The 72,089-nt window shown below is 36.4% G+C and overlaps 1 long non-coding RNA gene across 1 annotated transcript; it reads right to left on the bottom strand.

The window, feature by feature from the left end:
- Positions 1-21,156: 21,156 nt before the first annotated feature.
- On the bottom strand, positions 21,157-56,212 carry LOC138332401 (uncharacterized). Its single transcript, XR_011209835.1, has 4 exons — positions 55,830-56,212; positions 45,063-45,155; positions 33,357-33,417; positions 21,157-25,522 (listed from the first exon to the last, which is right to left on the bottom strand). It is a non-coding gene; the product is annotated as an uncharacterized lncRNA (long non-coding RNA).
- Between the last annotated feature and the right edge of the window lie 15,877 nt (positions 56,213-72,089).

Here is a 72,089-nt window from a genome sequence, read left to right as displayed (position 1 = left end):
AATATGGCAATATCATGACAAGTGTCGTTTTATTTCTGTCATCTAAATTGTATTCAATACAGTGTAATTACAGGTATCATAGTCTCTGCCAGTACTCATAAACACTTGTTTCATTAACTGTTCTATGCTGATACAGTGGAACTCGGTTAATACGAACTCGAAGGGACCGAGATAAAACTTCGAGTTATCCGAGTGTTCGAATTAAGCGAGTTATCATGTCTACTGACGATCTCTTTACTTGGTTATATATAGACCAGTTCCAAGTCGTCAAAATGATGTGAACAAGAGAGATGTCAAAATCGCCGATTATAGTTGCAAAATTATAACAATAAAACGAGATATATATTTTGAAATGCTGTTCTACAGCAGATTTATGGAGAAAAAATCAGCATTTTCGCCGAATACGTTGTCCAAAAAATCTCATTTCGAGTTATAAGAACATTTTATGTATGATTTTTGTCATTCGGACCCAAAATTTACTTCGTATTATCCGAGTTCTTCGAGTTTTCCGAATTCGCATTATCCGAGTTCTTTAAACAAAGATCAAGAGGGTATTCGGCCGGGACCGGCAAAGTATTTCGTATCAAGCCGGGTTGTCAAATTATCCGAGTTCGTATCAACCAAGTTCCACTGTATTTTTTTTGTGCATATTACAGAGTTTTCTGCCCTTGCGGGTAGGAATTAATTGTGACGTCACATGTTTGCAAGCATAACGTCATACTTTTTGGAGAAAACAAAGTGAATTATGCTTACAAAATAATGACGTAACAATCGATACCTACCCAAAAGGGAGCTAACTCTGTAATATGCAAAGACGGAATATGTATGCTACATATGCATTCAATAAACTTAAAGTTGAGTGTACTGATAATGATCTCGCTACAAAAGTCTGTAACCATTATCTAGAAATAATTTGTAATGAGTGTGGATGCTGTAACATATTCAATCACCAAAACTTTAGTGAAGAATGAATACAGTAACTATACATTAATATTCTGGCCCTGTCACCAGACTTATGACCGACTACACCAGACATCTATCTGTCATAATGTCCAAGTCTGGTGTCAGGGTCAGAGTATCTCAGGCTACACCCAAATATCTGTCACTATGTCCAAGTCTGGTGTCAGGGCCAGAGTATCTCAGGCTACACCAGACATCTATCTGTCATAATGTCCAAGTCTGGTGTCAGGGCCAGAGTATCTCAGGCTACACCAGACATCTATCTGTCACTATGTCCAAGTCTGGTGTCAGGGCCAGAGTATCTCAGGCTACACCAGACATCTATCCTGTCATAATGTCCAAGTCTGGTGTCAGGGCCAGAGTATCTCAGGCTACACCAGACATCTATCTGTCCAAGTCTGGTGTCAGAGTATCTCAGGCTACACCAGACATCTATCTGTCATAATGTGTCAGGGCCAGAATATCTCAGGCTACACTCAAATATCTGTCAGTCATAATGTCCAAGTCTGGTGTCAGGGCCAGAGTATCTCAGGCTACACTCAAATATCTGTCATAATGTCCAAGTCTGGTGTCAGGGCCAGAGTATCTCAGGCTACACTCAAATATCTGTCAGTCACAATGTCCAAGTCTGGTGTCAGGGCCAGAGTATCTCAGGCTACACTCAAATCTATCTGTCATAATGTCCAAGTCTGGTGTCAGGGCCAGAGTATCTGGCCAGGCTACACTCAAATATCTGTCAGTCATAATGTCCAAGTCTGGTGTCAGGGTCGGAGTATCTCAGGCTACTCCCAAATATCTGTCACTATGTCCAAGTCTGGTGTCAGGGCCAGAGTATCTCAGGCTACACTCAAATATCTGTCAGTCACAATGTCCAAGTCTGGTGTCAGGGCCAGAGTATCTCAGGCTACACTCAAATATCTGTCAGTCACAATGTCCAAGTCTGGTGTCAGGGCCAGAGTATCTCAGGCTACACCAGACATCTATCTGTCATAATGTCCAAGTCTGGTGTCAGGGCCAGAGTATCTCAGGCTACACTCAAATATCTGTCAGTCACAATATCCAAGTCTGGTGTCAGGGCCAGAGTATCTCAGGCTACACCCAAATATCTGTCAGTCACTATGTCCAAGTCTGGTGTCAGGACCGGAGTGTCTCAAGCTACACCAGAAATCTGTCTGTCATAATGTCCAAGTCTGGTGTCAGGGCCAAAGTTTCTCAGGCTACACTAGACATCTATCGGTCATAATGTCTTAGTTTGGTGTCAGGGCCAAAGTATCTCAGGCTATTAATGAAGTTTGTGATTGTGTAGATGGCACATTCAATCATTAAAATACCGGGTAGTACAAGCAACAAAATGTAGTATGTATAGTGTGATTGTTATAAACGACAGCTTAATATCAATAGATTATAAAATGACGACCCGCTTCAGAGAGTCAGTTACGCCGGTGTGGCATTTTCATTTGTGACCGTTTTCAAGTGTGACCTATGGCGCATTGCGCATGCGCAAGGCAAAAATAATGGCATAGTTTAATATATGGATTGGCAAAGATCTAGCAGACGAAATTGTGTATTACTACAACGTAAATATGGGAAATGTGGATTTTTTAGTCAAGATATGTAATAATACATGGTGTTTACATAATGTAAGACTTATATTTCCTTATAAAATGTAAGTGATAGCATATAAAATTTTAATACTAAAGGCCAACTCTCATGTAAATAATAGAATGTGACAATGATACCACATCAGAGAGCCGTTGATGATACAAATTTGAGGATCATATTTGAAAATACCCAGAAGAAATTGAAATAGGTGTTTGATATGTATACATCTAAGTTATCTTTATAGCAACAAACATTACAGTGTAAAAATATGTCTTGTGTGACCAATTTATTAACAAATGTATATGCTTTGAAACTGTGACATAAAGAATTTGCCCTTCCATATTCAAGTGTCATCCTGACAATATACAGACTCCATCCGTTTTCAAATGTGACCTCCACAATATACAGACTCCTCCTGTTTTCAAGTCTGACCCTAGCAATGTATAGAATCCTCTCGTTTTCAAGTGTACCCCACAATATACAGACTCCTCTCATTTTCAAATGTGACCCTCACAATATACAGAATCCTCCCGTTTTTAAGTGTAACCTCCACAATTCCCAGACTCCTCCCATTTTCAAATGTGACCCACACAATATACAGATTCCACCCGTTTTCAAATGCGACCCTTACAATTTACAGACTTCACCCGTTTTCAAATGTGACCCTCACAATATACAGACTCCTTCCGTTTCCAAGTGTGACCTACACATTGTACAGACGCCACCCGTTATGAAATGTGACCCTTACAATTTATAGACACCTCCCATTTTCAAACGTGACCCTTACATTTTACAGACTCTGCCCGTTTTCAAATGTGACCTCCACAATATCCAGACTCTTCCCGTTTTCAAGAGTGACCCTCAAAATATACAGACTCCTCCCGTTTTCAAGTGTGACCTCCACAATATAGAGATTCCACCCGTTTTCAAATGTGAACCTCATAATATACAGACTCTACCCGTTTTCAAATGTGACCTCCACAATATCCAAGACTCTTCCCGTAGTGTGACCCTCACAATATACAGACTCCTTCCGTTTTCAAGTGTGACCTTCACATTGTACAGACTCCACCCGGTATGAAATGTGACCCTTACAATTTATAGACACCTCCCATTTTCAAACGTGACCCTAACATTTTACAGACTCTGCCCGTTTTCAAATGTGACCTCCACAATATCCAGACTCTTCCCGTTTTCAAGTGTGACCCTCAAAATATACAGACTCCTCCCGTTTTCAAGTGTGACCTCCGCAATATAGAGATTCCACCCGTTTTCAAATGTGAACCTCATAATATACAGACTCTACCCGTTTTCAAATGTGACCTCCACAATATCCAAGACTCTTCCCGTAGTGTGACCCTCACAATATACAGACTCCTTCCGTTTTCAAGTGTGACCTTCACATTGTACAGACTCCACCCGGTATGAAATGTGACCCTTACAATTTATAGACACCTCCCATTTTCAAACGTGACCCTAACATTTTACAGACTCTGCCCGTTTTCAAATGTGACCTCCACAATATCCAGACTCTTCCCGTTTTCAAGTGTGACCCTCAAAATATACAGACTCCTTCCGTTTTCAAGTGTGACCTCCACAATATACAAGACTCCACCCGTAGTGTGACCCTCACAATATACAGACTCCTTCCGTTTTCAAGTGTGACCTTCACATTGTACAGACTCCACCCGGTATGAAATGTGACCCTTACAATTTATAGACACCTCCCATTTTCAAACGTGACCCTAACATTTTACAGACTCTGCCCGTTTTCAAATGTGACCTCCACAATATCCAGACTCTTCCCGTTTTCAAGTGTGACCCTCAAATTATACAGACTCCTCCCGTTTTCAAGTGTGACCCTTTCAATATCCAGACTAACCCCGTTTTCAAGTTTGACTCTCACAATATACAGAATCCACCCGTTATAAAATGTGACCCTCACAATATCCAGACTCTTCCCGTTTTCAAGTGTGACCTCCAGAATATACAGACTCCACCCGTTTTCAAGTGTGACCCTCACAATAAACAGAATCCATCCATTATGAAATGTGAAACTAAAATTATATACATGTAGACTCCTCCCATTTTCAAATGTGACCTCCACAATATCCAGACTCTTTTGTTTTCAGGTGTGACCCTCACAATATACAGACTTCTCCAGTTTTCAAGTGTGACCCTTTCAATATCCAGACTAACCCCGTTTTCAAGTTTGACTCTCACAATATACAGAATCCACCCGTTATAAAATGTGACCCTATCAATATATAGACTCCTCCCATTTTCAAGTGTAACCTCCACAATATACAGACTCCCCCCGTTTTCAAATGTGACCCTCACAATATCCAGACTCTTCCCGTTTTCAAGTATGACCTCCACAATATACAGACTCCACTCGTTTTCAAGTGTGACCCTCATAATATACAGACTCCTCCCGTTTTCAAGTGTGATCCCCACAATATACAGGCTTCTCCCGTTTTCAAGTGTGACCTTCAGAATATAAAGACTCCACCCGTTTTCAAGTGTGACCTCCACCATATCCAGACTCTTCCCGTTTTCAAGTGTGACCTCCACAATAACCAGACTCTTCCCGTTTTCAAGTGTGACCTCCAGAATATACAGACTCCACCCGTTTTCAAGTGTGACCTCCACCATATCCAGACTCTTCCCGTTTTCAAGTGTGACCTCCACAATAACCAGACTCTTCCCGTTTTCAAGTGTGACCTCCAGAATATACAGACTCCTCCCGTTTTCAAGTGTAACCCTCACAATAAACACACTCATCCCGTTTTCAAGTGTGATCCCCACAGTGTACTGACTCCTCCTGTTTTCAAGTGTGACCCTAACAATGTACTGACTTCACCCGTTTTCAAGTGTAACCCCCATAGTATACTAATTCCTGCTGTTTTCATGAATGTTTAATATTTTCTCGAAGTTCCTTATTCCATAACGTAGTCGATTTTCTGATTACTTATTCGATTTCCATTTGCTTATTGGAATAAAAATGGTTCAAAATGTGTTATTAGCTATTTGATGAACTATTTGATATTAAGATTTCCTACTAAGTGGATATGATGTGTTTAGCTCCAAGGGGCATCACACGATGGAGAGACTGCTCCGTCTCTCTATACTGCTCCGTCTCTGCATACAGATTCTGTCGTATGTAGACCTGCTGACGGTTTGTCTATATAGAGACTGCAGAACCAAATGATTTCCCAAAGGCGACAATATTAACGTTTGCCAATGTCTAGTTTAAATGAAGTTGTCAAGTCTGATCACCCATCACTAATTTTGAAGAAGGTCATCTCACATACATGTAAATATCGTCCAGGTTCGTAGATCTATCATCTTGTTAAACTCTTGGGTGGAGGTTCCATCTTGTGTTGAAACTTACCAAAAATTTCATAAAATTCCCATCTTGATTACCTCCCCTTGTGTCAGAAACTGACTTCACAGAATTCTAAAATTTCTTTACATATTTTACATCTACATGTATTGCTCAACCCACACATTAAACATTCAACATTTAAACAACTATAATCTTGTGCCCAAACGCAGATATATATCCGAGACAGAGCAGGCATATATTCAGGACATAGTTATCTCTGTCCTATACAGGGTGTTTAGAGCTTTGGCTTCGTTACAGGTGTCATTGCTCGTTAATGTCTTGTTAGCAGGGCGTTTTTTCTGTTTTGAAAAACTGCCAAGACGAGTTAACTGCCCCCTTCTCTGGCTCTACTCCTTTTGGAGGAACTCTTTCCTTTGTTCAGAAGGATTTGAATGAGTACTCTGTCGCTTCTGCCCTTCTTTTGACAAGAATGGAGACCGTGATGGTCAGTACTTCGCAGGGGTCAGGACCACCTGAGAAGAAGGTTATAAATTTCAGCTCGCCAGTCTGGTGTGCAGCTGAAGCCTTACTTCAAAGGCAACAAGGGAAGGAAGGGTAAAAAACCTCCTGTAGGCAAGAAGAAGATCCCCTGACTCTTTTTGGTCGTTGCAGACAAAGTGTCTGATCTGGAGGACTCCACTCCTCCAATCTCAGATTCTGGTCCTATCGAGATTAGGGTACGGGTTAGGAAACGATTCTCTCACCTGGGAAGGTCTCGATGTTCCTTGTCTTGAGTTTCCTGTAAGAGGTTAACTATCTGCCTTCCTGCAAGAGAGGAGTCAAGGGGGTGGGGTGGGGGTGGGGGTGGGGGGTTGTTAGGCATTCCCTCTTACAGGATTCGCTCTTGGCGATAAAGCCTATCTCCTTTCCTCCTCCAGTGGATCCAGAGAAGACACCTACCATCCAGGAGGAAGAGAGGACCATGCTTCTAAAGGGCGCTGTCGAGGAAGTACGTTTGGTAGACTGCACACTCGACTTTCTATTTCAGAATGCTTCTGGTCCACAAGAAGTCCGTAGCTTGATGTCCCATCATAGATCCTAGTGCCTTGAACAGGCACGTAGATTTTTCTCACTTCACGATAGAGACTGCATTGGGTATCATAGTTTCGGTGAGAGAGAGGATGAAGGATGCCTACCTACACTATCCCATCATGAAGTCTGCACGGAAATTCCTCTGTTTTACTTGCATCGGGAAGGTTTTCCAGTTCCAGACCATGCCTTTCGGACTCACGACTGCTCTTTTGGTTTTTAGCAAACTACTGCAGACTGCAATGGGGTTTTCGCACCCCATTGAATAGATGATAATCTCATGCTCCACTTTAAGCGGTAATCTGTTGAGCAGAAGACCAGTGTTTTACTCAGAGTTGGCTTCATTCCTTCCAGCGAGAAGTCTTAGGTGAGGTTGCCCCATTCTCAGGACTTTGTCTTCCTAGGAAACTGTTTGAACACGGTTGCCTTTCCACCGTTGGAGACGTTAGAAAATCGGCTGATTCCACGTCCAGGTTCGTAGGTTTCTCATTTTTCTACGTTACCTCAACGCGCTGGCAGATGTGGTCCCCCTGGGAAGACTTAACATCAGACCTTTCTGTTCCTCCACGCAAACTGGGTCCCTGCCAGCAGGGAATGGGATGCCTGGCTTGAAATTGCTCGATGGCGCACTATTAAAGACAACGCTCTCCAAGTCAGACTTTTCAGAAGATTCTGCATTCTTAGATAGTTTGTGTTGCTACGGACAACTCTACAATTGTGTCGTGTATCTGGAGAGACAGGGGGTTAAGATTTCATGTTTTTGTGTCCTCGATATCCGTAATAATGCAGTTAATTATTTTAGTCAAGCTTTTTCCAGGCGGTTGAATGTTCTGGCGGATACTCTCCCCAGTCGCCGCCACCCGGTTCTGACAGCATGACAGCTATATATCCCTCGTTCTTCGAGGACGTTTGTCAGGTGTATGCCTTACATAGACATTTTCGCGACTTCCCTAAACAGTTGTCGACCCTTTTCTCTTAGATTCCAGACCAAATCGCTTTGGCTATGGACACACTATCCTCTGGATTCCCTCGATTCAACCTGTTGGTCAGGGTTCTACGGACGTTTCGGAGGTATTATTGCTCCCTCCTTCTGATTGCGACCATGTGGTCGAAACAATCCTGATTTCCGGAGCTAATTGTCGTTTCTGATGCATGTTCCTCTGGTTCTCCGACCAAGAATCAATATTATGTGCCAGGCTTGGTGCTGTTGTCGATGCATTCCCGTCCCAAGAACCTCCACCTTCACGCGTGGAAGCTAACTCAGGAGGCCCTGCTTAGAAGGCTTTCCCCCTGATGTGTCAGCTTGCATCGCCTAACCAATTAGGTCTTCCTCTTCTGTCATCTACCAGTCACACTGAAAAATCTATAATGTGCATCGACAGGAAGATCGATCCGGTCAAGGCCTCTGTCCAGCTGATTGCGGATTCCTTTCTCTTTTTGTTTAGGGAACGCAATCTTACCTCTGGTACTATTGTAGGTTATCGCAGTTGTATTATTGCCAGTGTACTGTCTTTTCATGGTAAACCGGAGTTAAGTTCTTCCACCTCTTTGTCTGCCTTGGTTAGGGGGTTCAGTCTGGACAGGTCTAGAATACGGCAGTAAGCTCCACAGGGGTGATGCCTATTCTATTGTCTATTCATTACTAGTGTCTCAGTTGGGTCAGAGATTCCTTTTGTGTTGTTATCATTCTCTGTGATCCTGCAGGTCTCGATCTCGTCTATTCTTGCACTTATTAAGCAGGGTCAGCAGGATATATCCTCCCAGTCCATCTCCAGATGGATATATCAGGTGATCAAGATTGCTTATGAGCAGTCAAACGATCAGTCTTGGGCGAAATGCAAGGCGAGGGCTCATGAAGTTAGATCCTTTGCGGCTTCTTTGGCACTCCTCAATGACTCTTCATTCCAGGACATCCTGCTGTTTATTCTTACTGGCGTGGTCAGTCTATTTGATGTTCTGATTTCCTTCGGTCTGGTTGTGGTGGCAAAGTCTGTGACTGTTTTTCCTCAGTAAACATTATATATATTTATATTTACACTTGCTAGGGTTGGTCACTATACGCTTATACTAGCCGATTTTGTTTACCATAACTGCATGGTAACATTGAACTTTGAACTTGCGTAAGGAAATGTTCTGTGCAACGTAAAAGGACTACTTTTTTTAAAAAGAAACACATGGCTTTGTTTACATTTTGACGCAACATTTCGTATATATTGTTGTTTTTCATAGAATTTTGGAAAAATGTAAACAATATATACATGTTTTATATTTATATATGATTCAAACAATTTTTAAATTTACAATTGTATAAAGAAACGGAAAAATATCCCGACCGGGGCGACTTGCTTTCATTTTTGTTAAAAATGATGGGTGTCAAATGTAAAATTACCTCTGTGCCTGTTCGTCCTACGATCGAGCCTTTGGGGTGGACGGGTGTGAGACCCTCTGATAGAGGTCAGTTATAAACATATCCTCTTGTCTTTGTTCTTTGAGTATTTAATCATGTGTATTATAAAACATGCACCGCTAATAATCCACGCGTTGACAGTTCCGCGTCACCACAAATACATTGTATCCATCGAACACAAGTGAATTTGTTTCATCTATCGATGGCGATATGGATCTAAGCGTAGATTATATAATCACATGGCTCCCAAGGATGTAAAACCGTCAAGTCAGACGACATCTCAAACACATTGAGCTACTTGAAAATCGGTGTTTTGCCAACTTCGGCAAACTAAAGTGTGTAAGCGTGCGTCAGCTTCGCCTCGCTGCACAATAACGGTCACCGAGTTCACACATGTGGCCGTGTAAAAAATCTTTATGTTATTACGCTATATATTAACTTTTAGCAAAATTGAATATATATATATTTAAAGTTCTGATCTGATTAAATAAAATTATCTCTGAAATTTACTTTGTTTGTCATGTTTATTTTACACTAAAATATTGAACTTTTTTGTCGTCGCGGATGAATAATTCTACCTTACGTGAAGCGTCACCATTCGCTGTTCAAATGAGTAAGCTCCTGCCACTTTTGACCGACTTTTATTGAATAATTACGTCACTTTCAAATGACGTTTTTATTGCATAAAATATATAAATAAAAAGTCGTGTGAGTGTAAATATAGGGATTGGATTTCGTTTTTATGTTAACCATGCTTGTATGGAGCAATTCCTCTAAGAATATATTCAATATGAGGCGCTAACGCGCCCCATAGAATATATTCTTAGAGGAATTGCTCCATACAAGCATGGTTAACATAAAAACGAAATCCAATCCCTATATGGTCTTTAACTATCACTATGATACACCTCTTTCCACGTGTGGATTCATTTAATCTTTTTTATTTTTCCTACCTGGGACTTGTCTCTAGGTTTTGCCGTTTGACTAAGCTGCTTGAATTAGGACTCTCCACTATAATAAAAAATTCGCATACTTAACTTATGGTAACATAATACTGAAAAGAAATGAATGTTTTTCAATGTAAAACCAATGTTCATGATGCAATATTTACCATAACTTTATGGAGTCCCACGCTTCTGTTCTCCCTTTCCTCCCCAGGCATTGTGCCTTTGTGGCCCCATAAAGGAGGAAGGGATACCACTCTATGTTACTCTTGTCGAGAAAGAGATGGCATACGGTACGGGAGATAGGATTCTTACATCGAATGATTGTAGGGACTAAAAATTGGATGTAGGTACATATGTAGCTTATTGTAATGCTTATAATGCATTTTGAACCATTTATTATGTAAATTTATACCTAGGAATCCAATAAGTAATCAGGAAGAAATCGAATAAGAATCAGAGAACCGAATAAGTAATAGGCCCTTAATAAGGAATTGAAGGCTTAACTAGATCATTGCGATATATAATAATGCATTTGAAACCATAAATAATGTCAATCGGTACCTAGGAATCAGAAACCGAATGAGAAACAATTAAAAACGAAAGGAATCTTATATTGTGGAGGTAACATTTGAAAACAGGAGGAGTCTGTATATTGTGGAGGTCACACTTGAAAACGGGAAGAGTCTGGATATTGCGGAGGTCACATTTGAAAACGGGAAAAGTCTGCATACTGTGATGGTCACGCTTGAACACAGGAAGAGTCTGTATATTGTGAGGGTCTCATTTGTAAACGGGAAGAGTCAGGATATTGTGGGGGTCACATTTAAAAACGGGAAGAGTCTGTATATTGGGAGGATCACATTTGAAAACGGAAAGAGTCTGTATATTGTTGGGGTCACACTTGAAACGGGAGGAGTCTATATATTGTAAGGGTCACATTTCATAACGGGGGAGTCTGGATATTGTGGAGGTCACACTTAAAAACGGGAGGAGTCTGGATATTGCGGAGGTCACATTTGAAAACGTTTTCAAGTGTGACCTCCACAATAACCAGACTCTTCCCGTTTTCAAGTGTGACCTCCAGAATATACAGACTCCACCCGTTTTCAAGTGTGACCTCCACCATATCCAGACTCTTCCCGTTTTCAAGTGTGACCTCCACAATAACCAGACTCTTCCCGTTTTCAAGTGTGACCTCCAGAATATACAGACTCCTCCCGTTTTCAAGTGTAACCCTCACAATAAACACACTCATCCCGTTTTCAAGTGTGATCCCCACAGTGTACTGACTCCTCCTGTTTTCAAGTGTGACCCTAACAATGTACTGACTTCACCCGTTTTCAAGTGTAACCCCCATAGTATACTAATTCCTGCTGTTTTCATGAATGTTTAATATTTTCTCGAAGTTCCTTATTCCATAACGTAGTCGATTTTCTGATTACTTATTCGATTTCCATTTGCTTATTGGAATAAAAATGGTTCAAAATGTGTTATTAGCTATTTGATGAACTATTTGATATTTAGATTTCCTACTAAGTGGATATGATGTGTTTAGCTCCAAGGGGCATCACACGATGGAGAGACTGCTCCGTCTCTCTATACTGCTCCGTCTCTGCATACAGATTCTGTCGTATGTAGACCTGCTGACGGTTTGTCTATATAGAGACTGCAGAACCAAATGATTTCCCAAAGGCGACAATATTAACGTTTGCCAATGTCTAGTTTAAATGAAGTTGTCAAGTCTGATCACCCATCACTAATTTTGAAGAAGGTCATCTCACATACATGTAAATATCTTTTTAAGATCTATCATCTTGTTAAACTCTTGGGTGGAGGTTCCATCTTGTGTTGAAACTTACCAAAAATTTCATAAAATTCCCATCTTGATTACCTCCCCTTGTCAGAAACTGACTTCACAGAATTCTAAAATTTCTTTACATATTTTACATCTACATGTATTGCTCAACCCACACATTAAACATTCAACATTTAAACAACTATAATCTTGTGCCCAAACGCAGATATATATCCGAGACAGAGCAGGCATATATTCAGGACATAGTTATCTCTGTCCTATACAGGGTGTTTAGAGCTTTGGCTTCGTTACAGGTGTCATTGCTCGTTAATGTCTTGTTAGCAGGGCGTTTTTTCTGTTTTGAAAAACTGCCTAGACGAGTTAACTGCCCCCTTCTCTGGCTCTACTCCTTTTGGAGGAACTCTTTCCTTTGTTCAGAAGGATTTGAATGAGTACTCTGTCGCTTCTGCCCTTCTTTTGACAAGAATGGAGACCGTGATGGTCAGTACTTCGCAGGGGTCAGGACCACCTGAGAAGAAGGTTATAAATTTCAGCTCGCCAGTCTGGTGTGCAGCTGAAGCCTTACTTCAAAGGCAACAAGGGAAGGAAGGGTAAAAAACCTCCTGTAGGCAAGAAGAAGATCCCCTGACTCTTTTTGGTCGTTGCAGACAAAGTGTCTGATCTGGAGGACTCCACTCCTCCAATCTCAGATTCTGGTCCTATCGAGATTAGGGTACGGGTTAGGAAACGATTCTCTCACCTGGGAAGGTCTCGATGTTCCTTGTCTTGAGTTTCCTGTAAGAGGTTAACTATCTGCCTTCCTGCAAGAGAGGAGTCAAGGGGGTGGGGTGGGGGTGGGGGTGGGGGGTGGTTAGGCATTCCCTCTTACAGGATTCGCTCTTGGCGATAAAGCCTATCTCCTTTCCTCCTCCAGTGGATCCAGAGAAGACACCTACCATCCAGGAGGAAGAGAGGACCATGCTTCTAAAGGGCGCTGTCGAGGAAGTACGTTTGGTAGACTGCACACTCGACTTTCTATTTCAGAATGCTTCTGGTCCACAAGAAGTCCGTAGCTTGATGTCCCATCATAGATCCTAGTGCCTTGAACAGGCACGTAGATTTTTCTCACTTCACGATAGAGACTGCATTGGGTATCATAGTTTCGGTGAGAGAGAGGATGAAGGATGCCTACCTACACTATCCCATCATGAAGTCTGCACGGAAATTCCTCTGTTTTACTTGCATCGGGAAGGTTTTCCAGTTCCAGACCATGCCTTTCGGACTCACGACTGCTCTTTTGGTTTTTAGCAAACTACTGCAGACTGCAATGGGGTTTTCGCACCCCATTGAATAGATGATAATCTCATGCTCCACTTTAAGCGGTAATCTGTTGAGCAGAAGACCAGTGTTTTACTCAGAGTTGGCTTCATTCCTTCCAGCGAGAAGTCTTAGGTGAGGTTGCCCCATTCTCAGGACTTTGTCTTCCTAGGAAACTGTTTGAACACGGTTGCCTTTCCACCGTTGGAGACGTTAGAAAATCGGCTGATTCCACGTCCAGGTTCGTAGGTTTCTCATTTTTCTACGTTACCTCAACGCGCTGGCAGATGTGGTCCCCCTGGGAAGACTTAACATCAGACCTTTCTGTTCCTCCACGCAAACTGGGTCCCTGCCAGCAGGGAATGGGATGCCTGGCTTGAAATTGCTCGATGGCGCACTATTAAAGACAACGCTCTCCAAGTCAGACTTTTCAGAAGATTCTGCATTCTTAGATAGTTTGTGTTGCTACGGACAACTCTACAATTGTGTCGTGTATCTGGAGAGACAGGGGGTTAAGATTTCATGTTTTTGTGTCCTCGATATCCGTAATAATGCAGTTAATTATTTTAGTCAAGCTTTTTCCAGGCGGTTGAATGTTCTGGCGGATACTCTCCCCAGTCGCCGCCACCCGGTTCTGACAGCATGACAGCTATATATCCCTCGTTCTTCGAGGACGTTTGTCAGGTGTATGCCTTACATAGACATTTTCGCGACTTCCCTAAACAGTTGTCGACCCTTTTCTCTTAGATTCCAGACCAAATCGCTTTGGCTATGGACACACTATCTCTGGATTCCCTCGATTCAACCTGTTGGTCAGGGTTCTACGGACGTTTCGGAGGTATTATTGCTCCCTCCTTCTGATTGCGACCATGTGGTCGAAACAATCCTGATTTCCGGAGCTAATTGTCGTTTCTGATGCATGTTCCTCTGGTTCTCCGACCAAGAATCAATATTATGTGCCAGGCTTGGTGCTGTTGTCGATGCATTCCCGTCCCAAGAACCTCCACCTTCACGCGTGGAAGCTAACTCAGGAGGCCCTGCTTAGACAGGCTTTCCCCCTGATGTGTCAGCTTGCATCGCCTAACCAATTAGGTCTTCCTCTTCTGTCATCTACCAGTCACACTGAAAAATCTATAATGTGCATCGACAGGAAGATCGATCCGGTCAAGGCCTCTGTCCAGCTGATTGCGGATTCCTTTCTCTTTTTGTTTAGGGAACGCAATCTTACCTCTGGTACTATTGTAGGTTATCGCAGTTGTATTATTGCCAGTGTACTGTCTTTTCATGGTAAACCGGAGTTAAGTTCTTCCACCTCTTTGTCTGCCTTGGTTAGGGGGTTCAGTCTGGACAGGTCTAGAATACGGCAGTAAGCTCCACAGGGGTGATGCCTATTCTATTGTCTATTCATTACTAGTGTCTCAGTTGGGTCAGAGATTCCTTTTGTGTTGTTATCATTCTCTGTGATCCTGCAGGTCTCGATCTCGTCTATTCTTGCACTTATTAAGCAGGGTCAGCAGGATATATCCTCCCAGTCCATCTCCAGATGGATATATCAGGTGATCAAGATTGCTTATGAGCAGTCAAACGATCAGTCTTGGGCGAAATGCAAGGCGAGGGCTCATGAAGTTAGATCCTTTGCGGCTTCTTTGGCACTCCTCAATGACTCTTCATTCCAGGACATCCTGCTGTTTATTCTTACTGGCGTGGTCAGTCTATTTGATGTTCTGATTTCCTTCGGTCTGGTTGTGGTGGCAAAGTCTGTGACTGTTTTTCCTCAGTAAACATTATATATATTTATATTTACACTTGCTAGGCTTGGTCACTATACGCTTATACTAGCCGATTTTGTTTACCATAACTGCATGGTAACATTGAACTTTGAACTTGCGTAAGGAAATGTTCTGTGCAACGTAAAAGGACTACTTTTTTTTAAAAAGAAACACATGGCTTTGTTTACATTTTGACGCAACATTACGTGTATATTGTTGTTTTTCATAGAATTTTGGAAAAATGTAAACAATATATACATGTTTTATATTTATATATGATTCAAACAATTTTTAAATTTACAATTGTATAAAGAAACGGAAAAATATCCCGACCGGGGCGACGTGCTTTCATTTTTGTTAAAAATGATGGGTGTCAAATGTAAACATTACCTCTGTGCCTGTTCGTCCTACGATCGAGCCTTTGGGGTGGACGGGTGTGAGACCCTCTGATAGAGGTCAGTTATAAACATATCCTCTTGTCTTTGTTCTTTGAGTATTTAATCATGTGTATTATAAAACATGCACCGCTAATAATCCACGCGTTGACAGTTCCGCGTCACCACAAATACATTGTATCCATCGAACACAAGTGAATTTGTTTCATCTATCGATGGCGATATGGATCTAAGCGTAGATTATATAATCACATGGCTCCCAAGGATGTAAAACCGTCAAGTCAGACGACATCTCAAACACATTGAGCTACTTGAAAATCGGTGTTTTGCCAACTTCGGCAAACTAAAGTGTGTAAGCGTGCGTCAGCTTCGCCTCGCTGCACAATAACGGTCACCGAGTTCACACATGTGGCCGTGTAAAAAATCTTTATGTTATTACGCTATATATTAACTTTTAGCAAAATTGAATATATATTTAAAGTTCTGATCTGATTAAATAAAATTATCTCTGAAATTTACTTTGTTTGTCATGTTTATTTTACACTAAAATATTGAACTTTTTTGTCGTCGCGGATGAATAATTCTACCTTACGTGAAGCGTCACCATTCGCTGTTCAAATGAGTAAGCTCCTGCCACTTTTGACCGACTTTTATTGAATAATTACGTCACTTTCAAATGACGTTTTTATTGCATAAAATATAAATAAAAAGTCGTGTGAGTGTAAATATAGGGATTGGATTTCGTTTTTATGTTAACCATGCTTGTATGGAGCAATTCCTCTAAGAATATATTCAATATGAGGCGCTAACGCGCCCCATAGAATATATTCTTAGAGGAATTGCTCCATACAAGCATGGTTAACATAAAAACGAAATCCAATCCCTATATGGTCTTTAACTATCACTATGATACACCTCTTTCCACGTGTGGATTCATTTAATCTTTTTTATTTTTCCTACCTGGGACTTGTCTCTAGGTTTTGCCGTTTGACTAAGCTGCTTGAATTAGGACTCTCCACTATAATAAAAATTCGCATACTTAACTTATGGTAACATAATACTGAAAAGAAATGAATGTTTTTCAATGTAAAACCAATGTTCATGATGCAATATTTACCATAACTTTATGGAGTCCCACGCTTCTGTTCTCCCTTTCCTCCCCAGACATTGTGCCTTTGTGGCCCCATAAAGGAGGAAGGGATACCACTCTATGTTACTCTTGTCGAGAAAGAGATGGCATACGGTACGGGAGATAGGATTCTTACATCGAATGATTGTAGGGACTAAAAATTGGATGTAGGTACATATGTAGCTTATTGTAATGCTTATAATGCATTTTGAACCATTTATTATGTAAATTTATACCTAGGAATCCAATAAGTAATCAGGAAGAAATCGAATAAGAATCAGAGAACCGAATAAGTAATAGGCCCTTAATAAGGAATTGAAGGCTTAACTAGATCATTGCGATATATAATAATGCATTTGAAACCATAAATAATGTCAATCGGTACCTAGGAATCAGAAACCGAATGAAAAACAATTAAAAACGAAAGGAATCTTATATTGTGGAGGTAACATTTGAAAACAGGAGGAGTCTGTATATTGTGGAGGTCACACTTGAAAACGGGAAGAGTCTGGATATTGCGGAGGTCACATTTGAAAACGGGAAAAGTCTGCATACTGTGATGGTCACGCTTGAACACAGGAAGAGTCTGTATATTGTGAGGGTCTCATTTGTAAACGGGAAGAGTCAGGATATTGTGGGGGTCACATTTAAAAACGGGAAGAGTCTGTATATTGGGAGGATCACATTTGAAAACGGAAAGAGTCTGTATATTGTTGGGGTCACACTTGAAACGGGAGGAGTCTATATATTGTAAGGGTCACATTTCATAACGGGGGAGTCTGGATATTGTGGAGGTCACACTTAAAAACGGGAGGAGTCTGGATATTGCGGAGGTCACATTTGAAAACGTTTTCAAGTGTGACCTCCACAATAACCAGACTCTTCCCGTTTTCAAGTGTGACCTCCAGAATATACAGACTCCACCCGTTTTCAAGTGTGACCTCCACCATATCCAGACTCTTCCCGTTTTCAAGTGTGACCTCCACAATAACCAGACTCTTCCCGTTTTCAAGTGTGACCTCCAGAATATACAGACTCCTCCCGTTTTCAAGTGTAACCCTCACAATAAACACACTCATCCCGTTTTCAAGTGTGATCCCCACAGTGTACTGACTCCTCCTGTTTTCAAGTGTGACCCTAACAATGTACTGACTTCACCCGTTTTCAAGTGTAACCCCCATAGTATACTAATTCCTGCTGTTTTCATGAATGTTTAATATTTTCTCGAAGTTCCTTATTCCATAACGTAGTCGATTTTCTGATTACTTATTCGATTTCCATTTGCTTATTGGAATAAAAATGGTTCAAAATGTGTTATTAGCTATTTGATGAACTATTTGATATTTAGATTTCCTACTAAGTGGATATGATGTGTTTAGCTCCAAGGGGCATCACACGATGGAGAGACTGCTCCGTCTCTCTATACTGCTCCGTCTCTGCATACAGATTCTGTCGTATGTAGACCTGCTGACGGTTTGTCTATATAGAGACTGCAGAACCAAATGATTTCCCAAAGGCGACAATATTAACGTTTGCCAATGTCTAGTTTAAATGAAGTTGTCAAGTCTGATCACCCATCACTAATTTTGAAGAAGGTCATCTCACATACATGTAAATATCTTTTTAAGATCTATCATCTTGTTAAACTCTTGGGTGGAGGTTCCATCTTGTGTTGAAACTTACCAAAAATTTCATAAAATTCCCATCTTGATTACCTCCCCTTGTCAGAAACTGACTTCACAGAATTCTAAAATTTCTTTACATATTTTACATCTACATGTATTGCTCAACCCACACATTAAACATTCAACATTTAAACAACTATAATCTTGTGCCCAAACGCAGATATATATCCGAGACAGAGCAGGCATATATTCAGGACATAGTTATCTCTGTCCTATACAGGGTGTTTAGAGCTTTGGCTTCGTTACAGGTGTCATTGCTCGTTAATGTCTTGTTAGCAGGGCGTTTTTTCTGTTTTGAAAAACTGCCTAGACGAGTTAACTGCCCCCTTCTCTGGCTCTACTCCTTTTGGAGGAACTCTTTCCTTTGTTCAGAAGGATTTGAATGAGTACTCTGTCGCTTCTGCCCTTCTTTTGACAAGAATGGAGACCGTGATGGTCAGTACTTCGCAGGGGTCAGGACCACCTGAGAAGAAGGTTATAAATTTCAGCTCGCCAGTCTGGTGTGCAGCTGAAGCCTTACTTCAAAGGCAACAAGGGAAGGAAGGGTAAAAAACCTCCTGTAGGCAAGAAGAAGATCCCCTGACTCTTTTTGGTCGTTGCAGACAAAGTGTCTGATCTGGAGGACTCCACTCCTCCAATCTCAGATTCTGGTCCTATCGAGATTAGGGTACGGGTTAGGAAACGATTCTCTCACCTGGGAAGGTCTCGATGTTCCTTGTCTTGAGTTTCCTGTAAGAGGTTAACTATCTGCCTTCCTGCAAGAGAGGAGTCAAGGGGGTGGGGTGGGGGTGGGGGTGGGGGGGTGGTTAGGCATTCCCTCTTACAGGATTCGCTCTTGGCGATAAAGCCTATCTCCTTTCCTCCTCCAGTGGATCCAGAGAAGACACCTACCATCCAGGAGGAAGAGAGGACCATGCTTCTAAAGGGCGCTGTCGAGGAAGTACGTTTGGTAGACTGCACACTCGACTTTCTATTTCAGAATGCTTCTGGTCCACAAGAAGTCCGTAGCTTGATGTCCCATCATAGATCCTAGTGCCTTGAACAGGCACGTAGATTTTTCTCACTTCACGATAGAGACTGCATTGGGTATCATAGTTTCGGTGAGAGAGAGGATGAAGGATGCCTACCTACACTATCCCATCATGAAGTCTGCACGGAAATTCCTCTGTTTTACTTGCTCGAGCACAGCAAAATCCCGTCAAAGTCATTGGTTAATATAATTTCCGGAAAATATAGCAACGAAGCGCACCGCAGCTTCGTTACATACCCCCCAACCACCTAGACAGGCTGCGACCCGTAGCTGTAGAACTGATTCAAGGTAGATAATTTGGAAAAAAAAAAGAAAGAAATAAACCAAAAAGTCCCTAACAAAAGTTGAAACATTTAAAGCCAAAAGTAAGATGCACAAATTTCGAATTTGGAAGTATCCAGTTCACGAACTCGAACTAGAATAAAAATAGAATGAGAAAAAAACAAACTAAACCAAACTAAATTTTAAAGAACCAATCAAGGGGAGGTAATTTAGGGAAAGAAAAACATTAAGTTCACAAAGTCGAACATCTCTTAATAAAGGGAGATAATCCGAGAAAAAAAATAAAACCAAAAATTTTGCACAAAGACAAACATGCCTTAATAAGGAAAGGTCAGCTAAGGAAAAAAAACGAAAAAAAAAACAAGTTTGTATATTGTCCCCCCAACCACCTAGACAGGATGCGACCCGCAGCCACTAACAACCTACTGCAAGAAAAAAAAATAAAAAAAAAATAATGTAAGAACTTCCTACAATTACAGAGGACGGAAATGCATCAACATACCGCGGCCATTCTAAACAGGAGATAGAACATGTCATTATCTTTAAATAATCCCTCACTGAACAAAATCACAATCATAACAACAAAATAAACAATTTTACAACAAGGTACCAAAAACAAAGGAGGTGGACTCTCTATGAAGTGGAATTGGGAATAAAAAAATATAACAATCATCCCAATGGCAGTACACAATTATATCACATCACAAGTATAGAACATGTACAAGTATCACCGATTAATTATCCCTACGACGTTCAATACTAATATTCTTGCTAAATAACCACAATGCTAGTGCATCAAAGGTTTAAAACAACGAAAGCATTATATTTCATCAAGGAATCCTGTGCCAATCTACAAATTTCCATTTGAAACCAATTACACAAGTAATATTTCCTGATCTGTTGTTTATTTAATTTATTACAACATCCTTTATTTCGGTTAAACCCCACTGGTACGTACCCGCAAACATCCCCAAAACACCCACCCTATTGTATTAAAAGTTAGGTTTCGTGGTCATACGACAATCTAAGAAAACCCCCAGAGCTCAAGTATAAGTGTCACATGAGATTACGTTGCCCCTTCGGTAGTAAGTGATAGTAGAGCTGAGGTCTAGCAAAAGTATAAAATACTCAGGCTACACCTGTAATAACACTATATTTTTCACGTACTAGATACAATCAATCACATCTGTTATAGTATTGATTAATTGTATATATAGACTTTTAGTGGCCATGGTTGATTTTGTACATTCCTTTTCTTGTTGTATTTCCTTTCTCTTGGGTATACGTGTTTATACCAGCTCCTAGCGAATCAACTGCAGAATGCCTCGTATATATAACATTTGTACTACCACCATTGACCTTATGTACAATGCCAAGGGTGACCTCGTAGCATACTGGAGAAATTCAGCGCCATAAATTGTGTGCTAAAAGAATTGTAGCAGGCACCCTTGCTTACTTTTTCAATAAATGTATATTAGAAGATGTTGTCGAGTATTACAATAGTGAGACTATAATAATTGTTATTGTGAAATGGACATCAATCAGCAATTGATTTTACCCCTAACATATATATTCGCACGCGTTACATTTTCCACTGTGCAAAGTTAGACACCATTAAACATAACTATGAGAGTTGAATAATTTTCCAAGGCAGAAAAAGTTTAAGCTGCATGTCTCGGAACTCCGTACACGAAAACTTTAAGATTATAGATAAATGTAATAATCTCTTGCAGTCATTAACTTTGTGGGTTTCACAAGATTCCAGCATTTTATAAAAAAAAATCCAGAACAATTTCTCAAGAGTCTTTTAACCAAGTTAAATTTCCTTTATACTTATTTGACAATTCCAAAATCAGAAGAGTACCCATAGATAATTTTTCTTTCTGCCTTGGACACCACCTCCTTTTTACACGACTTTAGAACTAAAGGAAAAAAAAATATGACATTATGGAAGAAAAAAAAGTACAAATACAAAAACATACAATTAACAAAACAAAGTTTTCCACCGGGCCCTAAACGATCCTACAAGACTGGGGAAGCCACTCTTACGATTTTACTTAACCCAGCTCGAATGAAAATTTGGGGTTGACCAGAGACTTTCCCCGTTACTTATATACCTCCCAAGGTAATTAAGTCTGACCACGTGAGTACAAGACCCCAGTGTTGGTCGTATCAACTCTAACCACCAGAACCATAGTCCCCACAGTGGCCAGAATACCTAACAGCCAAAAATACCCACCCCAACAATTTTGAATAGGAGAAGTCCTTGTTAGGGTTATCTCTAGGTGTTGGTCTCAACTCTTACCACCAGAGACACCCCTAACCACCTGGACATTCTCCCTATAACTAACTACAATTATACCTACAGTCCTATCTACATGCCCCTGGTCGCCCCCACCAATTACACTTAACATTACATACCACCAGTTCACCTACATAACAACCCTCATTATATAGACAATATTACAAACAACCCCCCCCCCCCCCCCAAAAAAAAAAAATCATACCTAACACTACATGACTAAAGCCATATTTAGCCTACCAATAACAAAACGAAAAAAAAAATATAAAACAGATATGAACATTTCAGGAATACTCATCAATACATTGAAATTTGAACGTTCACTATGCACACTATCCAGTAGTTCTGATGCCCCCTGGGGGAAGGGATATTCAGGGGTCGACACGGTGTCCTCCAGACCCCTGTGCTGCGCTGTTCGGGGTTATCACCCTGCCCGATCGGGCCCAAACTATAATGTTCCCCTTGTGTAACATTGAAATTCCCTGGAATCAAGTACTGGGGGTTTTGTTACCATGGCCAGAAGCAACACCCCAATGTCCCGATAGTTATCACCTCAAGTTCCTCCGGGCACTCTATATCTCACTTTGTACTCCAGGAATAGCAGTAAGGACGTCTGGGTCCAGGCAGGGCCGTACACATTTCCCCAAAACCGCTTTGACGTTGTGGCACCAGCAATGACACAGGGGCCTGGGTCCTCTTCATTAGTTCCTCCCCCCCAGGTCAGGGGCACCAGTACACAGCAAACATGAAAAACAAGTTGAACAACAAATGTTAGTCCTATCAAATTGTAATATCAATAATACTAGACAATAACAACCCTTCTTATATCTTAATTACAAGTTTATATTTTCAGTATTGGCCTTATCAGTTTCGGAATTTACCTCACTCTAACCCCATATCAGTTACTACAATAAATCCTACCTAGTCCCCTTTATCTATGAGCGGCCTCCCCAGTAATATTGTCGCCCATCCTTCCCCCATGTCCTGTTGCACGACACCTCCCATGAGCATTCGCAATGAAAGTTTTACACAGGACTGTAAAGCCTATATTTCATTTCCCAAATCCGCACTGTCCACATTCTCACCAGTACTAATGTTAAACGCCTACACAGGTTTCAATAATCAAGTTAACCAGACTAAATCTTGAATAGAATAGATTAACTCAACGCAAGCTATAAATAGCTCACACTGAGAAATTATACACTCAAGCGTAACCACTCAACCGATTTCACAACCACAGGGATTCGTCACACCGCGTAGTAACTAAACGAGTAAGTAAGTCAACAGTCAAAAATTCAATTAATTAGTTAATTAGGGCCCCCACGTTGGGCGCCAAACTGTAACGACTTGTTTCGCTACGACCGGAGTCATTAGCGTAGGGTAAGAATGATACAATTAATTTGTTTTGCCCTGGGTTCGACTGCCGCGTTAGCTTGCAGATTCCTATGTCTCGCTACAATATTCAAAGGTACCAGTGAGTATGGACAATGGACGACATCAAATTCATTTTACAGTTTATCCATATTTAACACGTGTAAAGGCGACAACAAGAAAATACCCGCGTGGCTCCAGTGGGAAGTAGTGTGTAATGGACAGTTTTGCTGCTAATATTCTCACGTTTTCGCTATCAGAATGAACTCCTACCCATCAATGAAAGACCGAGCACGTGGCGCTACACACCGGGCCGATTATCGATAGTTTAACCTCCAATTTCACAAACACCGTTCTCCAGCGAAGATTCTCAAAATATCTCCTTAACGGTTAACCCCGAAACTCAACACAGGAGGCTCCCACTCTTTTCCACCCTACCAACGGCTCTCAACTCAAGAGTGAAGACTTTTAAATACTATCGAAACCCGTCTAAAAGCGAGACATGCCTAGTCCGACATTGCACAATTTCACAAGTATTTCAAACTCAAAAATATAGCAAAAATATCGACTGACAGCGAAAAATACACACACAGTAATGTTAATGCATTTCCATACTATACGATAACAGCAAATTAGGGAAAGGATGGGCGACAAATATATAAAAATTACATAGGATTCAAAAACACAACCCTCACCTCTCAAGGCCCGGTAGAAAACTGAAAGTCTCGGCGCAGTCCCGAGATCTCGAGCACGGCAAAATCCCGTCAAAGTCTCGGTTAATATAATTTCCGGAAAATATAGCAACGAAGCGCACCGCAGCTTCGTTACACATATATATATAATGTATTACAAATCATAAACAAAGATGTCAGCGCCCAGGAGAGGACCATTAAATTACTACTGACAGCATTACATGATACCTAGATGTAAATATGAGTTAGCGACTATTACTTTGATAAGATGAAGATAGCTCAGGTATATTATTCTACTAAATAGAGCCAAAGATTTACATATAATACATTTAAACGGCAATCGTAACTGACACAGCTGATTGCAATAACCTGACCTAGATATCACAGATACACATTTTCGTAACAAATATATGGAAGCCTATTAACGTCACACAGGTATCGCTGCAGCCACAAGCGAACAACAATTTCACGTGTTTTTAACGTAACTTGTCGTATATTGCAGGACTTTTAGTAATAACTGGAGTGGTTTTCACACATGTATTATAACTTATAGAATAATTTACAGTATATAGATATAACAACGTAATTACCGCGTTTCCCGCGACACATATCCATCTGCTCAAGCAGAGATTGAGATAACTTAGCTTGTACTGTTTAAATCTCTGGTTCTAATTAACTAGATAATAATAAACAATCATAAAAAAGAAATAAAAAGCCCGGCCTTGCATTATTGGTAATATATCACTTAGGGCCCGGCACCATAAAAACTATTCTCAGACTTTTTTTACTCAAGTGTATGATTTTACATAGACTTGAGTAAAGCATCTGTCTGAGAAAGTTTTATGGTGCCTGGCCCTGTACGTATGTTTCCCAAACATTTTGGACTTTTATAATGTTTGTTCTATGTTTCATTTCGTGAATGCAAGCATTTCATTTATCGAGAGTTTTCGTATTTTTTATTTTCTCACTTAATTTCTCAGCACACCACTTAAACCCCAACCAAACAAAACTTGGTAGTGTGGATTGTGCAATAGACGTAACTGCGTTCAATGTTCCTAGTGCAGATGTTGCTATTGCTTTTACATTCAAAGCGATATCACACATTTTGCAAAGCATTGTTCGTTTTGTGTACACCCATCTCATTTCCTTGTTGTCGTAAAAACATATGATCTCGTTGTCACCATTTCCAGCTTTTATTTCAATATATTTCAAGCGTTCACCTGGAACGAGGCTACTCATTTTCAGCTTTATTACCAGTCTAAGGTTTTTCCTGACAAATGATAGCTCTTCCTTCATTCTGTTTGAAGCTTCTCCCACAAGATCGAGATGCGACTGTTCCGACAGAAATTCGGACTTGTCGTACACGTCATCAACTTGTTCAAAACTAACTTCATCGACGCAGTATCTGTCTGTTTGGATACCCTGCAGTAATAGAAAATATTAAAGTTACAAATGCCGTAATTTTATACTCACCAATCAAGAAGAACTTTTCATTTCATTCACCATCAACATTTTGAGAGTTTCAATACTTACAATGCATAGGTTTTAATTGTACATGTACAAATATGAGCTCAAAATGAAGTTGGCAGTACTTCCGAAATCCGAGATATTTACGTCTATCAAGCAATGAAATGAGTACATATGGTCAGGTCGTGAAAACAAGATGTGATCTCCAATTACATTCACAAGGGGCCAACTCAATGAAAATGGATGTTGTCATACATTTTTTGTGTTTGGAGGATGGACTGGTGAGTATATATGACTTTTTAAAAAAAATACGAGATTTGAAAAATTATTTAAAAAATCGGGATATTTACTATCAAACCGAGAAAGGGACGACAGTCGCCATATTGGATTTTTTACCCCCATCTCGATTAAAGTTAATTTTTTCACAATAGTATACTTTTTTTCCTAGAGTCATAGTCACGCATCAGTCTTCCGATAATCCATAATCACACACAAACCATGCAAAAGCATATAAACGATGTCTATTTTTTTATTTTTTACATTTTAGTTAAGATCAAGTGATTTGAAATGTTTGCAAAAAATGCTAAAAAATAATAAATTTTGTATCGAAACAAAAATATCAAGCTCACTGACCCCCTATTTTTATGATAGTTTTTGAAACAGCAACTTGTTTTCTAGAAAAAGTTAGCCATCAGAACTTTTTCTGTGAATCGTTGAATCTGATAAAAATTATTTAAATGTTAGTTTATTTTGCTCCTCAAAAAAACCTGTCCCTGGGAGAGAAGGTAACTAATAATTATATTATATTGCAGGTAGCAGTCATCCTTTAATTTATAAAGAGAGTAAAACATCAGACAAAGGTGTCTATGTTCATTTAGGAGCAAATATCTATCTTTGACCACCATATTATTTTTATTACATTTTAACTTTGGTAGGAATTCCTATTTCCAAAAATCTATATTAGAAAAAAAGTTAGTCATTAGAATATTTTGACTTTTCACCCTGCCCTGCAGGTAGGGCGTTAGAATTGTACCTGCTGCCCCTATTGCATGATCGTAAAAGGCGACTAAATTTAGGATCTTATCTTTTCTCTTCTTTCTAACTGACTTTATCTTTCCTAATGCCTCCCTTGGCACCGCCTCACTTTTGGCCTTGAGATGAGCGTTCGCCCCTGTGAGGAAGGCTCTGGGTTCTGTCCCTTGGCCGAGACACACCAAAGTCTATAAAAGTGGTAGTTTGTGCTCCTGCTTAGCGCTCAGCATTACAGGGAGTGGGACGACTGGTTTGCCCGTTGTCAGTATAATGTGACCGGGTGGGGTGTGTTGCTTGGTGTCTTCGGCGGCATGCTTCAGTGATATAGCACTATAAAAAGGGCAATAGTTCCACTATACAAGAAGACACAACACGAATATACACGCAACACACCGCATACATGGGAGGCCGTACTTACATGACCATAGCTGTTAATAGGACGTTAATTAATCAAACAAACAAACAAAGACTTTTCACCAGAGTAGACCCTTTAATAAATATAGTTACAAAAGGGAATTTATGGTTACAAAAGCATGTATATAAAACAAAAATATACATTGCTTGTGTAATATTATATCATATTAGACTAGAGCTGTGATGCATGTCATAATTTCCCACGGGGAGTATCGAGTAAGGAAAGAGTTCTGGTGAATTTGAAAATATAAACCTTTTAACTACGATTTATATATATATATTTAGGGGATAGAATTTTTCATTAGGTTAGATCATGAATTTTAGTTTTAACACGACACAAACCTTATCGCATTGTTGATCCTGCGATGTAGTATTTGGTGTCAAAAGTGTAGCATTTTATGTATTTTCTTCCAGAATTACCACTTTGATATAATTATTTATCAATCCACGTATGGTCTTTCTAAAACGCCTGTCAGTGTGAGAAATCTTTTAAATCTTTTTAATATTTTTCTCTAACATCGACGAAACAACCGAAATTTGCTCTACGATCGATTGGCATAGATCCCAAACGTTGAGGCGATATTTTCAAATGGATATTTTTGGGATTTACATAACGTCACAACGTCATAAAGATTGTGTTCAAGCTAAAGTTAAAAATCCCATAGAAACTGCCCACAGACCAATTTTCTTAAAACTTTGCATATCGCAAGTACTACTAGTTGTCTCTTTAAAATGACGCTACTTCTTCCTTTTGTGATTTTAAGGTAGACCGTCTCTTCTGGTTTCCTTTGAAAGATTTCGTTCATTTTTTGATATTTTGATTTACGGTATACCTTGATCACAAAAATCACATAAAAATCATATGTCACCAGCTTTTTTTTTCTTTCAGTGTTGTATGTACTAATGACTTAATATTCCGGATTTTAATGATTTTTATATAAATAATATTTCCTCCCTGTAACATCCCTTAACATATAAAGAATATGCCCATATCATGTTCAGACCTTCAGTAGGTGATATACAATTCATAACTATATCATATAAGCTGGGTTTTTCCACAATAAAACGAAATATGGTTATTTTAAATTAAACCCGGACCCAATTTCAGTGAAAAAATTGCATCAAAATAGTCATGTTTTCTTTTTTTTTTCTGAAAAAATGATCTGACGAAAAATCGATTCGTTAGAATTTCCATAATGATTGACATATTTGCAATAAGAAAAGTCAATAAAAAGTATACCTCACCACATTATTTTTCAAAATATGACCGATTTGCTTTCTAGTACCCCTTAAATTTTGGCCTTAAAACGTTTCAATAGGCGAATCCGTAGCACCTTTCAACGTTTTATGTTATTAATTTACCCTTCTTAGTTTTCTTTATCTATTATAATATTGGAGCATACAAGATAAGACAATAATAATATATCGAAATTATTTTCTTTATTTATTATATAAAATATATCAAACCAATTGCCAAGCTAGGCCTGACCTCAAACTTTCATTCAGTCTAATTTGGCAGGAAATACGTCCGCTTTTTCCGAGGCAAATACGTTGCTCTGTACTATTTTCAGTACTAGCATCTTTCAAATTATAAGCAAAGATTTTGATAAAAAAAAAAAATGAAAAATGAAAAACGAAAATTAGTATAACGGTATCTTACAATGAGTGTCTATTGAAGCTCGAATCTCGAATGTTTCCATTCAAAACACTACTAACTTCCTTCGGCATCCATATACTGTGAAAATTTATTTCTATTCTACGAAAAGATAGGTATACAATAATAATGATAACGGCCAATCATTTGTTAGTACTGACGCAAAGTTTTTTCATTGTGGGTCCCCGTAAATCCATGTGAATCCCATCTGACTGTTTAGCGACTACTATGAATCTTGGTCTTTATTTCATACATGGATCTTCAAAATTATATTTAATTTACCGATTACCACACTTTTTAGATTGATACACTTCAAGTAAACTATTTGCTCGAATGCCGATGTCAGAAGCGAGTTAAAATAGATGGGTACGTTTGCCGGGTTCCGGATAGCGACGTTACAAACGTATGGCGTCACAGAAGGGACGGTCTACGTTAAAAAGGCCCAAAAGGCATGATATCTTTATATTAATTTTCATTAAAACTACCTGTGCAAACATGCCAAAATAGGTCATCCTTTGTTAGATATTCTACATTTCTTCTTTACAAATCATTTGAGTAGATCGTATACTTTATATCTGAGCCATTTCTTTTAAATTTATACCAGAAAATTTTGTTTGAAATAATTATTACGATTGATTGCCATGAAAACAAGATGGAGGACTCTGATTAGTTGAAATTTAAATATTGTTAGATTTCAGTAAAATTGGTATATAGGGGTTATGAGGTATTTTGAATGAAATAATAACAGTTTTGAAATACTTTGTTGTCATAGTAACGAAATAAATGCCCACTGATTGGTCACAATTTAGATTGTAGCCTTTGTGGTGTTGGCATTTTTTTTAGTTTAAACATATTGTATCTGAAAATCAAATGTAATTCTGTTTCGCTCTTTAATCCTTTTAAATTCAATTTCAAATATTTTTTATCTTCATAAGAGGGAAGGATAATTTGATTTGTGCCTTTTTTGTTTGAGTTGCTAACGAAAATATATTTCTTTCAATAATTATTTGATTTCTGATATTAAAAATAAACTATTTGTTTCACCCAAGGACATATCCAGTTTGTTAGGCTTTTTGAACTGTTAGGGAAAATGCAAGAATAAAAATGCTGTAATTTTACAATGTATATGCAAGTTTACAAAATTATATCACTAATTGTTGTTTTAATTATAGTACCTATGGTCAATCTTGAATTAACAGACACTTAGGACAACATTTTCTCTACGTTTCAGCCTTTAAAATGCTATATTCCCGGATGTCATTTTTTGTAAAGTATTTGTATCAAGATTATAGCTATAGCATGTTTTTAAAATGGTTTAAAAGTGTGGACAAAATCGATAATGTGCCAATATTTGGAGCAAACTCAATGCACTTAATTTTTATCCTGCCAAAAATTTGAAAAACTATACTTGAAATACCAATTTGCAGTAAAAATAATTATTGAATAGCATTATAAATCAATAAAAAATAAAGAATGAATTATCTTTCATTAACAAAAATAATTTGAAATAAATAATAATAAAAACATGTTCAAAAGGTGGACACATGGAGTCTCCTTGCCAAAGCATTGTTAGAAAACATAATTTTAGGCCCTTTTTGCCTTTTTAAAAAATTACAAAATAAATCCAAAAAAAAAGATACATAGTAGTAATGCACCTAGACCTTCCATGCTGCGAAATTTGAAAAAATCTCGGAGCGTGGGCGGATTTTGCAACCCCACCTTTCTATGAAACTAACGGGTATTAGATCATGAAAATAATCCAATTTAAAAGACGTTATTTCAACATTATTTTATGATTTCGGGTATATCATAATCACACCAGAATAGGTCTGGAGACTACAATACTTGCAGAATGCAGGAGAATACAACAAAATCCAAGATTACTGTGCATACAAACATATCTATATATCACTATCAGTTTTGAACAATTATTATAAATTAAACAGTTCATTAAAAAATATAATTAAACAGGCTATGTAGCCTGAGGAAGTCATTCAAATTACTTAGACAAATACGTTAATATTTAAACATAATAATGTTGATTTTTTTATATGTAATATTATACTTTTCAGAAAATGATTGATGATGATCTGCTGCGACCTCAAATTTTCCATCGATTTGAAATTAAAAGTGCTGAACATGCATGGATGAGTCTCGGCAAGTGGACACACATGTATACATTCTGTATGTTGTGTAGGTAACAATTGTTGTAGATATTATTCAGGACATTTTCTTCTCTTTTTTGCCATTCTTAAAGTAGTTTAAATTCTTTTTCAAATCCTGTTTTAAGTGATCATGGAATTTAGCATAAAAGATTAAGCCTTGTAAATATCTAGACATGCCTTTGTTCACTTACATAAAACGATTTCTATATTGTATATCATGCAAGTGCGATCATAGAGTTAAGTGATGTGTATTATATATTTCCATATTGGTATCTACTTATCCCACATGTATATGTTTATGTTCTAATATTTATAAATATTCCTACTTTATGGATATTTACTGTTAGTATCCTGATACGAGGGTTGGGCGAAATACTAAAGTAAACACCCGATTCCATAGCTTGATGTATGAGGTTTATTTAATGATGATGAAACAAAGAGAAGAACTGAAAACAAACAGAAAGAAGAATTACTCTTTCTGATTGACAGAAATTAACATCAATATAACAAACAACACTATACTGTAAAGTAACGAATGTGACTAGAGACGAAATGACCACGTGTAAACGCTGACCTTAATTTGACACGATAACTTTACTGTGTCGACTGTATAAATCCTTTGCATAGTAAATATGAATGGTCGATGAATGGGAAAGTAAACTTTTAAAAAGGTGGTGTTCAAGCTAATGTTAAAAATCCCATAGAAACTGCCAACAGCCCAATTTTCTTTGCATATTGAAAGTACTACTAGTTGTCCCTTTAAAATGACACTTCTTTTTTCCTTTTGTGATTTTAAAAAGGCCCAAAGGGTCTGAATTCATTGTAGTCATTTTCATTAAAACTACCTGCGCAAACATGCCATAAAAAGGTTAGCCTTTGTTAAATATTCTACATATTTTATTCATAAATCATTTGAATAGATCGTATACTTTATATTTAAGTCATTTCTTTTAGATTTGTAACTGAAAATTCTGTTTGAAATGATATTTTTTATGAAAAAAGTAACACTTTTTGGAAAAAACGAAAACGAAACATTGCTCTTTGTCATTTCATATCACCCTGTTACTGGTTTTGTCCACAATGTTACCCCAATTAAAAATACTCCCATGACATTTTCTGTCTATATGTAAATTAGGTTCAAAATTAAAATCCGGGAAAACAGTTTTTGAGTGACTTAAAAATAGAGAGTGCATGTAGCAACGGACTACTTTTTTGTTAGTATACCTAGTTATACATTTCCAGTTTATGATTCCAGAGTCTGATATAAGTGAAAATCAGTGTACAGTAATAATTTTAGATGCTTAATATCATGGTAACCCATTTTAAAATATTGGTTGGCATGGTAACAAAACGGAGGCCTCTGATTGGCTGACAATTTAAATGATGTCGGAATTAAGTGAAAATTGTTTTATAGAGGTCACGAGGTATGCTGAATAACATGGTATTACTTTCAAAAAGATTGGTTGCCATGGAAACAAAATGGAGGCCTCTGATTGGTTGAAATTGAGATAAATGTCAGATTTAAGTAAAAATTGGTATATAGGGATTATAAAGTATGCTGAATAACATGGAATCACGTTTTAAAAGATTGGTTGTCATGGTAACAAAATGGAGGTCTCTGATTGGTTGAAATTAAGATATTATTAGATATTAGTGAAAATTGGTACATATGGGTTATGGGGTATGCCGAATGAGATAGTAACAGTTTTAAATACATTGTTGCCATTGTTTCGAAATAAAGCCGTCTGATTGCTAAAAATTAAGATTGTAGCCTTTGTGGTGCTGGTGTTTTTTTTTTAAATTTTACATATTTTATTTGAAAATCAAATGTAACTCTGTTTCCTTCTTTAATCATTTTAATTCAATTTGAAATAGTTGTTTACATAAGAGAGATGGATAATCTTAATTTGTATATTTTACGTTTAAGTTGCTGACGAAAATATACTTCTTTCCAATAATTATTTAATTTCTGATATGAAAAGAGAAACTATTTGTTTCACCAAAGAGCATATCTAGTTGTTAGGCTTTTTTGTACTGTTTGGGAAAATGCTGGAATAAAAATGCAATAATTTCAGAGTACATATGTTAGTTAACAAAACAATCTATCAGTAACTGTTGTTTTATTATGGTGTCTATGATCAATTTTAAATTTATGGTCAATTAGGGCAAATTATTGTTTTTAATTTCCCTCGCTACATTTCTGCCTATGAAATGCTATTACCCGGATTTCATTTTGTTTGAAAAACATCTGTTATAAGATTATACATATAGCATATTTTGAAAATGGTTTTAAAGTGTGGACAAAATCGATAACATGCCAAATATTTTGAGCAAACCCAATATCCTATATATAAATGGTGGCAGGAATAGACTACTGGATCATACTTATTTTGACATAACCGGTGAAATAAATGTGGACATGATGAACGTATAACCTCCCGTCATGATAGGTTAAGAATCCTAATTTTAAACTATGTCAATGAACATAACCGCGTCGCATCTACATCATCAGAGTAGTACTTACCCTGCCATGGGTCTTCGATGACTCATTGTTCGTTGTCAAAGCCATTTTAGTCCATCAAAATCTGTTTTCAAGAAAATAAATCTCACGTCAGTATGAAAATTATACTATTAATCTAATCAAGAAATGAGCAGAGGAATGTTTTTCAAATTTTGTAGTGTTAAAGGTCTAGGTACATAACTCTTTATATGTGCTTTTTATCTATTTTGTATTTTTTAAAAAGGCATAAAGGGCCTATAAGAAATATTTAGGTATGTGGCAAGGGGACCCCCTTTTCTTTTGGGGGGGGGGGGGTTAAAATTGTGGCCAAAACCCGTAACTGTGTGAAATAAGATAACAAAGAGCAATGTTTCGTTTTCGGTTTCTCCAAAAAGTGTTAATTTTTTGCGAATATTATTATTTCAAACAAACTTTCCGTTAAAAATCTAAAACAAATGACTTAAATATAAAGTATAAGATCTACTCAAATGACGCCAAATAGGGCAAGGGATAGAAGTAAATCTAAACATCGATCCCCACCTACACCTACTGAAGGGAAAGACAACAAGAAAACGAAAAAATAATGATATAAAATGAAACTTTTGCTATGAATGTACTACATGTACTGACATTAAATGTACAGGGACTACGTAACAAAGAAAAACGATTTAGACTATACGAATGGTTAAAACATCAAAATTTTGGAGTAGCTTTTTTACAAGAGACACATTTCTCTGACGATTTATTTAAACAAATCAACAGTGAAATACAAGATTTCGCAAAGATTTTTCATAGTCTTGGGAAAACAAATAGTAGAGGAGTATGTATTATGATTAGTAAAAAATCACCAATATCTATAATAGACAGTAAGTCAGATAATGAAGGTAGATATGTCATGCTCAATTTAGAACTAGAAGACAATTTCTATACTTTATTAAATCTGTACGCTCCAAATGATGAAAAGAATAGAAATGTATTTTTTAAAAAACTTAACAACGAACTTAATGCTTTTAAACAAGGTATGATAATTGCAGGTGGAGACTTTAATGAAACAAATGATAAAACTGATAGAATATCAAAAAATCAGAACAGGGTGTTTAGAAACACGTACGGATTTAAGCTCTTAGCTAAACATAACAGCTTAATTGACATATGGAGGATACGTAACACTCATAAAAAACAATTTACATGGAGAAGAAAATATGTTGGAGAAGCTAGTAGGCTCGATTTCTTTCTGATCGAAAATTGTATAAATGATATTAAAAGTTGTGATATCAGACCGGCACAAATACAACATACAGATCATATGGCAGTGTCCTTAAAAATTCAATACAATAGTTCAAAGGGTAAGGGACGTGGAATTTGGAAACTTAATAACAGTTATCTAGAAAATGATGAATATATAGATCTTATCAACAAAGTTATCGATGATGTTGTAAAAGGCAATGAAAATTTGAATCCTTCTGATTTATGGGATTACTGTAAAGTTATGATTAAATATAAAACTGTTGAATTTTGTAAAGAAAAAAGCAAGAAAAAGAAAGACGATATAACTTGCTTGGAAAACGCATTGGTTGTGGAAAATATTAATTTCGATGAGAATCCCTGTAACGAAACACAAGATAATATAAATGAGCTTCAAAATCAGTTAAACGTTCTCTACCAAGAACGAGCTAAAGGGGCCCAAATAAGAGCACGAGTAGATTGGGTAGAAAATGGAGAGAAAAATACTAAGTATTTTTTGGGTATGGAAAAAAATAGACAAGTGAAAAATACGATTACACAATTAAGAACTGATGATGGGGAAATTGAAAAAGATCCGGAAAAAATCCTTACTGGAATTGAAGATTTTTACTCAAACTTATACAAATCGAATAATCCTGATAAAGACAAAGTAAATGCTTATATTAAAAATTGTAAAGTGAATTACATACTTAATGAAGAAGAGAAAATGTGTTGTGAGGGAAAATTAACAATGAAGGAATGTGAAAATGCCGTAATCAATATGAAATCAAATAAAAGTCCAGGCAGTGATGGATTAACAGCCGAATTCTACAAAAAGTTTTGGAAAAAAATTGGTGAAATTGTAATAGGATCCTTGAATAATTGTTATAGAAGAGGTGAGCTAAGTAGCTCACAAAAAAAGAGGAATTGTCTCACTTATATATAAGAAAAATGACCCCTTAAATTTACGTAACTGGAGACCGATTTCTCTTTTGAATACAGATTATAAGATAGCTGCCTATGTTTTGGCATCTCGAATTAAACCTCTTATGTCAAAAATTATCAGTACTGACCAAAATGGGTACATAAAGAACAGGTTCATTGGGTATAATATCAGATTAATTCAAGATGTAATTGACTTTTCGGAAAAAAATAACTATGATGCTTGTATTTTATTCTTAGATTTTTCTAAGGCCTTTGATACGATTGAGTGGGAATTCATGTTCAAAAGTTTAGAAAAATTTGGTTTCGGAGTATCTTTTATTAATTGGGTGAAAAACATTATATAACGATATTAGGGGAAGTGTGAAAAACAATAATTGGTTAACCGGAAGTTACAAGATATCTCGTGGTATAAGGCAAGGTTGTCCTTTGTCTTGTCTATTATTTGTGATATCTGCAGAGCTTCTAGCCTGTAAAATACGAAATGAAAAAGATTTGCACGGCATCAAAATAAATAAAAAGATGATAAAGGTATCTCAATTAGCAGATGACACAACATTGTTTATGAAATATAATGACATTGAAAAGGCGTTGAAGTTGGTGGAGGAGTTCGGCGATGTGTCAGGTTTGAAATTAAACAAGGACAAAACAGAAGGGATATTTGTTGGGAGAAACAAGAATAAAGATGAAGGTCATGCGGGTATTAAATGGGTCACAATGGTTAAATCTCTTGGGGTTTATTTTGGCAGAAATAACAAGGCGTGTTCAAATTTGTGTTGGAAAGAAAAAATAATGAGTATAGACCTTCTACTAAAGAATTGGAAAAAAAGGAAAACTCACTTTACTTGGGAAATCTATTATCATACAAAGTTTGATGATACCTAAGATAACTTTCCTTGTAAATACAATTGGGATTGATAGTAACACAATAACATCTCTAGAGAAAATGATATATGAATTCATATGGGAGGGAAAACCCGATAAGGTTAAGCGAAATATAATGATTGGCGATTTTGAAAAGGGTGGGCTTAATGTAAGAGATATTGAATGCCACGTTAATGTTTTACGTATATCATGGATAAAACGTTTTTTAGGTAAAGATGATGCTAATTGGAAACTTATTCCTCGTTTGTATTTTGATAGAGTTGGAGAGAATGATTTACTTTTCAAAATGAACACTGGATCCATTAAGCTTTTGCCAAAACAACATTGCATTACTGATTTTTATTTGGATCTGCTTATTGCTTGGTATAAAACACAATCCGATACAAAAGTTAAAAAAAAACTTCAGAGAAATCAAACAGCAAGTAATATGGGGTAATAAGTATATAACCTTTAATGGCAAAGCTTTATATTTTAAAAATTGGTGTGATTCCGGTTTAATTTATATAAATGATATAATTGGAAAGAACGGAAGTATCGATGAAAATCTTATATATCAGAAATTAAAAAGTAAAAGAAACTGGATCGCGGAATTATCAATTATTAAACGTGCCATACCTAGAATTTGGTTGCAGGAGCTAAATACAGAAAAATCTAAGTCAGTAGTTCAAATCTTATGGAAAGACGTTTGCCTATATAATTCTATTAAACACTGTGTAATATCTTTAACAAAAATAAATAACCGTCACATTTATGATATATTAAGACGAAAAAAAGGTGTTTTTAGTCGTAATCTTACTATATGGAAAGATATGTTAAATATTGTAGAAGAGACTTACTATTTACCTAACCTATTTCGTTTTGTTTTTAAAGTAATACTTGAAAATGATGAAAAAAATTTCGTTGGAAATTGATTCATAACATTGTTCCTAATGGTGTCTTATTAAAAAGATGGCGCATTAAAGAGTGCGAAAACTGTCATATTTGCAATATAAGGGATGACTACAATCATTATTTTATCGAGTGTTGTTGTGTAGATCCACTTTGGCACCATATAAAACAATCGATGAATAAACTTGGATACACCATTGACTTAAAAAAATTGAAATATTTAGTTTTGGGTTATAAAATGGCTTATGATGCTTATTATGATATTAACATTCTTTTATCATTGATTGGCTTCGTAATATACAAATGGTATCATCTCAGTGAATCAAGAACGAAACACGTAGATATACTTCAATTATTTAGGTATGAATTGAAAAGGAAATTTAACTTTAAATTTTACCAAGATATGTCACTATTACATAACTTTCTGTAAGATATGCAATATTTAGCAAATAAGATATCTGCTGATATCTATTGAATTGAATATAGAAAAGCCTGATCAATTGTACCGATTGTCAAATCGATGTGGCAAGAGTTGATACGACCAACACTGAAATTTGACTATCGGTAGGATTGATCAGACTGTTAGTGAAATTATTGTTTGTAACGTATAAAATACTTATAAGGAAACTATTTTTTAAATTAGTGAAATAATTTGTACTATACACAATATGTATAAAAATGGATGAAAAAATGAAAGATATTTTTGCAATATACTGAATACTGTATGAGAACGCAAAAAAAAAAGATATTTAAATGTAATGAAATGTAAAAAAATAAAAAATAAATATAAAACCACTATGATGAAATGAGAATATAAACAATGAGCAAATGCAAAATCATCAGATGGTAAGTATACAAGATGTTAAAAAAAAAAAAAAAAAAAAAAAAAAAAAAAAAAAAGAAGATAACGGTACTACTTGATATGATTGAATGAATTGTTGGATGATGTATGGATCTGTGTCCGCTTGCGTGGCGCGTGTTTTGTACGTAGATATATATGTTAGTATGTATGTGTGTGTATGTATGTACAATGTATGTATGTATGTATGTATGTATGTATGTATGTATGTATGTATGTATGTATGTATGTATGTGTGTGTGTGTGTGTGTGTGTGTGTGTGTGTGTGTGTGTGTGTGTGTGTGTGTGTGTGTGTGTGTGTGTGTGTGTGTGAGGGTGCGTATGTTTGTTTGTATGTATGTATGTGTATGTATGTAAGGGTGTATGTATGTGTGTGTGATTGTGTGTGTGTGTGTGTGTGTATGAGGGTGCGCATGTTTGTTTGTATGTATGTATCTATGTAAGGGTGTATGTATATGAGTGTATGTATTTGGTTGTGTGTTTTTTTTTTTTGTTTTTTTTTAATTATGTTTTGTGTTAGAATGAAGAGATATATTGAGAAAACAACAGTAAGTTAGAAAAAAAATAATTGAGAATGATAAGCAACTTGCTCATAAAAGTGAATATTCTCTTATCTGAGTGAAAAAAGAAGAAAAAAAAAAAAAAAAAAAAAAAAAAAAAAAAAAAAAAAAGATCTACTCAAATGAATTATGAATGAAAAATGAAGAATATTTAACAAAGGCTAACCTATTTTGGCATGTGTTTGTGCAGGTAGATGTTTTTAAATTACCATTCGTCGGCGGTGTAGCATCTTTAAAAAACAAAATAGTTTATTTGACGGCATTTTACCTTCTCTCGCCCTACCATTGGATTTGTTTGAGTATGTATAATAAAACAATCCAAAGCGCAGATATGTTATAAAGTTTTTCCTTTTTTTTCTGAAGATGTTTCAATAGTTTATTGTTATGCAATTACGTACAGCAAAATGCATTCATTTAACATTTCTATTTACACAGGCAACAGTTTGTTAGCAGGCAGAAAGTTTAAAAGAACAATATTACGATAATCAAACAATAACAGGGTTCAATTCGTGTTTAAGAATTCTTAACATTAACTTTTTTAACACAAAAATAAATTTATTCAATAGGCATATAAAAAAAACAAAGTTTTCCTTTCACAGAAGGACTCTCACACATACCTAAATTGATAGTTCTAATTTTGAGCACAACCTTTCACCACTTTCACATTAATTTCAGATATATTCCTCATTTACTCGTTATTACATCTCATCTATTCATATCCTTTAAAAATAAATTGATATATAATTATTTTAAATATTGTGTAATTAATTCCTAGTAAATATGTCAGAGGAGACAACTCTCATATAAAATATGTAAAAGGGAGACTACTCTGTTATAAAGTTAATGTTCAAAAAACTGCAAATAACTATTACGCCATGTTAAAACAAATTACAACCTAGCAAAACAAATAAAATTGATCTATAAATTTATACACGACGAAACAACTACTTGGCATGACAAAACACTCTGAATGTAAATGTAAGAATATGAAACATATTAAGCCTTCTAATTAAGGTTTCTTTATATTAAACACGAGTTATTGTAATGGTCTGTTTATCTATATAATCTATATAACTGATATGACGTTTAGCCAGTTGTAAGGCCAAAGTCTGTCATAATATTTGCCTGGTACAAATTATCATTGAACCTACTTTATAAATCTTACAAGACCACTGCAAAATATTTATGTATGTATAAATCACAGTACGACTGTATGTGCTGTGGTATAATTAGCGACCATTCTGTATATGTATGACGCAAGATTGTTACCTGTCGCTATTAATATCACACAAAAATTATCATTCCAACTACTCTACAAGACTCCTGCCAAATAAATTCCCTTTTACCATGTTCACCGACAGTGGTCGAGGGATATAATTTTCTCAATTGAAGCGATATAATAAGGTGGTTTTATTGAATTATATTACAAAAAGGACATTTTTTTTCCAATGTCTGTTGTGGTAGAGAAATGACATATGAAACAAGACTTTTATTTGAAAGTGTCTTGCTTAAGTAATCGCATATAACAGTGATTTCCAGGCCAGTTCAAATCAGTCGGTGCCCCCAGAACTTTCATGGAATTTGGAGGATTTAAACATTTCGACCTCTCTAGGGAATATCTTAGATTAATTGGGAAAATACTAAATCATTATGCACACATGCATCTTCATATCATGTGCAATTTCATTCAACAAGCTATTGGGATTTATGTGAAATTCTGAAAGTATAAAACTACAGTGTATATGATTGGAAATCTAAAGTCAAAAGTGGTGTACAAAAACAATAAGGTTTTCAGAAAGCAGGAAATGGAGTTAATATTGTAGATAGGTATTAAGTGGTGAATTCATAATAAGGAGGACAAACTCGATCTGGGATATATACAGAAATTCTATGGATGTGTTTATTTCTGCAACAATAGAGGATTAAATTCTCTTCATATTCATTGTGTGGGATTTTTTCGTAATTTGGATTAAAAAATAATCGAATATTCCGGCAGGTTGTGTGTTGTGTGTTCAACATAATTATTGGATTATGCTCGGAGACATACTCACACGTATTGTGTAACTCTCCCATAAGTTACCTTTTACTGTCTTATAAGTGACTGTCTTATATTAGAGTCACATATAAGACAGTAAACGGTAACATATAGGACAGTTACAGTAATGGTAGGACATGAGTTGAAGGTGTGACAGCAGCATCTTAATGTTGGTCAAAAATCCAATACGGCCGCTACGGCATCACATCCATTTTTTAACTTTTGTCAATATCTCGTTAACGGCTTGGCGAAGTTCTTTCGTTTTTGGATATGTCATGTAAAATAAAAATTGTTACTAAATGTAACATATCAACTTCCGGTTTCAAATAACAGTCAAAGTTCAAAAGTGCCTTTTCTTTTCGAAAACGTCATTAAAATTCTTTTTCTCAAATTTCGGATGGCCTAGAGACCTGTTATTAAGCTTGTAGCATGCTGATATAAATGGCTAAGTTTGTTGATAGGAATCATCTTGAACTGAGGCCAAAAAACTTGAAACGACTTCTTGTGAAGTTTTGAAAGGCCTAGAGACCCGCTATTGAACATATTGCATGAGGAGATAATTGGCTACCAAGATTGTTAATATGAATGGCATTGACTTTCATTTAAGCTCACAGGGGGCAAGTAACCATTGATCTCTAAACAACGTCTGGTAAAGACGGTCTAGAGACATATTTGGTCTGCGGCATGCTGATATATACGGCTACCAAGTCTGTTATATGAATTCTGTTGACTGCCATTTTAATGACACATGGGCCAAAAACCTTAAATCTTTAAATTACTTCTTGTCAAGTTCTGAAAGGTCTAGAGACCTAATATTAATTGGATCGGTAACATGTTGAGATAAAAGGCTACTAAATTTGTTAATATGAATGACCTGAACCACAATTTCTTGTTGGTGAAAAGTCCGTCAAATTATCCAATGACAATTTCTAGTTTATTTATTCATTCATCACGTCTTTGTCATCAAATTGAAAATACAATTTAAATGCTGCAGTGGACACTTACATATCTAAACACATGTACATATTTTATATATTACTCTCAAAACATTTTTGTCAATACTTACGCTCTGATCCTACAATTAACGGGAATAATTTTCACTGTTGATCACTGACGACGAGAGCTCCAAGTCGGAGTAGTATTTACAAAAATGCAATCTATCATGTAAGGTATATATACGGTTGTTTGCATTATATTGTCAATGACAACTATGTGGAACTGTGCCAGCACCAGTCAAACTAAATAAAGATTTGTATTCTCAATCTTCTCAAAAGAATTCTAAATTGTAATGCTTTATTTGATTATGTGCAGAAGTCAAAGATACAAAGATAACTGGAAAATATTGAAAAAATAGCTAGATGATAGTTACATCATGAATATATAATGAGTCTTGTATCTTCTAGTACTCATGGCGTAGTTAAGTATTTTATATAGAGCTTTAAATTCGCGGTGTCGTATTGCGCGGTGTCATAAACGGAACCTATACGTGGGGTTTAATGTCACTCATCTAAATGTGATATACATAGATCAATAAAGTTGATATGGTGTCAATGTTAATAATATTTTCTTTGTAATTAATTTTGAATATAATCCCTTGTGAGAGGTGTCATTTGCCATTTTGATAGGGTACACAGTCCCGACGATGGTACGATAATGTAGCAACTGTTAAGTTGATTTCAGTAAAACCACGAATATAGTGAAAATAAACTTGCCATTTTTATTATTAGTTATATCATGCCTGTATATAAGACACTTGCCGTTCCATTGATTAAATACCTATAAATACGATTTAAACATCATTTGATAATTTTAAGTATAATTTTTGAGATTGTTTATGTTTAAGAGCTTTCATTTTGATAATGTCGTTTCACCTGCTACTTGAATTAAGCTGATGTTAAATTTCTACTTCAGTTTTTAATCTTGATTTCTAGAGGGTATTACCAAACTACCGACAACCAAACAGTTTGAAAAGCTGCTTCAAAATTAACGGTATGTTTTATTGCTACGCCGCTTGATGCGTAGCAGTTCTTTTTCATAAGCAATTCAAGCCATCTTGCAGGATAGTCATGTAGCAAGAACGCTTGAATCAGACGGTTGACCTGTGTGTTACAAGCATTGTCTGTGAAATAATATTAAAACAAATTACGGAAACAGACTTGAATCTGTCCGGATTCGGACGCCATCTTCCTGATAAATCATGATCACACAGCGGTTACATCCGTTTAGATTTTAGTGTAGAACAAGCATTCGTGGTAAAATTATTCTCAAGTAGGATTTTCTATAAATTGATCAGGCATGTTTTAATAAAATCTGGTTCCATTTACAGGTGGAACAGTATACCATGTTAGAGATATTACTTTTATAATTCTTATTTAGAACACCATCGTGTAACAATAAATATCAGACAATGAGTATGGTAATATTGACGGAACACGGAACATACTAAAATTCGGAATGCGGAATGACAGTACATACTAAAAGCGGAATGAAAACGGAACATAGAGCAACACAGACACATATGAGATAAAGTTCAATATTTTCTTTGTCTTTTTCTGAGCTTAGCAATCTCTGCATAAACCCTTTTTATTTTGTTGGTAACAAAAGTATAATTAAAACTGTTCGTCTGTACTACACCTAATCTTATTGCACAGGATTATCAAATTCTTTTAATTTAAATTGTAATACGACACCCCAAGATAAGTCTCTTAGTCATTTGTTTTTGGAAAAGGTAGCATGATTCATCACATGAACATTAGCTGGAATTCCATTGTAACTTATAATTAAAGTTCATTTATATAACACACGAGTTATTGTTAAAATACTGCTCTGTTTGTCTATATAACTGATATGACGTTTATCCAAGTGTAAGGTCAAAATCTGTCATATTATTGGCCCTGTGCAAATTATCATTCCATCTACTTTAAAAACCCTACAACACCGCTGCCAAATATTTATATATATATAAATCACAGTATAACTATGTGTTGTGGTATAAATGGCGACAAAACTTAATATACATGACGCAAGACTTACCTGTCGCTATTAATACCACACAAAAACTATCATTCCGTCTACTTGTTTTCTGAAAAGTAGGTATTCAATAACTCAAAACTAAGGCTGTTTTGCCTTTTGGAACAAGAGCAAATATAATGCTATATAAGTGGATTTAAATATCTTACAGATTATGATGTCACTAAATTCTCTGGCTGTCCAAATAAAATATTTTTAACGGTAAAGATTATAGTTTTGTAAGTTTTTTGCAGAATCAAATGTTCTAGTTTTCTCAATATTTCTTGTGTTTTCTGACAGTTTAAATTATTGTGTTCTTCTATGACTTCATTACAGAGATTACATTAATCCTCTCTAGTTAACCTATCAATTTCAAGTATTTATTTATAGGCCAAATTTTATCAGTGATTGAAACAAGAGGAGCTATGTGTCTGTAGTAGTTTTAAATGGAATTATATGTATTCTATTCCGATCTATATTTTAGTTAGGTTAAAAGGTTTATGTTCTTTCGGTTGTGTTCACTTTTGACATTTATGTTCAACTATCTATCTTTAATTTCTTTATTTGGATATGTCATGAAAAATAAATATTGGAACAAACAACTAATGTAACATGTCAACTTCCGGTTTGAAATAACGGTCAAAGTTCAAAGGTGAATTTTTTTCGAAAAAGTCATTAAAAAATCTTTTTCTCAAATTTCGTATGACCTAAAGCCTGTAGAATACTAATATAAATGGGTACTAAGTTTGAATGGTACTAAGGACCTTGACCTGAATTCAAGGTCATAGGGGCCAAAAAACCTAAGATCTTGAAACGACTTCTTGTGAAGTTCTGGAAGTCCTGTTATTGGAAGTCATGTTGTTGCATGAGGAGATAATTGGCTACCAAGATTGTTAATATGAATGACCTTGACTTTCATTTAAAGTCACATGAGCCAAGTAATCATTAATCTCTAAACAACTTCTGGTTAAGATCCGGAATATTGGTCTGCGGCATGCTGATAAAAAAGGCTGCCAAGTTTGTTAATATGAATGACCTTGACTGCCATTCAATGTCACATGGCCCAAAAAAAAAATCTTTAAACTACTTCTTGTCAAGTTCTGAAAGGTCTAAAAAAAACTTTTATTGGCCCTGTAGCATGCTGAGATAAAGAGCTACTAAGTGTGTTAGTATGAATACCCCAATGACGTTTTCTACTTTATTCATTAATCATGCCTTTATCATCTAATTCAATAATATAATTTAAATGCTGCACTTGATACTTACATATCTAAACACAAGTACATATTTTAAATAATACTGTCTAAACAAAATTATTCAGTACTTACGCTCTGGTCCGACAATTAACGGGAATGACCCTCAATGTTGATCAGTTAGATAGGCTCTGACGACGAGAGGTCCAAGTCGGAGTAGTATTTAATCTGTCAAATAAGGTATATTTATACGATTGTTTGCGTTATATTGTCAATGGCAACTATGTGGAACTGTGCCAAAGGAAGAATTTTTAATATGTTAACATGTAGATATTGTGTTATATCATGCGTGTTGCCAGCACCAGTGAAACTAAACTAAGATTTGTATTCTAAATGTAAAATGAATTCTAGGATTTCTAAATTGTAAGACTTTATTTGATCAAGTCACAGGTACATGTGCTGTAATCAAAGATACAAAGATAACGGGAAAATATAGAAAATAGATAGATGGTAGTTACTTAATGAATATATAATGAGAGTCTTGTATCTACTAGTACTCCTGGCGTGCAGCATCCTTAATAAGTATTTATGTATTTTATATAGAGCTTTTAATTCGCGGTGTTAGTAATATTTTCTTTGTAATTTATTTTGAGTATAGTCGCTTGTGAGAGGTGTCATTTGCCATTTTGATAGGGTACACAGTCCCGACGATGGTACGATAACGTAGCAACTGTGAAGTTGATTTTATTTAAACCACGAATATAGTGAAAATAAACCTGTCATTTCTATTTTTTGTTATATTAACATATCTGTATATAGGACATTGGTTGTTCAATTGATTAGATACATGCGATATATACATCATGTGATAATGTTAGGTATAAATTTCTGTGATTGTTTATGTTTAAGAGCTTTCATTTTGATAATGTCGTTTCACCTGCCACATGCATAAAGCTGATATTAAATTACTATTTCAGTTTTTAATCTTGATTTCTAGAGGATATCTACCAAACTACCAATAACCAAACAGTTCGAGAAGCTGCTTCAAAATTAACGGTATGTTTATTGCTACGCCGCTTGATGCGTAGCAGTTCTTTTCATAAGCAATTCACGCCATCTTGCAGGATAGTCATGTAGCAAGACCGCTTGAATCAGACGGTTGATCTGTGTGTTACAAGCATTGTCTGTGAAATAATATTAAAACAAATTACGGAAACAGACTTGAATCTGTCCGGATTCGGACGCCATCTTCCTGATTAATCATGATCACACAGCGGTTACATCCGTTTAGAATTTAGTGTAGAACAAGCATTCGTGGTAAAATTATTCTAAAGTAGGATTTTCTATAAATTGATCGGGCATGTTTTAATAAAATCTGGTTCCATTTCCAGGTGGAACAGTATACCATGTTAGAGACATTACTTTTATAATTCTTATTTAGAACACCATCGTGTAACAATAAATATCAGACAATGAGTATGGTAATATTGACGGAACACGGAACATACTAAAATTCGGAATGCGGAATGATAGTACATACTAAAAGCGGAATGAAAACGGAACATAGAACAACACAGACACATATGAGATAAAGTTCAATATTTTCTTTGTCTTTTTCTGCGCATAGCAATCTCTGCGTAAACCCTTTTTATTTTGTTGGTAACAAAAGTATAATTAAAATTGTTCGTCTGTACTACACCTAATCTTATTGCACAGGATTATCAAATTCTTTTAATTTAAATTGTAATACGACACCCCAAGATAAGTCTCTTAGTCATTTGTTTTTGGAAAAGGTAGCATGATTCATCACATGAACATTAGCTGGAATTCCATTGTAACGTCATTTCGACTTATAGTTTAAGTTTATTTATATCACACATGAGTTATTGTTAAAATACTGCTCTGTTTGTCTATATAACTTTAAAAAAAAACTTATTAGACCGCTGCCAAATATTTATGTATAAATATAATTAGCGACGACTCTTTATATGTATGACGCAAGACTTACCTGTCACTATTAATATCTCATAAAAAATATTATTCCATCTACTTTTTTCTGAAAACTAGACCTTCAATAACTAGACTTTTCAATACCTCCCTTTGACATGCCTAGTTATTTAATAAAACAACAAACACAATATTGATAGTAATGGCCACGGTGTTTATTTTGCCATTTAATATTGGGCGTCAATAACGGCCCACAACAAGCAAAGGGCGTCAATAACGGCCCACACAATTCAAAGGGGCGTCAATAACGGCCCACACAATTCAAGGGCGTCAATAACGGCCCACACAATTCAAGGGGCGTCAATAACGGCCCACGCATCAATCAAAGGGCGTCAATAACTGCCCAACTGGCATCACTACCAGTAGAAAACAAGTACAATAACAATTTAAATTGACTGAAAATTCAAGACATTTGATGATCAAGGAGAATCCAATGATCATCCAAAATATGCCAATTTAACTTGTGAAATATGCTTTTAATTATTCCCTGGGCTGATGTTAGCGAAGTCCTGCCAGCCCAACTAATATGGTATTAAAAAGCACGAAGGAAACACACGCGCAGAAGTATACAAACCAACGTCATGGCACAAACTCTACTGAAGCATTCAATATAAATGTCCATTCTCCTGTAACTGCATTATTGGAATGGCGACTTTCACAGGTGTAACACAAACCATGAGGAAAATTCCAGCGATGCTGAAAAAGACATAAAACAACGCAGAAATCTCTTTCAATTTAAAGGGATAGGGAGGGAGGGTTTTCGTTTAACACCGTGACAAAAAAGACCGGAAAGGTCACTTCCGGTGATCTACAAAAGGTCGATGGGGCTGAATGTTATGAAGGGGGACAACTCATATATCAATTAAGCTAAATTTATGAAATAAACAAATTTAAAAAACCTGAACTTGTTCCTTAAATAACCCAAGTTATTCTGTAGTAATAACTTGTATTATTTAATAAAACAACAAACACAATATTGATAGTAATGGCCACGGTGTTTATTTTGCCATTTAATATTGGGCGTCAATAACGGCCCACAACAAGCAAAGGGCGTCAATAACGGCCCACACAATTCAAAGGGGCGTCAATAACGGCCCACACAATTCAAGGGCGTCAATAACGGCCCACACAATTCAAGGGGCGTCAATAACGGCCCACGCATCAATCAAAGGGCGTCAATAACTGCCCAACTGGCATCACTACCAGTAGAAAACAAGTACAATAACAATTTAAATTGACTGAAAATTCAAGACATTTGATGATCAAGGAGAATCCAATGATCATCCAAAATATGCCAATTTAACTTGTGAAATATGCTTTTAATTATTCCCTGGGCTGATGTTAGCGAAGTCCTGCCACAAGGCTCATGAAAATGAATTCATTTACATGAGCCTCCGCCACATGATAGGAATATTATGGGGGAACGAAGCTAACATCCCAAACCACCCTAGCCGAAATTAAACCAAATAGATAATTTCTACTGAAACATAACTACTTAAAACTGGTTACGAAAATTGTGGGAATAACCGGTCGCCCCAAAACAGCATTCGCTCGATTGCCCCTTGTATACAATTGAGCAATATATCATTGCCTAAGCTATTTAGATGAACATTGTCTGTGTCTAAAAATGCAACACGATTTGCCTGAATATCATTGTATTTAATATATCCACCCCCCAGTTCTAACACTTGTTTTGCAATGTCCCTATTGACTCTAATTCTGGCCCGATTGGCAGCAGACACATTCTCCGAACCGCGCCAACTTAACCGGGGCAACATCTGTGACCAAACTAGGACTGTACGGGGAAGGAGGCTAGCTAGGTACCTGAAGTCCATACAGATTTGTTCCCTTAAATTGTAGGACCCCACCTCAATAAGGTCATTGGCTCCACAATGTAATATTAGCATAGATGGTTCCCCCTTAGCATTCATCATATCCTGCACATTGGTAATAACAGAATCCCACCTCATCCCACTCTGTCCTCTCCACCATATATAACAACTCTGTCGTTGTAATCCAAGATGGGCGACCCCCTGGCCTAGTCGCTGCGTGAAAGGAGGCTCGCTTAATAATGGAAGAGCCCACTATGTAGATCGAATGACTGTGATTTCCTGAAAACTTAAGGCTAAAATTAGCCCATGTAACAAATAGCCTAATTTTTGAACAATCAGAGCAAGGGGACGCCAGTGCTCTAGAATACTATTCATTATACTTTGAAAGGTGTAATACATTAGGTCTTTACAAAGAGGCAGGAAAACCTAAATCAAGACAAAGCAATATAGCTTAAAATTTTAGTTCTAACATAACTTTCTCTGGAATTCTGATATACTGCCTAAAGGTGTCTGAACTCCAGCGCCCCAACAACTGAATCTCCCTGTCAGATAAGCCCCTGATTGCTGCTTCAGTGGCAGCTCCTATTCTAAATGAATGCGTCTTATACCGATTGCTATCAAAGCCTAAGAAAAGCAAGGTTTTTTTTTAAAACTGATGCAAACTGGTACCTAGTCAAAGGAGAATGATCAAAATGGCAGAAGAGGGGGCCAGGGTTCCTATGCCTTACTGTTATGTACTGTTCAAGACATTTAACTGGACAGAATGTTCCTTCTAAACGAGGAATACATACGGTACACCCTTTACCTTCTTGATCAGTTTTTGAAAAACGGAGAGCAACTTCGAGAATATTCCCTATCTTAATATCCTGCAAAGATACCACCTTCTGAATCATGCTCATTTTCGTGACAGTTAGTTCGCCTACTCGGAAAAAACCAAAGAATGCTACTAAAAATGCTGCAGAAAACATTTTTGACTCGTATGTAGAACTGCACACCAAAGGCAAAGCCTTTAAGATCCTAGCCAGTATATCAGCAGTAATAGGGGCCCTCATGTTACTTACTTTCCTTTGTCTCCTCATACCAGCTAACATTTTCTTCACGAGAAAATTAGACAAGAAATCCTCACAAAGAAAGCCAGAAGACTTAACATGAAAATTAATACCTGCTAAATAAGTATTGACTGTTGCAGGAGACAAACCTTTATCAGCCATGTACAGCACAAAATTCAATATCTGGCTCAAAGGAGGGGGCCAGACCCTTGTTAGACCAGTGTCGACAACAAAAGTATTGAACATGTTTAAACCTGACGTGTAGGCTTCAGCTGTATTTTCAGAAACTGAAGCCAATATCAAATTGTCAAACTGTTTTTTATATTGCTCCAAAATGCCTGGGGGATGACTGTTGGATGCTGATCGGCCTCGGGAGCCAATTCCCTGAATCTGGACCACTGAAAACGTGACAAAGCATCAGCAATTGAATTGTCTTTACCTCTTACATGTCTAGCTCTGATCTGAATATTGCTTCTAATGCAATGTAAAACTAATGGACGAATCAGTGCCATCACATGATCTGAACGAGAAGTTGAATTATTAAGTATCTCCACCAAAGCTTCGTTATCACAATGTAGTAATATTTTTTTGTTACCGAATTCTCTCTGCCAAGTAAAGAGGGCCATAACAATAGGAATCAATTCTAAAAAGGTAATGTCTTTCAGCACAGGCGAGTTATGCCAACTGCTGGGCCACTTGAAGACAAACCAATGTTTTCCGAACACAGCGCCACAACCTAATTCAACATTACCTGCACTATCAGTGAACAGCTCTAAGTCGGAGTTAGCAATCCAGTTCTGATCAAAGAAATGAAAGGTACCATTGAAACTCTGAAAGAACTCTAACCAAACTCTGATATCTTCTTTTGTTCCTTTTGACAAACGAATAAAATGATTAGGTCTAGAAGCACCAGATAACAACCCATACAATCTCCTAGAAAAGGCTCTGGCACCTGGCATAGCTTTAACGCAGAAGGCTAGTTTACCTAATAAACTCTGAAGGTCTTTTAACTGAATTTTATTTTGTTGAACCAAGTCTGCTAAAATCAGAGTTAATTCCTGAACCTTGTCCTGTGGTACTCTAACTATTTCTTCAAGGGTGTCAATTTCTAATCCTAGGAAAACTAAACAAGTGACTGGACCCTCAGTCTTTTCTACTGCGACAGGTACACCTAATTCCAGACAAATATTATCAAAACTGTCCATGGCCTGTTTACAAGCAATGTCATCAGACTTACCCCCAAATAGGAAGTCATCGAGATAGTGTTCGATTGAATTGCTGTTACATTGACTACGTACTAGCCACTCCAAAAATGTTGAGAACTTTTCAAAGGCAGCACAAGAGATGCTACACCCCATGGGTAAACACTTGTCAACATAATAATCTTCACCCGCTTTTATACCCAATAAGTCAAAATCACCTGGAAAAATTGGCAGCAAACGAAAGGCTGATTTGATATCTTTTTTTCCTAGCAAAGCACCCTTACCAAGCTTTTGAACCATTGACATTGCTTGATCAAATGTAGTGTAGTGTACTGAAGTAAGGGATTCGTCTATAAAATCATTGACGCTCTCATGCTCTGGATATGACAAATTCTGAATCAGCCTCCAACCCCCTGTTTTTTTAGGAACTAAACCCACTGGTGAGACCCTAAGATTAGAAATTGGCTTAGTTTTAAATGGACCTATCATCCTACCAGCTTCCACTTCATGCTGTAACTTAGTAACAAGGATATCAGGATTTTGTAATGCAGACCGCAAGTTTTTTGATTCCCTTGGATAACGAGGGCCTGTAAAATGAAGCTTAAAACCACTATCAAAACCTTCCTTCAATACCTGTGCAACAGCTTTGTTTGGGTATAGGTCTAAATAACGATTAAGAGCCATTTTGTTGATTGGGGTTTTTCCCAGATCCCATATCTTTGTTATAATGGTATCTACTGTAGGATGCTGATTGGGGACGAAAATTAGCCTGAGGTGGATTAGACCCCCGAATATTGCTTGCCCCACTAAATTGAGAAGGCATTCTAATATTATTCATCCCAGCTTGACCTTTGAACCCCTGGCCTTGACCTCGAAAACAAGAAATCTTTGAATGAGACCCACCACATTGCATGCATTTATGAGCATAACTACAATTTGATCTTTGACATAATCCCTTATAGTTAAATTCATAACAGCAGCCTCTAGCCATGTTACTTCTGATTTGATTGGAACCGTCACCAGCCTTTGACATGCCAGATGACAAGCAAGTTAACCATAATTCCCCATCAACTACACCCCAGGACCTATCAGGCTGGCGAGCTTGACGAAGCCTGAATTGCTCATCATATGTTTTCCATCCCATTCCCTTGAATGATTTAGCTGCCAATCTAACAATTGACATATACTTAAGCAGTTCCTGCCCCCTATCATGCCTCTGTGTAAAAATTGCACTAAATATTATGAAAGCGTCTGTCCAAGCTTCTATAGTATCTATTCTATTTTTGGTCCCTTTCTGCTTTAGAACAAGTGCACCGTCAACTATACTTAGCGTTTGTGAATTTATTGCTTCCTGATTTGTTTCAAGAAGCAAAGCCAAATTTTAAATATTCCGAGCTCCAGATTCGAGCTCTGGTTGCCTGGGATACATGGGCCCCCACAGTGTCCCCAACACTAATCAATGGGGAAGGGAAATCAGTACCTGAGATCGAGGATTGAAGTGGCATACTCGACAACAAATTGGTACCGGAAGCTGATGCTTGTTCATCCTGGACTCCGTCTGGGGAACGGTCATGCTCCTGTAGCTCCGGAATGACAGACACCTCATGATCACTCTCCTGCAGCTGACTGGTACCACGCCCTCGACCCCTGGGACCTGAACCCCTTCGAGCAGCCCTGGCATAAGGACTATTAGTCTTCCTTCTCTTGGATGGAGGCATGTTGGGCAATTAGCTCAAATGTAATAGGTGCTATAAATTAGAACAAGATCAAACTAAAATTAATGAATATTAAATTGAAATTCAAATTATAAACTGTAATTATTTTTTAAACAGAATCTTAAAACCTGGTATAATTAATCATCAGCAATTTGGACACAAAAACAGTCCACAAAGAATTCCTAGCCAAGTTAAGTAGTTAGAACTCAAAATTGTTAAAAAACCGACAAATTATAAATAAATAAATATTAACAAAAAATTTCGACTAATTATTTCATACAGATGTTAAATACATTCACTAAAAGAATTAAACATTTAAATCTAAACCTAGCTCCAATCAATTTCCTAACGATTTTTGTAACTTTTATTAACACGAAAACAACATCAACCTGCACGAGTGCAAATATCAGTCGTAATCAATAGACAGATCTAAACCGACGACGCTCGCCGTTTGACAACTCGGACCGAGCGGGACGAACTGACCTGCTTCAATAAATTCAAAAAACGATATTCTAACATTTGACGAGTCTAATTATTTCCCATTGACGTAACAAGGATTCAATAGAACTATACAAACGTGTAAATATAGTTGCTACAGCTAACGGCGTTGTAGAATCACGAACGCCAACCATCTTTACACGTGAGAATAGATTCGATATTTTAAGAACGGGATTAACAGCGCCCTGTGCACGCTAAACCCCACAATTATTAATCAGCACATACAAATTACCGACCACCAATATAAATCTGTGTCGAAACCACACAATGGACTTCGGATGCACGTCGATTATACAAAAACTTATGGATGGCTTTTTCTTCAACACGTTTTCGTTTAACACCGTGACAAAAAAGACCGGAAAGGTCACTTCCGGTGATCTACAAAAGGTCGATGGGGCTGAATGTTATGAAGGGGGACAACTCATATATCAATTAAGCTAAATTTATGAAATAAACAAATTTAAAAAACCTGAACTTGTTCCTTAAATAACCCAAGTTATTCTGTAGTAATAACTTGTATTATAAAGTTAGAGTTGATTTAAACGTTACACTTACACAATACTACATCCCAAGATAAGTCTCTTAGTCATTTGTTTTTGGAAAAGGTAGCATGATTCATCCTATGAAAATTAGCTGGAATTCCATTGTAACTTGAAATTAAAGTTCATTAATATAACACACGAGTTATTGTTGAAATACTGCTCTGTTTGTCTATATAACTGATATGACGTTTATCCAGGTGTAAGGTCAAAGTCTGTCATATTATTGGCCCTGTGCAAATTATCATTCCATCTACTTTAAAAACCCTACAAGACCGCTGCCAAATATTTATATATATATATAAATCACAGTATAACTATGTGTTGTGGTATGAATGGCGACAAAACTTAATATACATGACGCAATACTTACCTGTCGCTATTAATACCACACAAAAACTATCATTCCGTCTACTTGTTTTCTGAAAAATCCAGGTGTAAGGTCAAAGTCTGTCATATTATTGGCCCCGTGCAAATTATCATTCCATCTACTTTAAAAACCCTACAACACCGCTGCCAAATATTTATATATATATAAATCACAGTATAACTATGTGTTGTGGTATAAATGGCGACAAAACTTAATATACATGACGCAAGACTTACCTGTCGCTATTAATACCACCCAAAAACTATCATTCCGTCTACTTGTTTTCTGAAAAATCCAGGTGTAAGGTCAAAGTCTGTCATATTACTGGCCCTGTGCAAATTATCATTCCATCTACTTTAAAAACCCTACAAGACCGCTGCCAAATACTTATATATATATAAATCACAGTATAACTATATGTTGTGGTATAAATGGCGACAACACTTAATATACATGACGCAAGACTTACCTGTCGCTATTAATACCACACAAAAACTATCATTCCGTCTACTTGTTTTCTGAAAAGTAGGTATTCAATAACTCAAAACTAAGGCTGTTTTGCCTTTTGGAACAAGAGCAAATATAATGCTATATAAGTGGATTTAAATATCTTACAGATTATGATGTCACTTAATTTTCTGGCTGTCCAAATAAAATATTTTTAACGGTAAAGATTATAGTTTTGTAAGTTTTCTGCAGAATCAAATGTTCTAGTTTTCTCAATATTTCTTGTGTTTTCTGACAGTTTAAATTATTGTGTTCTTATATGTCTTCATTACAGAAATTACATTAATCCTTTCGAGTTAAACCTATCAATTTCAAGTATTTATTTATAGGCCAAATTTTATCAGTGATTGAAACAAGAGGAGCTATGTGTCTTAGAATTATATGTATTCTTTTCCTATCTATATATTAGTTAGGTTAAATGGTTTATGTTCTTTTCGGTTGTGTTCACTTTTGACATTTATGTTCAACTATCTATCTTTAATTTCTTTATTTGGATATGTCATGAAAAATAAATATTGGAACAAACAACTAATGTAACATGTCAACTTCCGGTTTGAAATAACGGTCAAAGTTCAAAGGTGAATTTTTTTCGAAAAAGTCATTAAAAAATTTTTTCTCAAATTTCGTATGGCCTAGAGACCTGTCATTGGGCCTGTAGCATGCTAATATAAATGGGTACCAAGTTTGTTTGGTACTAAGGACCTTGACCTGAATTCAAGGTCACAGGGGCCAAAAAACCTAAGATCTTGAAACGACTTCTTGTGAAGTTCTGGAAGTCCTGTTATTGGAAGTCCTGTTGTTGCATGAGGAGAATTCTGGTTAAGATCCGGAATATTGGTCTGCGGCATGCTGATAAAAAAGGCTGCCAAGTTTGTTAATATGAATGACCTTGACTGCCATTCAATGTCACATGGCCCAAAAAAAAAATCTTTAAACTACTTCTTGTCAAGTTCTGAAAGGTCTAAAGAACTTTTATTGGCCCTGTATCATGCTGAGATAAAGAGCTACTAAGTGTGTTAGTATGAATACCCTAATGACGTTTTCTACTTTATTCATTAATCATGCCTTTATCATCTAATTCAATAATATAATTTAAATGCTGCACTTGATACTTACATATCTAAACACAAGTACATATTTTAAATAATACTGTCAAAACAAAACAAAATTATTCAGTACTTACGCTCTTGTCCGACAATTAACGGGAATAATCTTCAATGTTGCTCAGTTAGATTGGCTCTGACAAATAGAGGTCCAAGTCGTAGTTATTTTTAATCTGTCATGTAAGGTATACGATTGTTTGCGTTATATTGTCAATTACAACTATGTGGAACTGTGCCAAAGGAAGAATCTTTATTATGTTAACATGTAGATATTGTGTTATATCATACGTGTTGCCAGCACCAGTGAAACTAAACTAAGATTTGTACTCAAAATGTAAAATGAATTCTAAGATTTCTAAATTGTAAGACTTTATTGATCAAGTCACAGGTACATGTGCTGTAATCAAAGATACAAAGATAACGGGAAAATATAGAAAATAGATAGATGGTAGTTACTTCATAAATATATATTAGTCTTATATCTACTTGTACTCAAGGCGTGCAGCATCCGTAAGAAGTATTTATGTATTTTATATAGAGCTTTAAATTCGCGGTGTCGTAAACGGTACCAAGTCGTGGGGTTTAATGTTGCATTTCGCCGACTAATCTAAATGTGATATACATAGATACAGTTTTAATGGTGTCAATGTTGGTAATATTTCCATGTAGTTCATTTTGAGTATAGTCGCTTGTGATAGGTGTCATTTGCCATTTTAATAGGGTACACAGCCGCGACGATGGTACGATAACGTAGCAAGTAGCAACTGTGAAGTTAATCTTAGTAAAACCACAAATAGAGTGAAAATAAACCTGTCATTTTTATTATGTCATCGGGTTGTGGCATCATGACAAAGAGTAATATCTGTTCGAAGTAGTTTTAATAGTGGCAAGAAAAACCTACAAAAGACAATACAAACATTCAAACAATCGAACTCACCGGAATATCAACGCAAAAGATTCACACGACCCTACACTCATCTTACATGCTAGTCAACTTACCAGGCTTCCGGAACGGTGAATCCTATGATATAAATATACCTATGTATCGCTACCTTCGGTATAATATCTATAGACAGATCTGCTGGGCTGTGCTCGCGCAGGAGTCCAGCGATGGAGTGCCAGAGATATGGGGAGAGGAGAGGAGGAAAGCTAGGGAAGTGACGTAGATATGTACAAAAGCATGCAAGGCAGTTGTTAATAGAGTTCAGGTCGGTGTCACGTCAAACCAGTTCGTCGACATTCCACAACACATGTACACATACACTGAACATGAGTTCACGTAAACAAGGACATGTACATTACATAACACTAGCACCTGTACACAGGTATACAGTACCCATACATGTCCAGGTAAATACTATGACCTGGGTCACAATTATAACAACTGTCATTTTTATTTTTTGTTACAATGACATATCTGTATATAAGACACTTGCCGTTCAATTGATTAAATATCTATAATTGCGATTAAACATCATTTGATAATTATAAGTATAATTTCGGTGATTGTTGTTTAAGAGCTTTCATTTTGATAATGTCGTTTCACCTGCTATAAACTAATGGGAATAAACACAACCAACCAGCTAACCAACACCGCCACATTAAACGGAAAAAAATGTGAAAGGAAACAAGGCATATCTATAAAGACTCTTACAGCATTATGATGCCGTGTGCATACAAGAAAACTGGCTATATTATTTTGAGGTACCACTCCTGAATGATCAATCCAACAACTTTACTGCGTTTGGAAAGGCTGTAGACTCCAACAATCAAATACCTCCAATCCAAGTTCCCCTAGGCTACAGAGGTACCGTCATAGCGCATAGAAATAATTTGAGCATCAAGATCACCTGTCACCGAGATGGCAGCGATAACATTGCCATCTTAAACTAGGCATTGACCCCAGTGTGTGTATTTTAAATGCATACCTACCTTCTAGGGGAAACAATTCCAAGTCTGACTTTATTGAAGTACAGAATGAGATACTGGAGGTTCTACTGAATTTAATTCAACACATACTGTATTCCTATGTGGGTACCTGAACTCGTATCTACGTAGAATACCCAGTACCGACAGCGACATGCTGCTCATTAAATTCTGTGAGCAATACCAGCTATACAAAAAACAAGATTAATCCCTTACTTTAAGACACTCCAGTGGAGAATCCGGTGCAAAAATTGACTACATACGCATAAAAGGGATGGCGTTTAACCTCTCTCGGTGAGTATACCTAGACAAATCGGATTAATAATACCTTGGACCATATCAGTCTGTATACAACTCTGCACATCAAACTTCAAACCAATGAAAAGCGTACCATACAGACCTCCTGGTACAAATGTGATCACGAGAAGTACACGAGAAAATACATATCTCCCTGACAGAACACCGTTCGTGGCAGTACTAGCTCTTCTAGGAATTCCGCCTATCACCAGCGTGATACACCAAAACCTGCTCAACCTGTTTCATACCATACTCACAAACCCAGCATCCAAAGAATATCAGTTAGCCACAGACAACTTGCTGTTTAATCACCACAAGAGACTAGCATCTACATTGAGATTAAGAAATTACTGCATCACTACAAACGACCAAGTGCTCATCAACTCTTACTTCACATCTCATAAAAACATGTATGGAAGCGTATACTGAACCAAAGTGTCAATAGCAAGCAACATGTTGGCTGACTGGAAAGATGCAATAAATCAAAGATAAGCCTTAACTCAAATACCTAAACAAAGATGTTCTAAAAGTTAAAGAGCCACAACAATTATACCAAATGACACATCAAACCTTGCGAGATGACTTTTCACTGGAACCTACAACCTGCGATCAAACCGAGCTCGATTTAACCAATTTGAGGTCGACTCAACCTGTAATCTGTATGACGGGGAATCCGAGACAAGATGCATTTTCATAGCAAAATACCCTATACTAGAACCCTACCTGAGAACCTGTAAACTAAAGCTCCAACAAACACTCGGTTTATCAGATCATGATCTCCTGGAGGATCTTGAGAACTTTACACACCTTTTCCTTGATTGCTCACATTTCTTCCAAAAGGAATCCAATGATAGGGCAGAGAGGAAAGAAAAGCTCTGTAGAATCGAAATATATTCCTTTGCTCTGCTTAACCTGTCTTGTGCTCATTTTGTCAAACCTACATGCACCGTCGCATTTACCTACCCTATGGAAGTTCCTCTCGCATATGATTGTGATTATCTTTTTCATCCACCATGATGGGTACTGATATTGATTCGTGGAAGGCTTCCATATGTTCCTTTTATTCCAAAATGTGCAAGATTCGTGCTAGCTATTATTTTAAAACGAAAATGGCATCTTTCCTCTTGATACTTTCAACGAATATCAAATACCCTACCCTTGTTTGTATACTGTCGATCCTTCAAACGACCATAAACACTAATATCACTGTCCCTATTCTGCTCCTTTTACTTATGTCCGGAGACATCCATCCAAACCCTGGTCCAGATAACATAAACACATCTACGTTTCACTCTCTAACTTAATGCAATTAAACGTTAGAAGTCTACGCAATAAAATAAATTATGTTGAATCAATATCTAACGATGTTGATATACTTTGCATTACAGAAAGTCATTTAGATTGTTCAATACCAAACGATGATATTCAAGTATATGGTTTTAGTGACGAGCCTTTTCGCAAAGATAGAAATGTGTTTGGAGGATGCGTTATTATGTATTTTTCAAACTCTATTATAGCTAAGCGAAGATATGATCTCGAATTTGCAAACGACGAAATTATCTGGGCACAAGTACATTCAAACAACACAATATATATTGTTGCAAATCTGTACAAATCCCATAATAAAACAAATTCAAATGGTATCTGACAACGCCTGAAACACTCACTAGATAATGCATTTGACCTTACTAACAAGGTAATATTATCGGGTGACTTCAATGTAGATTTTGTAAACATAAACCGAAGGGAACTATATAACATACTTACATCTTTTAATCATACCAATATTATACTGGAACATACCAGAACGGTTGCAAACTCATCTACATTGCAGTTTGATTGATCCTATATTAGTAAGTGACGTAATTGAAGTTGACAACTCAATAAGTGATCATAAAGCATTTTTTGCAATAATTTTTTTTCACAGTACAAATATTTTATATACATTTGTGGCATTGCAACAAATGTATACACACATCGATAATTTGATGAGAGCTGCCAGGGTTTGGGTGCCCTGGGGTCAACTCCCCGAACAATAATGTCCTCGCACAGGAGGGCTCTCGCACAGCATGCATCAATTTAAACGAATAAATATAATTTTTAGAGCCATTATAGTTAAAGTGAAAAAAGGAAAAACTTTTTAAGAAAATTACTTGTGTATTGAGTATTCTGTTCACAATAATAATAATAATAATAATTTTGCAATAATTGATGTGCAAAGAGATTTTGAAAAATCAGTTAAACGTAAAGTGTGGGTTTATGATATAGCAGATATAGATCAGCTAAAAACAACCATTAAGAATGTTCCATGGCAAGAACAGTTTGACTCGTGTAGTGATGTAAATGACATGTGTAACTTCTTAACTGTTAGTATTAGGATGGCTATGGATATATGTATACAAGTACCTTCTAAATTAGTGCAAATACGCAAACACGACAGACCATGGTTTAACAACAACATTAGAAAACAAATACGTATACGAAACAGATTAAAACATACAATGATAAAACACAACACTAATCTCAACATATCGAAATACAAGAAAGCACGAAACAAAGTTTAGAATATGATCAAATGTGCCAAGGAAATATTTTTCGAAAACGTAGATGACCTTATTGACAGATCCAATTCTGACCCCAAAACAGACTGGACATTACTTAAACCCTTACTTAAAGGGAAAAATCCCCTATATTGTGAACATTCATCGAATTTTACTTCTGACGACACACAAAAATGCAACCTTTTAAACGATTACTTTACATCCATATCGACAATAGATGACCAAGGCAAACACCTACCTACATTTAATACACAAACTGCCTCCACACTCACCGATATAGTTATAACACCCGATGAAGTGAAAGATATTTTAAGCATTTTAAGTATAAATAAAGCAACAGGTCCTGGCGGATTAAGCCATAGAATGTTGAAATTGATTATGAACGAGATTGTCCTACCTTTATCTATATTATTTAATGCGTCCCTTCAAACCTGTTCCTATCCCGAAAGTTGGAAAATAGCAAATGGTATACCTATATTCAAGGGTGGTGATAAACACATTGTATCTAATTACAGACCAATTTCATTACTAAGTTGTATTGGAAAAATCTTTGAGCGTTTAGTATACAAACATATTTACATTTTTTTCAACCAAAATAATATTATGTACAAGTTACAATCAGGATTTCTACCAAAACACTCTTGCACACATCAGCTAATAGAATTATATCATTCCATGTTGCTGTCTTTAGAAAATCCTGAACACATAGCTTTTGTTTTTCGCGATTTTTCCAAAGCCTTTGATAAAGTTTGGCATAAAGGCATCTTATACAAACTTCAATAATATGGAATAAATGGAAACTTCCTTATCTGGCCATGGATAGCTAATTATTTGTCGTGTAGAAAACAGTCTGTTTTTTATAAATATATCAAATTCTTCTTTGAAAAATATTAATTATATTATTATTTTTAGAGTTCTGTCCTAGGTCCTCTTTTTTTTCCTATTCATATTAATGATATCTCAACCGAACTAATTTCACTATGTCGTCTCTTTGCTGACGACACCTCGTTATTATATTCTTCTAAACATTTAGAAGATATTACACGTGTTGTAAATACTGATTTTAAAACATTAGAAAAATGGTCAAATGATTGGCGTATGTCCTTCAACCCCAAAAAGACAGAAATTATATTAGTGTCTCTTTCAAATCTCCCTTACCAGCCACTTTTTACATTCAACAATACAGTAATAGAAATCACACACAAACACAAACACTTAGGAGTAATTTTAAGTAGCGATGCTAAATGGTCTGAACACATAGATACAATTATTAAGAAGGTTTCGAAATATATAACAACACTTCGCAAATTGAAATTTCTACTAAGCAGGAAAAAAATAGAAAAAATGTATCTAACATATATAAGACCTATTTTAGAGTATGCATGTGAAGTTTGGGATAATTGTGGTGTCACAAATTCTAATAATCTTTAAAATTTACAACTTGATGCCGCCCGTATTATTACAGGACTACCAATATATACCAAAACAGAGTTTATTTATAAAGAAATTGGATGGCTTCCATTATCTAAACGGAGAGAGATAAGAAAATTAACCCTCTTTTATAATACTAAACACAACATATTTATGTGATATATTACCAGAAAACATCCTGACAAACTATGATTTAAGAAATCTCCAGGACGTGAGGCAACATCGTTATAGACTCCAACGCACATTAAACTCCTTCTTTCCTTCAACTTCTTCTCTTTGGAATAATTTAGATATATTTATTAGAAATTCTCCAACTTTAAATACCTTCAAATCAAATTTAAGAAAATCTTTCCTTCCAGAAACCGATTTGTGTTTTCTAAATGTTGGTACTAGACGGCTTAATATTCTCCATTGTAGATTAAGAAATAGAGCAAGTACTTTAAATTACGATCTTTTCAGATCCAATCTTTTGGCTTCAGCCCGCTGTGGATTTGGATTCACGTGCGAAGACTCTTATCACTTTTTCCTTACATGCCCAAAATATCACATTATACGACAGACATTATTAAACGATCTTCATTGGTACCCCGGCCCGGTGACATCACATTAGATACATTACTAAGAGGAGATGCAGATTTGCAGAAAATGATGCTAACCTTAATATTGCAAAGGCAGCCCAAATTTATATCGATAGTACTGGCAGGTTTTGACATTATGCGCATCCTACCCCCATTTCCTATATCTACCCCGTATCTTAGTTGATTAATAGATTACATGTTATACATATGTCAACAGTATAAATCAGTTGTATCTGCTGGCTGGTGTAGTTGAAAGATTTTCAACGAAAGGAATGGCTTCGAGTGGATCCCCAGTGAAATGTTTTCTATGGAATGTGTATAATTGGACAACGTTTTAAGGAAGTAACCGATCGGTGTTTTCCAGCCAGTCAGATAACTATGTATACAATTATCACTTTTACAAATAATTATAAGTTAATAAATAACTATTCTCCTCTCCTATACTCCTCTATCTTTCCCTTTTCTCCTTCATTCTTAAAATAGAAAATTTTGATTCATATATATATAAATGTATTGTCTTCATTGCTGTCCATTATGTATATATTCATATTATGTATTCGGGAGACGACGTTACTAAGTTGGCAAAACTTGTGTCCAATCACTGTTGTCAATAATTTACGACAATAAAAATATGTTTAAAATCAATATTCCAATGAGTACCTTACAAATATACACCAGAAGAGACCCGGTTTTCTTGCCCACTTCAATCCCTGAGCAAACACTGACGCATCTTCCCAATTTTAAAATATGTTACCCATAACTCAACCCTACTATCGACTAGTCGACTAGACTAGAAGAGACTATTGTATACTTCAACCCATATTGTACATACCCGATATGTGAACCACGCATGTACATTTGTGAATATATTCATTCCAGGGATCTCGCCGATACTTGGATACTAGGCCAAATAATCGGATGAATCTACTGAAATGAACTGAACATGGCTGCTTGCATGTGTATCACTTTGCTTTGCCGACTTTTGACTTATAAATCGTGGCCAGATACTTTTGCCAAATTAAAGGCACATAATTTGGGTTAATTATTTAATATACACTGTGTATGTTTGTTTAAACACAGCTTGAGCAAGTCGAACAGCAAGTGCTACTGTATGTACTGTTACTAAATATAGCACTGTTATGGTCGTACCATGTTTGCAAAAAAAAGAAAGATAATATTAATGTTGACAAGGCCTAGAGATTGACATCTTCTCATGTATACCTCTCTACATGTATTTTGGTTTGAAAATGATATGAGTTAAATAATTAAAAGGTATCTGTAAAAAATATATTCCTACTAAGAATGTTAGGTCTTGTAGCAATGACATTTAAATGAAGGAAACTCGAGCTAAGTCATTTCCATGGAAGAGAGCTGAGCGTAGTAATTTCATCATATATAGTTATGAATTTTAACCAAATATAAAAATTTCGCAAACCCATTTAAATCTTATTTTTTATAAATCATTCTAACAAGAATAGATCGATACACTCAAAAACAATTCTCCGGAGGAAAAAATTGAGAAGGCATTGCGTGTGATATTTGGGAATACACACTCTGCTCATGAATATGAAAACGAAATATTTCGAAGTAAACATCGGAAAACATCACTAATTGTGTAACTCTGAACATCGATTACCGTTGTGAAAAGTATGTATTGTACACGAGTTTTTTTTTAATATTATTTCATAACTTAAATTAAGGTGTGAAAGTAACAAAACAACATTTAGTTTTCATCGCGGATTGTTATGAGCTCAGACTTGCCGAGCGTACCTGTTTCACAGTATCAAAAATCATTTGGCTATGACCGATATTTTTCGAATAACATAAGCAAAGATTCTTCCGCTATGTACATATATGTTTAGAATATAATCTAAAAAAGCATTATGTCGTTTAAAGGAACATTTCAATGAAGCTGATTCTGTTACATAACCACGAAGCAAAATATGATATAAAAGTATTGTTCTTATTCCTACTGAACATTTTGGTAAATGGTGTCAATCTTCAAGAAATCAAGAAATCAAGAAATAAGCCACCGGACTAGCAAGCGAGCAACAAAGATACTTTTATATCAGCATGAAAAGTGTAATGTAATAAATAGGAATATATAGGTCGCATAAATTGTATAATTACGGTGTAACCGTCCAAATGATAATCGTATTAGCTAAAATCTTGTTGATTTTTTTCCACCTTGAATTCCCCGATCTGTGTCAACTCAACAGATGTTTCTTTCTGAAAACTGTTTTTGTGGAATAACTACTGAAATACATACACGCATGGCTAAGACCAACGTTTCGTTGCCCACAAGAAAAATTCCAGAAACTTAAAAAAACATTTCTATAGTGTAAAAAAGCGATCTCCCCTCGTAAAAAGACAATCTAAAACACTTTAAAAATTACACCATATTTACACCGGGAGAGTGCCCTATCATTATCAGACATTAGGCGCCTATTCAATCCCCCCTTTATAAACAGTACAAACAAAAGCAAACAAATCATCATCTATATCCTATGTACAGTAAATATTGACACAGTTGCTGCCTACTCTATGCAGTTATCTATATACGGCCATGTCATAAATATCGTAATACACAAGTGTAATAACAATTATAATTTATGACGTCGAATAATTGTCTCAGTGGACGGAAACGTCACATCCTAGATTGATTTCTACTGTTTTACATAGAGACGAAATAAAAAAGCTTTCACTTATGTTTCTATTTATAACAGCTATGTGACAAATAGAATCTTACATTCGTGACTATGTAATATGAAATATTATAGGCTCGTGGCTTATCAAATTATTGAACTCATTTGATAAATTTATTTTACGGTATAGAAAGTCTCTTAAAAAGCATCATTCAATGCCTCCAAACTACTCTATATTCTTAAGTGGTTCCAGGCTGACTGTACGCACAAAGAAAGAAATCTTGTATCGCTCACAGTTTTGTGTTGGTACTATGAGATGTTTTGAATTGTTGGTAACATTTCTTCACACAATATTTGAGGTGATGTAATATCCATACTACAACTAACTTACTTAGCTTTGAAGCTTCTTTAAGGTCGTTGTTGTGATCCGAAGTCAACTGGGTGTTTTGATGGTAGCATGCTCTCCGCCACTTTATACTAGAAGGCCACTCACCGCTGTGCAAGTCAGATCTGAAATTGTTATGAGTTAAGAACCTCTTGCATCCCTATTTTATATAGGTGTTGATAACCGATTAAATTCTGGTCATAGGATATTAAACTGATACGTATGTTCCCGGATGATTTCCAAGTAAATCTGGCCGATAGCATGGGGTGATTTAGGGGCATTGTTTAGATGTTTTACAATGATCATCCACATTACACAGACTTTAATTGTTTACTGGGATCGATGTATGAACTATGATAATAACGTATAAATATAGAGAAAGAGTTAGAGATAAATGTGCAACAAGGTCACCTAGCAACTGATAACTGTTTACTAAATATAAAAACACACCATATTCACATGACCATTGGTACATTATGTACGTGAGGGTTGATAACGTGTTAACTTTTAGATAGTATAATATATCGACAGTCACATAATTATATAATATATTAGAATATATGTTTCTGGTTAAACGGACAATTCAGTCTAAGAGCACATTAAAATTTGCACATACATGGGAAACACATCAATTGTAATGAAGTTGAAATTAGTTGGTTTTACTGTGATACGCCAGTAGCTCCCACTGTGGTAAAATGTGTGTGAAATGTTCAAACTCGTTCGCTGTCCGCCATTACACATTGTGGCCAGACGACTTGTACATGTAACATACGGAACTTCCGCACGTTTTGTCAAGAAGTAAAGATGACGTAAGAGAATGTTGAAGTTCAACTTTAAAATTTAATAACGATACGTTTGACTTGACGGAGGGCTATTCTGGAATGTCCAGAATGTACCCGATGTGTTCCGTACAAGTCTGGGACCTAACTGACATAATATAAAACATAGCATGGTTAAATACATATACAGACAATACAATTACAGAATTGTGATGACAGATGTCGCTTATCTATAGGTGTAAAATTAGACTGAGGCAATCTGAAGTTGACCAGTGGACTAATATGATAATCCTATTACGTAATATAATGGACAGGTTAGCTGAGTTGTTATACCTATACGACAAAGAATTGATCAATGTTGACATGTACAGTAAAGCTGGACTTCCGGACTCTAATTATATACATTGATAATATTAACAATAGGAATACTAGCTATTGTGATGTCTTAGAAATATATTTAACAAAAAGTCTTATGAGTAAACTTATTTTGAACAGTTCAAAGTCAATTTTAGCACTACGCTTTTTATCACAAAATTTCCTTGTGATAATTCCCTCTGGCTACGAAAAATGAGACGTCCTCGTCTCAGAGAGTCATTTAAATCTCCCTCTTCGGCAATCTGATTAAAATACAGATCCTTATAACCACTCCGTTATATAAAGGATCTGACAATATCCCGTAGGGGGTCACGTCCAGATGACCTTTATACCACGTGGTCTTCATATCAGATACATTTTCTACACCTTGTCACATCCATTGAAAACGATATTTCGTCCCAGTATACATATACAATTAGCTTTATTGTGCTCTTTGGGCGAGATGACTACGAAAACGAAAATAATTCTGGCAGTTTTTCAAACTATTTCGTCCCTGAAATTCACTGTCAAAATTTTGCAAGTAGCAATTTGATTGGCCATTTCCAAAGGTCACCTGGACATGACCCCTAATGGGATTTTCTTAGATCCTCTTATCAAACGTAGTGATAATAAGGATCTGTATTTTAATCAGATTGCCTCTTCGGCTTCGTTTATTTTGGTACGGTCCAGGGTTGTAATGTAGGGGTACTGGTGCTGTTGGTTCACGGGGCAACCCATTTGAAGAACACGTATTCTGGTTTGGCATATAATTTGCTGAATGAGATGGTAAAGTCTACACATTCTTTATTGTTGCGCTTTAATCTAGAAATTTCCTTGCCGAGGTTGGCGTTCCGTTGGATAAGATTGCTGTTTTTCAAACTGATATTGTGAAATTCATCTTTTTGGATAGAAAGCGATGCCTGCAAGTCCTCGATTAAAATATCTCTGGAGTGCAATTTCCTTATTGTGTTCTGATGTTCAATCTTAAGGGTAATAAACTGTTTTTTCCCATGCCGATGCTATGTTGCCTTGGGAGTTCTGAAGATCGGAGACACAGTCCTTAAGATTTGTGATTTCAGATTGAAAATTATCACATTCTCGTTGTAGAGTTTCTACTGTAGCCACGAGTCTTTTGTTCTTTTTTGTGAGGCATTTTAAATTGTCCTGTTTCAGATCAGTTTTCGAAATGGCTGTCAGCTCAATGTTAGAAAGTTCATAAAAAGCAAATGATTTCTGTACCCTTTTTGATCTCTCGGTAATTCCTGAGTCGTTCGGAATCTCGCCGCCGTTTAGATGTAGACTTGGTCTTTTTCCTTGGCGATGTCGGACGATCAGACTCTCTGTCCGAAGAATTTTTCGGAGCAGAAACAGGACGTGCAAAGGAATTGGGACACTGTCTGGTCCAGGGAGACGATCCTGTAGTACTGATGTTTTCAGTACGATATCCGGTCCGACGAAAACACATCCGAGAAAAATGTCCAATATTTCCACACCGGAAACAGTAACATCCATTTGCAGGACACCACAATACATGATTGGGGACGCATTTATCACCGCATCTGTAACAAGCGGCGTTCGTCATCCTGACAGTTACTGTCATAAACAAGCGTTACTCTGGTTAGATCCAAAGTATGACGAACACAGCCTTGGTAGGGTTCCAGTCCGTGTGATTCCGAATAGAGTTGGTCCTTCTAGATCTTTGTGTCGCTCGTAGGGAATACTTCGCTTAGCTGTTGAGGTAACGGGAAAGCGTACCCAGCGTAGAAGTGGGTACTACCAGGATTATCTCCACCAATTAACATAAGGAACTTCCGCACGTTTTGTCAAGAAGTAAAGATGACGTAAGAGAATGTTGAAGTTCAACTTTAAAATTTAATAACGATACGTTTGACTTGACGGAGGGCTATTCTGGAATGTCCAGAATGTACCCGATGTGTTCCGTACAAAGTCTGGGACCTAACTGACATGAAATAAAACATAGCATGGTTAAATACATATACAGACAATACAATTACAGAATTGTGATGACAGATGTCGCTTATCTATAGGTGTAAAATTAGACTGAGGCAATCTGAAGATGACCAGTGGACTAATATGATAATCCTATTACGTAATATAATGGACAGGTTAGCTGAGTTGTTATACCTATACGACAAAGAATTGATCAAATGTTGACATGTACAGTAAAGCTGGACTTCCGGACTCTAATTATATACATTGATAATATTAACAATAGGAATACTAGCTATTGTGATGTCTTAGAAATATATTTAACAAAGAGTCTCATGAGTAAACTTATTTTGAACAGTTCAAAGTCAATTTTAGCACTACGCTTTTTATCACAAAATTTCATTGTGATACATGTATGCCGAACTCTGACACTTGCTAGTGGAGTAAAGCAACTTTTGTTGTATAACTACTCATATAGCTGTTTATTGTATCATACCCCTGTCAATAAAATTATTTCGTCAACTCCTCGGTGGTTATGCATTGCATTCGTATAACTTAGGTGACATAGGTTTTTTAGTCCTCTGTCGGTGAAACCAGAGGGGACTATAATGTTTGTTCCCGTTTGTCTATCTGTCCGGAGTTGGTTTCCAGATGATAACTTGAGCACGAATTGATCGGTTTTGATCACTTCACACAATATATAAATGATAGCATATGATAAAATACAGCTTGGGATTATATTTTGGGTCAAAAGGTAAACTACAAAAGGTCACTGTAACTAAAAATAGATTGTTTCAAATTTTGTAGTTTCCAGACAATAACTAGGATAAATATCAACTACGGATTGCAATTACACTTCACACAGTGGTAGCATATGGGAAAATACAGAATGGGACTAAATTTGGTATTGAAAGACTACTACCAAGGTCACTGTTACTAAAAATAGATTGTTTCACAAAATATTAGTTTCCAGAACATAACTTGAGAACAAATTGATGGGTATTGATCAGACTGTGCACCATGGTAGCTTATGGGAAAATACAGCTTTGGATTGAATTTGGGGTCAAAAGGTTAACTATAAAGGTCACTGTTACTGTTACTGAAAATAAAAAAAAATGTCGTGCCCCGAAACGTTATATATAGCGTCACGGTACGTAAAACTCTTCATTCATTCATTACTGAAAATAGATTGTTCAACAAGTTTAGTTGACATCAACAGAATTTTTATTTGGAGTCTTATCTACGATCTTACACTTTTCCTTCCAAGATCCAATGGAAACGTATCATAAATTCCAATATCAGATTACGTGAAAATTCGGCGCTCGAGGATCGTATGGCAAACGATAATGACTTATCCTTTTTTAAAACTGTACATTCCTCATACGACCCATATATACTGTGGCTTGCTGCTGAATCTTTGTCCGATATTAAGACTATCTACTGTTTATGTAAAGTTTTGGCAGTACCGAGAGTGTTTGCGGTAACCAGTGTCCGCTCTGCACTGCTGACTTTTGACAACTCTGCAGTTCATCTTTGTTCTGAATGTACATTCTACGACACCCTAAGACAAACTTTCATGGAAGATATTCAATCTGAACTTGACCTTTCTATTTTCAATTTCATTGAAAATTTGAATTATTCCTCCTTCACCCGTAGCCTTTTAGGAGCCAGTACAGGAATCCCCTTCACCAGTGTTGCAGACCGAAGACAATTCTTTATAAAGTCAATTCAATATGTTGTACGCGTTACGCGACGCCTTTTATGAACTATTGAAGTTAACCAACGTTACTGAACCGCGCGGCTATATAACTTATTCATAAGTTGTATAATTCCAGCAGCGAGCTCCGACCTATTTAACTTTTATTTTCATTACTCTTTTCTTTATTTTTGTGTGGATTTTGATTGTATTCAATATCCTCTAACGGGGGAATTAAAGCTTGATGATGACAATGAGAGCAAAGGAGATGACACAGCATTAGATCAAATAATTGGGGTCAAAAGTCATCTATAAACGCAAATGATTTTTCACACAGTGTCAGTTTCCAGACGATAACATGAGAACAAATTGAAGGTATTTTTATCAATCTCCACATTAGTAGCTTTTGAGAAAGTACAGCTTGGAACTGAATTTGGGGTCAAAAGGTCACTGATACTAAAAGTAGATTGTTTCACGAATTTTAGTTTCCGAAGATAACTTGATTTGTTTATCCTTCATTACACATGTAGCATAGGTGATGCCGCAGCTTGGGTTTGAATGTGGGGTCAAAAGGCCAACTACAAACGTCACCGCGACTAAAAGTAGATTTTTTTGCCTTATACACAACGTATATATTAGGCAAAATAAATTTTAAAGCCTAATAAATAGGCAGTAGAGCGGACTAGTATAAGTTCATCGTACATATTGTACCTGCTGAATGGTATTGTTTCAATTAAAATACTTCACAATGCCGTTACATGTTTCACAAGAATGTAGGAAAAAATACATTTTTACATATGTACCATTATTTGCGTCGCGGTTATGTAACAGAATAAACCTTACTCGCCTGGCTTGTAAAACACAGAAACGTTATACACGTATATGAGCACAGGGTGTTTCTTTCAGAGGGGATCATTATTCATGCAAACCACTATATCCTCTTCTACCCGATGATGTTTCTCGCATAATCTGATTTAAATCCATTCAGCGTGTTTCGTAGAGCGGCATATGGAAAATATCATACATTTTTTATTCAAGCATGAAACTTCATGAAATTTGGCATGCGAATAGCCTACACTACCAAAAGAATATTTAAACCGGGAGCCATTTCAAAATGCATTTTCTTCCGATTTTTTTCCAAGATGGCCTTCATTTTCGCTTACATCTGGGTCATCGAGAGTAATTTGCATAAGTTGCATAACTTCTTTCGTAATCAATGTAAAAGATATTTTTTTAAATAGGCGAAAAGTATGAGAAGTAATGAATAATTACGCTGAACAGCCAAGACTACCAAAATAAAATTAAAATCGGGAGCCATTGCAAAATATGCCTACTTCCGGATTTTTCAAGATGGACGCCATTTTTGTAGGCGAAACTAAGAGAAATAACGAAATTACAGACTGCACGTTTTGATAAATGCATTAAAAAATGGCATGTGAGTAGCCTAGACATTCAAAATAAGATTTAATCGGGAGCCACTGAAAAAAGTACCTACTTCCGGTAATTTCAAGATGGACGCCTTATTAATAGTTGAACAGTACAGTAGTCATTACAAAAACACATATTATTTGTGTAACACTGTATTTTCATAAAAAATCATGTGTATATTTTTATCAGAGATACAATTGTCATATATGGATAAAATCTATTTATTATTTTATCCCATTTCAGATATTTTTAAAATTGCGACTATGTGAAAGTCAAAACATTGATACAAGAAAATGTTGAAGTATTGATA

This window comes from Argopecten irradians, chromosome 9, assembly GCF_041381155.1.
Source record: "Argopecten irradians isolate NY chromosome 9, Ai_NY, whole genome shotgun sequence".
Classification (NCBI taxonomy): Eukaryota; Metazoa; Mollusca; class Bivalvia; order Pectinida; family Pectinidae; genus Argopecten; species Argopecten irradians.
This window is presented reverse-complemented; position numbering and strand designations above follow the sequence as displayed.